The sequence below is a fragment of the Gossypium hirsutum genome, chromosome A05 (assembly GCF_007990345.1).
Source record: "Gossypium hirsutum isolate 1008001.06 chromosome A05, Gossypium_hirsutum_v2.1, whole genome shotgun sequence".
In the NCBI taxonomy this organism is placed as follows: domain Eukaryota; kingdom Viridiplantae; phylum Streptophyta; class Magnoliopsida; order Malvales; family Malvaceae; genus Gossypium; species Gossypium hirsutum.
In genome coordinates, this window is record NC_053428.1 from 33764411 (window position 1) to 33836499 (window position 72089).

At 34.3% G+C, this 72089-nt stretch overlaps 6 protein-coding genes and 1 pseudogene across 6 annotated transcripts; 3 read left to right on the top strand and 4 right to left on the bottom strand.

Annotated features, from left to right (window-relative positions):
• Positions 1 to 1561: 1561 nt before the first annotated feature.
• Positions 1562 to 4471, top strand: LOC107904412 (aspartyl protease AED3). The gene is made up of 3 exons (XM_016830775.2): positions 1562 to 2283; positions 3119 to 3599; positions 3985 to 4471. The coding sequence occupies exons 1-3, from the start codon at positions 1825 to 1827 to the stop codon at positions 4338 to 4340; spliced, it is 1296 nt and encodes a 431-aa protein (XP_016686264.2). The 5' UTR covers positions 1562 to 1824; the 3' UTR covers positions 4341 to 4471.
• Positions 4472 to 5718: 1247 nt separating this feature from the next.
• On the bottom strand, positions 5719 to 10390 carry LOC107904411 (putative disease resistance RPP13-like protein 1). Its single transcript, XM_016830773.2, has 2 exons — positions 6091 to 10390; positions 5719 to 5895 (listed from the first exon to the last, which is right to left on the bottom strand). Exon 1 carries the CDS (start codon positions 10365 to 10367, stop codon positions 7305 to 7307), a length of 3063 nt encoding a protein of 1020 aa, XP_016686262.2. The 5' UTR covers positions 10368 to 10390; the 3' UTR covers positions 5719 to 5895; positions 6091 to 7304.
• On the bottom strand, positions 6210 to 7238 carry LOC121228915 (putative disease resistance protein At3g14460). Its single transcript, XM_041111935.1, has one exon. It carries the CDS (start codon positions 7236 to 7238, stop codon positions 6210 to 6212), a length of 1029 nt encoding a protein of 342 aa, XP_040967869.1.
• Positions 10391 to 20971: 10581 nt separating the features above from the next.
• Positions 20972 to 32017, top strand: LOC107902514 (aspartyl protease AED3-like; annotated as a pseudogene).
• A 12776-nt stretch (positions 32018 to 44793) lies between these two features.
• LOC107904808 (U-box domain-containing protein 11) lies at positions 44794 to 46196 on the top strand. Its single transcript, XM_016831299.2, has one exon. It carries the CDS (start codon positions 44867 to 44869, stop codon positions 45956 to 45958), a length of 1092 nt encoding a protein of 363 aa, XP_016686788.2. The 5' UTR covers positions 44794 to 44866; the 3' UTR covers positions 45959 to 46196.
• A 10290-nt stretch (positions 46197 to 56486) lies between these two features.
• On the bottom strand, positions 56487 to 58451 carry LOC107902513 (F-box protein PP2-A12). Its single transcript, XM_016828682.2, has 3 exons — positions 57663 to 58451; positions 57400 to 57518; positions 56487 to 57062 (listed from the first exon to the last, which is right to left on the bottom strand). The coding sequence occupies exons 1-3, from the start codon at positions 57975 to 57977 to the stop codon at positions 56594 to 56596; spliced, it is 903 nt and encodes a 300-aa protein (XP_016684171.2). The 5' UTR covers positions 57978 to 58451; the 3' UTR covers positions 56487 to 56593.
• A 2262-nt stretch (positions 58452 to 60713) lies between these two features.
• Positions 60714 to 62123, bottom strand: LOC107904409 (calvin cycle protein CP12-3, chloroplastic). The gene has a single exon (XM_016830771.2). It carries the CDS (start codon positions 61372 to 61374, stop codon positions 60964 to 60966), a length of 411 nt encoding a protein of 136 aa, XP_016686260.1. The 5' UTR covers positions 61375 to 62123; the 3' UTR covers positions 60714 to 60963.
• Positions 62124 to 72089: the final 9966 nt, after the last annotated feature.

Consider the following 72089-nt stretch of genomic DNA (forward strand, 5'->3'; position numbering starts at 1 on the left):
AAAATCACCTAACAAAACTTATATATCTATCAACAAGCATTCATAATCTATCAAGAAAATTCAAAATACATGCTTATTCATCAATGGAAACATTCAAAATCTTTAAAAATTTTACACATTAGTCCTTGGGCTAGCTAGACCTAGTTGCAATAATCTCAAAAAACATAGAATCATTAAAAACGGGACAAAATGGTCTTACAATTGAACACCAAAGTGACTGAATGCTTCAAACCCTAAAATGGTTTCTCCCCTCTTCAATTTCAGCAATTAGAAAGAAAGATGAACAAAATTTGGACTTTGGTTTTACTTATTTTTAATTTTTATTACTAAATTACTTATTTAACCTTGGCTATTAATATTAAAAACACTTAATCTAATGTCCATATTTGTCCATTTAATTAAAAAATGGTAAAATAGCCACATAAATCCCTCAATTACATAATTCCATAGCCATTTAGTATCTTTAACTATTAGAACATCACTTTTGCACTTTACGCGATTTAGTCCTTTTTATCAAATTGACTAACCAAACGATAAAATTTTTAAACGAAACTTTCACACAATCATTCAATCATGCTGTAAACATTAAAATAATAATAAAATAATTATTTTGAATTCAGATTTGTGGTCTCGAAACCACAGTTTCGATTTGACTAAAAATGGGCTGTTACAGACACGCTTGATAGAATTTAACTCGTATAAATCTTTTAATAGCGTAAGTCCTCGAGTTTTGCGCGTCCCACCACTTTCAGCTAAAAAAATGCTACATTATAATATAAGAATTTAAAACAAAAATCAATAATAAAAGTCAACATGTATGTAAATTAAAGTTAACATTATTTTAAATTTCTGCAAGTTCGTCAGTTGTATTCGAAACATTCGAAGATCCAATAGCAGTCTGTTGTTTACTATTTGTTCCTTCCGAATTTGGAGAATTTTGAATAATACTTAGATCTCGCAATCTTCTTCTAAGTATTTTATCTGCAATACATATAAAATAGTTGAAATATTAGTAACTAATTACAACAATAATAGTACATATAAAATAGCTGAAATATTTAACAAAATCAAGATTTAAATTATAATATTACAGGAGAACCAAATCATTAAATTTAAGTTAAAAGGAAAAAAAAAGATGTTACCAAATCATTCTCCAAATGTTGATTTATAAACATTAAAGAAAAGGGTTATCATATCACAAAAGCCACTTTTTGCTGCTTGTAAAGTGGCAATAAAATCTCCTAGTTTTTCTATTAAATTGGCAAGCAGAAGTTCATGAGCGCACACACACACGAGAAAAATGAAAAACTCATTTTTTTTTCCTATAGATTTTCAAATAAAGCTTGACCCCTAGAACATGCTCAAATCCCTCTTTCTCTCTCATTGTGACATAATGCGTTGAAAATATGATGAAAGTGGAGAAAATATTACTTGTAGACCACATAATTTTATGTAACATAAATTAATAAAGTATTTAGCTTTGTATAAATATATAATATTTAAAATATTATTTTAATATTAAAAATTAATATAAATATAAGGCGAATAATATACATGAAAATGATTCAAATAGATATTATTTTTAGGTAGAATTGGACAAGGATGAGAGGTCCTGGCCTCCAAAAACAGCAAATGGAATACAGTCTGTTATGCTAAACAACCCACTAAACTATATGTCAGTATATATGTCACTCCACTCCACTTGGAAGGTTTCCCCACTCCTATATAATTATACATACACTCCAATCCAATTAAAAGGCAAGCTTCCCACTTCTATTCTATCATTCTAAACCATCAAACAAATTTACACATTCCGAGAAAACTATGAAAACCCACATATTTTCTCTGGTTTTCTTCTTGTTTTCAGTAGCCCAAGGATTGAACCCCAAATGTGAGACCCAAGATCAAGATTCAAACCTCCAAGTGCTCCATATTTACAGTCCCTGCTCACCCTTCAGGCCCTCAAAGCCACTGTCATGGGAAGAAGATGTGCTCCAAACACAAGCCAAGGACCAGGCCAGGCTCCAATATTTGTCGAGCCTGGTGGCTAAGAAATCTGTGGTGCCGATAGCTTCTGGCAGGCAGATTGTGCAAAGTCCCACTTATATCGTGAGGGCCAGCATTGGAACCCCACCTCAAACCTTGCTTATGGCCATGGATACTAGCAATGATGCCGCTTGGATACCTTGCACTGGCTGCCTTGGCTGCTCTTCTACTGTCTTTGACAATGCTAAATCCACCACTTTCCAGTCCCTCGGCTGCCAAGCTCCTCAATGCAAGCAGGTAACCTCCCAACCTTTCATTTCTCCGCAACTTCCTATGAATGCCAAAACCCTATCCATCTTAAGATTTTACACAGATTTGCTCCAAATGTGGAAGTTATTTTTGTAAAGTTTCGGCAGCCAAAGGGTGCAGGAGTAGTTTTTAGTTATTTTTGTAAATTTGATGGGGCTTATTTTATGTGATGCTTGTTTTTTTTATATTACTCACCAAAATTAATTAATACATTTAAATTAGAAAAATATAAAGATTAAAAATAATTTAATTAGAAATATTGATTAAATTTATAACTTTATGTATATTAAATGTAGAATTTAGATAATTAGATTTTACTAGGACCTTTTAGATGTAGATTAAAATTTTAAAAATTAAAAAAATAAATATATTAAAATGAAATAATTCAAAAAATATATGAATAGTTGAATTAAAATACAAAAATTAAATTACTTTCAATTCTCAATCGGAAATAATTTATTGGTTTAATACTTATTAAATGTAAATATTTAATATTGATTTTTTAAATATGTTTAGCTGTTGAATTAGCTTTTGACTGATTTAATGTTTATTTGACTTATTATACCCATCCAACATGGATTCACCACTGATTTAGGATCCAATCTGATTTTTATCCTTAGCTTTAATAAATGATTGCTCCACTTTCACTTTCTCTCTTCACTAATTACATCCACCTGCACGAATGCGGTACCAAAGTGAAACAGAATATGGACAAGACAATCCCAACATCTGCACCACTTTGATCCATTGCCAATCTAACAACTTTCCATGTACCTTATGAATCTAATATCTTAAAAGCACTTGCATGACGTGATGGAGTCAGGTACAAAATCCCAGCTGCGATGGCAGTGGCAACACTTGCATATTCAACATGACCTACGGGGGTTCAACCATTGCAGCAAACCTCTCACAGGACACATTCACCTTAGCCAACGACTCTGTCTCGAGCTACACTTTCGGTTGCCTGCAAAAGACAACCGGCAACTCGGTGCCACCACAAGGTCTATTGGGGCTCGGCCGAGGTCCATTGTCCCTTCTATCTCAGACCCAAGACCTGTACCAATCCACATTTTCATACTGTTTGCCTAATTTTAGGTCCGCCAACTTTTCTGGGTCATTGAGACTTGGGCCAGTTGGGCAGCCAGTGAGGATCAAATACACCCCATTACTGAAGAACCCCAGGAGACCATCGCTTTACTTTGTGAATTTGATTGGAATTAGAGTTGGAAACAAAGTTGTTGATATCCCACCATCTGCCATTGCTTTCAATCCTACCACCGGTGGTGGCACCATTATTGATTCTGGTACTTTTTGCCTTTTATTCTATCAAAATATTTGCTTTTTAAAAAAAAATTATTTAATTTTTATGTGATGCAAAATTATAAAAAAAAATATAATATATTATATAATTAAAATATATGTTTATTAAATTAAATTCAAACTTTAAATGTTGAATTTTTTAAAGCTATTTTTTGTGTTAGGCATAATTCCAATCTTATCAGTTGTCTTTAAAGTTGAGAACGTAATAATGACAACATGTTGCATTATTGTATTCCAATTGCAACTGTTGAATATAGTGTACTTACTTTTGATTTTTTTTTAAATATTTTCATTAAATGCTTCATGAAATTTAATTAAAAAAAAGCGTAATTTAAAATATCACAATAATTTTGGCATCTAAAATTTCAGGTACTGTTTTCACCCGGCTAGTTGAACCAGCCTATGTAGCCGTCAAAGACGAGTTTCGAAGACGAGTTAAGGTGGCCAACGTAACATCTCTTGGCGGTTTCGACACATGTTACACAGTCCCGATTGTGGCTCCGACGATAACGTTCATGTTCACCAACATGAACGTGACATTGCCACAAAACAATCTGTTAATCCACAGCACTGCAGGCAGCATCACATGTTTGGCGATGGCATCGGCACCGGATAATGTGAATTCTGTGCTGAATGTGATAGCCAATATGCAGCAACAGAACCATAGGATCCTTTTCGATGTGCCAAATTCTAGGTTGGGTGTTGCCCGTGAGCTCTGCACCTAAATTGTAGCTTTGTTCCCTAATTTATTTATCCCTGTGTTCGTGTATTTTATTGTGTGACCATCGTATTTAAAGTATTTTATATTTATGTAAACTTAAATGTTTTTAATAATTTGCAACACTAAAATTTGATATTTGGTATAGTTGTGTTGAATTTTTGTACAACATATATATTACCAAAATCTAAGTCTATTTTATCAACAAATGGTTGGAAGAAGTGAGGGTGAACTTCTTTTTGAGATATTTAAATCAAGTTTTAATCTTGGAATCAACATTATAGGGAGGGTTTTACCAAAATACCACTCCCAGTTTGAACAATATTAAACTCAAACAATAAAACAGATGATGACACTTGTACATATAAAAAAAATGTAAATCAAGATTTTGCTTTTAAAAAGAAAATTTCAAAACCATCGGCTATGGCATATTTATCCAAGAACTAATTACGCAGTTCAAGTTTATTCAGCTCAACCTGTAGAGGTGAATTTAAGGGGTTGGCATTTCTCTAAATTTCTAAAAATAATTATTAAGTCCTCAAGTTTTAAAATTTTTATTTTGATATTATAATTAGTATTTTTTTAAAAAAAAGATAAATTTGTGTTTGATCCCCCATATTTTTTTTTTAAAATTTGATTCCTTTAATAGAATTTATAATTTTTAGTTTAATTTAAAAAATGAATACAAATTAGTATCTAAATATTAATCTGATAAAAATAAAGTTTAATAATTGCAATATCTAAATATAAATGTATTTAAATATTATTAAGTAAAAAAGCTTAAATAATATAAATTGAGCATTTAATTTTTTTTCTAAATTTTGATAATAAAGATTATCTCGAATTTAAAAATATATTGTTAAAAATAGGCTCGACTTGTACTTTAAACATGTATATTTTATAAAAATACCCCGACCCCTCTTATTAACAATTCTAACTTCACTCCTACCAACTTTGAATTAAATTTTTAATATTAAAATTAATAATATTATTTGAATTTGATTGTATAAATATATAAATATGCTCTCAATATTTTATTAAGTAGTGAAATGGACATTTTAAGATTCAAGCCTGGTTGGAATAGATTTAGGTAAAATTTTCAGAAAATTGAGCTATGGGCTGGCTCGATTGAAAATGTCCATAGGTTAGATCAAACTCATGTATAATATCAATGTTGTACATAGTTGTTTAAATATAATTTAATTCTATTTAAAATATAAGTTTTAAAATTTTTTAAATTCAACTATATTTATAAATAATTAATTCAAGCTCGATTAAATAAGTTGATATTATTTTTTATAATTTTTTTAAATATAACTTATTAATTTAATATATTTTTAATATTTATATTAAAGTATTTTATATTGTTATATTTTTTTTATTTTAACTGAACTTCAATACAAATAAATAAAAAGATTTAAACATAAATGTATGGGACATAAAATAATGTAGAGGAAAAGAAAAATTGGGATATCAGGGGTGTCACTGCTGCTGACACTGTTTAGAATTGTTGCTGCTGCTGAAGGGTATTATATAGGATCATACATTTCCCAAATCCCAAACTGCATCCAAAAGAGGAAGTGAAAATAAATAATTTTTTTCAGATATTAGTTACACTAATCTATGAAACTCCGATGAATATCATATATGAATATATACAAGGTTAAAATTTATTTAAAAATTCATATTTCGTAACTGTATTTCGAATGTGTTGAAGAATTTATGAAAAATGAAGAATTGGAGTAATATTAATATACCTTGGACTTGTATCACTTTTACTCCTCTGAATCACTTTCTTCTTCTTCCTCTGAATCATAGATGATTCTATTATCAATCTGAACAAAAGGGATGCGAGCAATGTTGGACTAGTCTTCCCTTAATCCCTTCTGCAACTTTCTTTTAACAATGGACAGTCATGGATATATAATTCCAACAAAGACATAAGCAAGTCTCTTCCGGGCAAACATTTCAGCTTTGGAAGTTTAACAATGGACAAACATTCAAGGAAGGGAAGGTTTTGAAAGCCCTTGGAAGACAGGGTTTCGACATTTGGGAAATCGCTGATGGCGAGTTTGCGTACAGAACAAGGCAACATCATGCCGTTCCCTTCATGTGGAAACATTACCCCATCTGAATATCCTCCATAGATTGCAAGTCTTTTAAGAGAAGTGAGCTTATGGAATCCCCAATGGATCAGTCCTTCAAGAATTTCTGGTTTTGAGATTGTAAGCGAAGTCAAGTTTGTAGGGAAACCTTCTTCAGGAAAGGTTAATAAACATGGACAGTTTGATATCTGCAGTTCCTGAAGATATGTAAGGCAATGCAGGCCATTTGGTAGAGCTTGGAGTTTACGGCACCAGCTTAGATGCAGCACACGTAGGCCGGTTGAGGGCAACCTGGAAACCGAAACCAGATTCCGAAAGCATTCGATATGCAGTTGCTGCAGATGGCTGAGCTTGTCCAATCCATCTGGCAGATACTGAATTTTTTCACACCTGGCAATAAAAATGGACTCAAGGCAAGTTTTGTTGTGAACTGAATCTGCAATGGATTCCAGCATTTGGCAAGTGTCTGTCCACAGGTGTTTAAGCCCCACAGGTAAGTAGCCACTTGATGATAAATAGGCCAATTTTGGACAACTCCATATCTTCTGATGTTGAAGCTTAACAGGTAAATCACCTGCTGATGATAAAGATGCTAGAGAGTGGCATCGTTCAATTATCAGATGGCTAAGTAAAGATCTTCTGCTGATGTTCATTCCATCTTCATCTAATAAACACTTCAAATTATCACAATTTTTTACCACCAACCCTTTTAGCGTAAGAGGCAAGTTATCGTGTGAAAATGACAACAGTTTCGGGCATTTTACAATCTCTAGCTCCCTAAGGGATGTAAGATTGTACATGGTTGCAGATAACTTCTCTAATTTTTCACAATGCTTGATTCTTAGATGTTCAAGACTGCAAAGTGTTTACATTTGTTGCACCTCTTCTTTTTGCTCTCCTATGGATATCCCCATTGAAACAAGTTGAGAACAGTTCAAGATTTCCAAATTCCGGAGGAAACTTGATCGTGCTAACCATCCTGCTCCATTGTGGCACAAGGAAGGAAGCTCTCTACAACCACCGACCCGAATAAACTCTGTTTGTGATAAGCCTAACATCAACCCTTTTAAACAAGAAAACCATGTGATATTTGAGAGAGTGGCCTTCTTGATTGAGCAAAGGTCAAAAGAGCCATCATGTCTCACTCTTTTGCAGCCAACAATTTCTATTTCATACAGCCTGGAATGCTTTGGAACTGAAACTTCCAATAGTTGACAGTCATGGATCACAAGCTTTTCCAAGCAAGGAAGATAGCTTGGTAAGCTTCCCAACAGTTTGGGGCATTTCTTGACAGAGAGATCACGGAGGCAATTGAAGTTTCCGGTTTTCTCATCGGCTTGGTATGTATTCCACTCCTTCAACTGTGGCATTTCTTCAAAACGAAGAATCTCTAATGCTGGAAATGCATTTGAGCAATTTTCTCCATAGAACTCAACACCTATCTTATTGACATAATCCATTCCTTTGACATAAAGGGCCTTCAAAAACGGCAGTTGTCCAAGTGCAGGTAATGAAATACACTTGTGGCAATGTTCAAACTCTAAGAACATTAAATTTTTTAATGAACAATCTCCGATCCAATTCGGGAATGTCTGACCACCATAACACTTGATGGAGAGTTTCTTAAGTTTCTTATGCGATTGAAGTAAGCTCAACACTTCTTTTTCGACTCCTGCGTTTTGTAAATCACCTTTCACGTCCGCAGTCCATTTCAATTCTAGATCATCAAGGCTGAACTTACTGAACAACATAGCCTCCGTTGCATCTTGAGCATTGACAAGATGTTCCAATCCTGAGATAGAAAGTTGACCTTTGAGATCAGATAAATTCTTCAGCTCCCTTATCTGATATCCAACACCTTGGCCTATAACAAAGTTGGACACTGACTGGAGATCAATCAATTCACCGATTCCAAACGGCATCCCTTCAATTGAATTAGCATCAGTAATATCAAGACGCTGTAGATTGGCTAAAAGTCTCAAATCAGACCCTAAGTGTTTAAGGCGATCGCAGCCTCTCAACAACAATGTTTGTAAGTTGAAGAGTGTACATATAGATTCGGGAAGGCTTTTGATTTTAGTGTAAGAGAAGTTAAGGTAGCGGATATGTGTCAGATCACCAATTGAATCTGGTAGCTTGGTGATGTAGTACCCTTCGAGAGAGAGCACTCTTAAGCATCTCAATCTCGGCAACAAATCGATAAGAACACTGTTAGATAGGTAGCAGTCTCCATCATTTGGCAACATAAATGACATAAATGTTCGTAAATGCTCTGCATCACCGAATGTATGGAACCTTTTGAATCCATTATACCTACTTCCGATGAAGGATGAGTATCGAGCACAGCTCGAAATTTTCTCATCACCCTCTAGTCTAAAGCATATGTCTCCTGCATCAGATCGAGCTAGATCATTGATGAGGTCATGCATCATAAACTGAGATTTATTCCTGCTAGATCTTTGAAAGAAAGACCTTGACACAAGATCTTGAAAGTACATGCTACCTAGTTTTTCGATTTGCAGCCTTTTAGTGTTTACTTGTTGCAACATTCCTTCTGCCATCCATAACAGCACTACTTCCTCCTCTCCGAACTCATAGTCTTTACGGATAATTGAGCAATACGAAAAACATTGTTTTAGATGTTGTGGAAGGTGATAGTAGCTCAGCCTTAGAGCTGGAATTATACCACTTTGCTCTTCTGATGAATTCCATATCTCATTCTCCAATACAACTTTCCATGCATCTGGATCAACACTAGTTCGAAGCAGGCCTCCGATTGTTTTAGCTGCTAAGGGCAAGCCTTTACACTTCTTCACAATCTGTTCTCCAAGTTCTTTCAAGTCCAAATGACCACTGAAATCTTTGGCTCCTATGGAATGTTGAGCTAAAATGAACAAACAATCATCATTTGACAGTTCTTTCAATGAGTAATCCGGAACCGTTTTCATAACTGATGAGACGTTCTGGTTTCGCGTTGTCACAAGAATCTTGCTTCTCGAATCCCCTACTTCGAAAGGAGATCGAAGGATGGTCCAATCATTGTAACTCATATTCCAAATATCATCCAAAACAAGCAGAAATTTCTTTTTGGACAGCTTCTCCTTCAATTTGACTTGAAGCAAATTCAGATCATTTACATCATTGCATGATGCATCACAAGTGACCGACTGCAAAATCGATTTTGTTATCCTAACGATATTGAAATCTTCAGAAACACACACCCATGCTTTGACGTCGAAAAGATCTTGGACCTTATTATCATTGTAAACTAGTTGAGCAAGAGTTGTCTTACCAATTCCTCCAATGCCAACAATGGGGACGACAGAAACTTGAACGTCGGTATCACCATCCATTAAAAGCAAATCAATCACTACATTTTTATCATATTCTCTACCATAAACAAGAGCTTCATTCACCAAAGAACTAGTTGGTGGTCTTTCAATGACTCTCTTAGGCCTACCAACATCAAGCTCTCTTAATTGCAACTCATTTTTCCGAGTGATCAAATCATCCAATCTAGAACTAATGGCTTTAATCTTGTTCATCATCTTATATCTAAACAAGAAAGCATTCGGACCAAAACTTGCAGTGAAGCTATGAATGATCTTCCTTACCTTACTTCGGTGCGCTTGTTTATCTTTCTTTAACTTGTTACGAAGAGCTTCTGTAGCAAACTCGTCCAAGATGTCGTCGACGTCGAAAGCCAAGTCTCGGAGCTTGGACAACCACATCTTCACATGCTGGTCCTTCAATTGCTTCTCCTCTGCATCAGCAAGCACTGCATGGACAGTCCTCAGTACTGTCTCCAGCTTGTTAAGTTCCTTTTGAACCTGTTTTTCAGTGGCGAAGTGGAGGGTATCAGGAGAGACTAAGTTGGCAAACAAGGCCTCAAAGAAAGAGGAAATGACAATTTCTCCAGAGAAGTACATGGCTCAACCTTGAGCAGCACTGAGATGGGAATTGATTGATAATTCAACAATAAGGGGTTGGATTAAAAGTGTGAAGGGACTTAAGACAGAAATTCTGTCATTTTCTTTTGAGTTTTCTATATATTCAAATATGGCTGGATGGACCCCCACTGATTGAAAACAAGGCTAAAAATTGTCAAAGAATCAAAACTTTGTGTTGACTTTAGGGATGAGGATGGTTCAATATCGTTTCGTGTAGTAATGAATGACCAAATAATTTCAAACCAATTCTGTTACTTTTAAGCAATTTTTCTCTGGTGACACCAATGTCCTATCCAACGCCCAATACGCAAGTCAACTTGATGGGGTCCAGGCTTAAACATTGTATTATCCATCTTTTTCTTTTTAACAAATTTAATTTTTTTTTTAAATTTTAAAATAAAAAAATTTTACTCACTTGATAATAATGTAATTAAAAAGGGCATGGTAATGTCAACAACCTTTTAGTCTAATAATAATAATAGCATCATATTGTAGGCATAAAATAAGAGGCTGTGCTATGGTGTTGCCCCTTTCCAGCTGCTGTTGTATCTGCTGCCTTGAAGCTCGGAAGTCGCCACCGTCGTCTCTAACTGCTGCTGGCCGCGTCGAGTTCAGGTGAGGCCAGCCGTTTTTTTTTAGCAAACTTTTTGTTTGTTTGTTTGCGTTGTAAAATATTAACAAAGTTAAGCTGTTTGTTAATGTATTTTGACTTCTCCTTTATGGCTTTATGTGCTTTTTTTTATGGGAGAGATAGGGCTATTTATTATATCCATTTCCAATTGGTTTTTCCTATTTCTATTATTTTATTTTTATTTTTAAAATTTTTTCCTCTATTTTATTTATTTTTAAAATTTTAGAAAAATTTTATTTATTTTAATATTTAAATTAATCAAATCAGTAGTTAAATTGACCAAAACGATTAAACCGAAAACGTGTGATATGACCGATTATAAATAGTACAATCTCATAATTTTATTCAAAGGTTAAGTGGAAATGTACAACTAACCCTATATTATAACATTTTACTATAACAACTAAATTTATTGTAAAACCAATTTTTATGTTTTATTGTTACCTTTTATACCACATTTTCATCTATAACAACAATATTCATAAAGTACTATATTAATAATCTATAAAAGTCTTATGTCTCAAATTTTAATTAAATTTAATTATATTCTTAAGTGAAATGAAAATAATGAATTTTAGTTAAATTATCATTTTGGCAATGGTCAATTTTGATCAATTTGACTCGTGTTTTTATTTTGTATAGCCCATTACTTTAATTTGATTTTTCGTTAAAAAAATTAAACCAACTGTTGAAACTCTTTTTGAAATCGACTTTTTGTTTAAAAAAACGAAAATGAGAGTCGTCACCAATCCCTTTTTTTGTGAGGTGTGATCTGATTACCTCGTAATTTGATCTTTTTAATAAAAGATTCGATTTACTAAAACAACGATTTTTGGTCTACAAAATTTAGAAAATGGGTTTGGGAGTCGGTTACGCACGAGGAAGGATTAGCACCCTCTTGATGCCCAAAATTGGTACCTAGTTGATTACTTGATGTCTTAGTGTTAAAAGTTGAAAACTCGAAAGGAATTTAAAATATGATTCCTCTTTATTAATGTTATTTTTACTTAAAAATCGCTTGAATAAATCGAAACGTATGTTAAAGGTCATCTTATCTCGAGGTAACAAAAGATCATATCCTGTAAGTTAGAATACAACACCTTAAAATATCAAAAAATAAGTTCACATTTTTTATTATTTAATTAAATCTTGTGTATTTTGATTTTAAGAGGATATTCGGTGATTTAGATTCAACAAGAAAATCGAAACCCCATAAGTTATGATACGACTTCTCGAATCTCCAAATACAAAACATTGCCTATTTTTAAATTTTCCTTTTTTGAATAATAACAAATGTAATATTTAAAACGATATGTATTTAGTTTATTAAAGTATGGTATATATGAAAAAATGGCTAAAACGTGAAAAGCTCATGTTTAACGAATGGTGATGCGACATAAACTAATAAAACATAAAAATACGATGATAATAAAAAATCATGACGATAATATGTATAATAGAATAATAATAATAATGAAAAATGATAATAGTGATAACAATAATAATAATATCAAAAAAATAAAGACAACAATAATAATATAAAAAAAAGGCCAAAACAAATAAATAAAATGCACAATAAATACAAGAACAGACCAAAAAATAAATAATAGAAAATAAATAAATAAAATAAAATATGAAAAGTAAAAAAATTAATTCATAAAAATTAATAATTTAGGAAGAGTCCAAACTAAATAAATAAGGGTTAAATCGACATTAAAATGAAATAGGAGGGGTAAATTGTGAATAAATAAAAGAAAAGGGAGAATGAAGGGTCAAAATGAAACGCGCGTGAAGGTGGGAGGACCAATTGGGAAATTATTCCCTGTCCCCAAAGCGGCGTCGTTTCTTTTAGGGATTTAAATGAAATAAAATACAATTATCAGGCAAACTTAAAAGGAAAAAAAAAGACTAAATTGCAACGGCCATAAAAGCAGAAGGGCCTAATGCGCAAATAACCCATGCGCTAAGAAAACATGCGGATTTTGGAATGGGTTGAGTCGGACCAAGGGTTGGCCTAAAACGGCACCGTTTTAGGTGCTTACCCATTAAAATGGTCCAAGGACCAAATTGAAGCAAAAATAAAAGTTTGTGGTAAAATTTTAAAAAATAGAAAAAAAGATAGGACTAAATTGAAACGCGTTGTAAAAGCGGAAGGATTGATCGCGTAAATTTCCCCTCCAACAAAAACACACGGATTCTAGGGGATGGATCGGGTCGGATATGAGTCATGTCAAAACGACGCCGTTTTGGGCTATTGGAATAGCCCTTAAACGACGTCATTTTACAAGGCTTATAAAAGCTAATTTTTTTTAAAAAAAAACTTCATTCTGCACCATTTCTTAAAAAAAATTGAGAGCTCTCCCTTTGCTCTCTCACCCTCCTCGAACTCCAATTGTCGAGCCACAGTGTCAACGACAACGGTTGCCGTATACGTTAGATAGAGTTCACGAAAAAAATGTCGTTTTGGCCTTTTCACTCTCTCTAATCTTGATCTGAGGGTAAAACATCCAACAATCCACCAAAATTTCAAAAAAACAAAAGAAAATGAAGGGACCTTTTGGTTCCCATTCGCCGCCGATGAGATTTTTGGCGAGCCCACAGACTCGCCACTCTCTAAACCGGAGAACCCTCCGACTACGGCGTTAAGTGAACCAGATTCGTTTTTTATTATTTACCTATTATTGTTTATTTACTTTGAAAATAAAATAGAAAAATCGCTACCTTTTGAAATTATTTGTTTTTCTTTTGATTATTCTTGTGTCCAAATTACATGGATTGTGGTGGCTTTTATAGCCGAATAGTACATTTGATTTTATATTTGCTACTGTTTATGCTTTCGTTTCTGCTACTGTTTCTCTGCCCTGTTTCTGTACTCTTTTGGTCTTATTTTGCAGGTCCGGCTCTCGGCCAACGGAGGAGAGAAGTGAACCTTTTGCTACTTTGGTGAAACAATAACAGAAAGGATGTCAGGCCTTGGGACGAGCTGCACTGACGTGGCATGAGAGCAGCGGCGCCAGAAACCCTAGGGTTTCTGGCTTTCTGAACATTTTTAAGTGTTTTGGGCGTTGGACCTTGTAATTTTGGGCTTGTAAAAATTTAGATTGTTAATTATTTTTATTTTGGTTTTATTTATTTGGTCTTTGGCCCTGGCAAATTTGGGCCTTTACACCAACCATAATGTGTCAAAAAAATCACTTAAAAAATAAAAATAGAAGATTTAAATTATTAAAAATATAAAATATAAAAGTCCAAATTTTTTTTAGAAAATTATGAAAACTAAAAAAACTATAATTTATTTTTTAAAATTATAAAAATTATAAGTATGCAAAAAAAAAGATTTCATAACATTTTAAAATTTTGTTTGTTTGGAATTTATTGATTTTAGAAAATTTTAGAATTTTATGAAAACATTTAAAAATTTTAAGAATTTCTTTTATATATTTTAAAGAAATTTCGAGTTTTTTTAGTAAAAAAATAACATAAAATTCTTAAAAAGTTTCTGAAAAAATTTAGAATTTCAAATAAACCATTTGTTTAAACTTTATGGAAATTTTTAATTTTTTTAAAAAGTTTTATATACTTGTACTTTTAATTTTTTAGAATTTTCAAAAATAGATTATGATTTTTTTTATTTTTTATAAATTTGTTTTTGGACTTTTTTTATTTAGGTTTTTTTTTGGATTTCTAATGATTTTTTTAGTTTTGTTATATTTTTTAAAGATTTTCAAGTGAAATTTTCACTTTTTCTTCTACATGGCGGTCAATGGTTAGTTTAATTTTTTTAATAAAAATTTGGGTTGGAATAACATAGATTACAAAATTAAAGTAAAGGGCTTAAACTGATAACAAAAATAAAGTATAAGAGCTAAACTAATAAAAAATAGTATAAGTACTAAAGTGATGATTTATCTATAATAAAAGGACCAAAAGAGATATTAAGCCATATTATTTCAAGAAAACCTTAAAATTTTATATAAAAATATATTTATTATATTTATTAAATAAAAGCAATATTGAATAATTAGAATTACATTTATAAAAATTTATCAAATTTATTAAATATATTATCCAATTCTTATTAATTAATAATAGGGTAAACTAAACAGGTAATCACCTAATTTTCATAAGTTTCATTTTAAGAAGTAGGGTTTGTATCTCTTTTCATTTTGATCATCCTTCCCTATAAAAGTTAATGGAAATCCCACATGGAATTCCAACTCATTTTTCTTTCACTCGAAAATTTTATAATTAATAAATAATTTTTATAATTTATACCAAACTTAATAAAATTTTTTTTATTTCACTTATTTTCTTCATCCTCAAGAGCAAAAAGAAAAACCAATTCCGTAAGCATCAAATCTTGGTCGCCTATTCACCGTTGCCGTCGATCTTGAAATACCGTCATTAGGCCACGCTTCGAAGATAACCCACTGTCCAAAGCTACCCAAGACAAAGTCTTTCCTTCTTTTCTTCGCTATTTCTCTTTTTTTCTCCTTGATTCATCATAGCCATTATTGCCTCTCTACCCAAAACTGATACACCCATTAAACCTCCACAATCAAACACTGCTTTGAAGCTTTTTTATAAAATAATTCTAAAATTTTGAATAATTATAAAAATAATCTACTTTTTTATTATGTACGCAAATGACCTGAAATAAATAGTGAAAGTTGGTGGAACCAAAGAGATTGACGCCACCAATATGCCATGTCAACTAGTCGATTAAAAAAATTAATTTTTCTAATGGAGCCATATAGAATGACGCCACTTGTATAAATACCAAAGAAATATTAGTATTTTTCAATAACAGAACCATAAAGAATGGCACTGCCACTTTAATGTGTCAATTTTTTTTAGAAGCATTTTTTATTTAAAAATGTTAGGATCGACTTGATTAAGCAACAAACAAGTAAAAATAGTAGAAGAAATTGAGAAATTGAACACATATATTTAACGTGGAAAAACTCCTCCAAAGAGGATAAAAACCACGGGCAAAGATAATTTTACTATAATGGAAAAGGAAACGAAGAGTACAAAAGATGGAGATAAAAAAAAGAAACTAAACTCCGAAAACCCGAAAACAAAGAATCCTCAAAACGTAAATACAAAATTCTCTAAATGTGTTATGAGTTCTAATATCTAATGGGCGTATTTTCTAAGATTGTAAAAGAGCCTATTTATAGGCTAAATTCATAGGTCAAATAATAATAAAATAATTTAAACTAATCAGTGTTTGATTGAAACAAATAAATAGAGTTTAACTAAAAAATTATTTCTCAAATTTGACTAAAAATAGGAGTCATATTTAACAAATCTCCACCTTGACTCATATTTCCATAACGCCATCTTTGCCAAAGCCCACCACGAGCCTATCTTGAACTATGTAGGGAATTAACTGAGTCGAATCTGTGGTTAGAAACTGGAAGACTTCTAACCTTCGACTTGTACACTGCCAAATCAAAACTAACACGGGTCTGATTTTCACAAACACAGTGCCCTAACTTTTCAAAACCTACAGCCAAAAGAGAACCTCTCTTCAACGCAATAGTCATACATTTCCCCCCCTACGACCAAGTTGGCTCCGCTCCAAACGAGTTGACTTCGACTCTGTAATGGACGAGGGACGTCCGATTTCACCGGTCACTATAGAACCTTCTAGAATATAAAGATTGCTGGTTTTTTTACCTTTTAACAAAACGAGAGCTCCACGAGATACTTTAATGCCACTCGACTTGATGTTGATTCTGCATCTTTTCAAGTCTAAAATACTCAATGAGATGAGATTTTTTCGTAAATCAGGTACATACCTGACATTTGAGAGCGTCATAATCGTCCATCGTGTATCCTAATTTTAACAGTACCAATACCAATTACCTTACTAGATGAATCGTTTCCCATACGCACAACTCCACCTTCAACTGAACTGTATGCGGAGAACCATTCTCTATTGGGACACATATGAAAAGAACACCCGAATCTAGGATCCACTTGGATGTGAGCTTGGAGTTATCACTCGTTAACACTAACAAGAAATCATCACTGTTTTCGTCGACCAAATTAACACCAGCTACATCTTCCTCGTTACTCTCAGTAGCTCTTTTATTTCGAAGTTTATAACAATTTGCTTTGACGTGACCTAACTTTTTACGATAGTGACACCTTTTGTCTCGTTTCTTTGATGCTATCAAAACGGAAGCTTGCCTATCTGCTTTTCTATCCAAATGAAGCTCATTGTTGAGTTTGTCTCTACTCAACAAATGACCCTTCACATCTTTGAACGAAAGTTTGTATCTACCATAAATCAGGGTCTCCTTAAAAGACTTGTATGAAGAGGGTAAAGAGCACAATAATAGCATAGCTTGATCTTCATCATCAATATGAACCTCAACGTTCTTTAAATTATTTAAAAGAGTAATGAATTGACTGATGTGATCTCTAAGAAGCTTACATTCGTTCATGCGAAACGTAAATAGACGTTGTTTCAACACTAAACGGTTATCTAGAGACTTAGTCACATAAATAGTTTCTAACATTTTCCAGAAGGTAGATGAGGTCTTCTCCATCAATACCACCTACAATACCGTATTCGCGTGGCACAACTGGATTGCAGAAAAAGCCTTTTCATCAAGCTCTTCTCATTCTGTTTTATTTAAATTCTCAGGCTTTTTCCCAGTAATAACTTTTTTCAAACCAGATTGAACTAGAATTGTCATCATCCGAACTTACCACAGATTGAAATTTGTCTCACCATCGAACTTCTCAATTTCAAACCTTGTTATTGACATCTCTGAATGAGCTGATCTATGAAAATTAAACTAGCTCTGATACCACTTGTTAGGGTCGACCTTATTAAGCAAAGAACAAGTAAAAATAGTAAAAAAAATTGAGAAATTGAACACACAAATTTAACGTGGAAAAACTCCTACAAAAATGATAAAAAATCATAGGTAAAGATAATTTTACTATAATGACAAAAGAAACGAAGAGTGCAAAAGATGGAGATAAAAAAAACTAAATCTCGAAAACCCGAAAACAAAGAACCCTCAAAATGTAAATACAAAATTCTCTAAATGTGTTATGAGTTCAATATCTAGTGGGTGTCATTTCTAAGGTTGTAAAAGAGCCTATTTATAGAATTAATTCATAGGTCAAATAATAATAAAATAATCTAAACTAATCAGTATTTAATTGAAACAAATAAACAGAGTTTAACTGAAAGATTATTTCCCAAATTTGACTGAAAATAGGAGTTATATTTAACAAAAAATAATATTGATATTTTATTTGGTGGAGCCATAGAGAATGGCGCCACCAATATCCTATATCAGTTTTTTTTAAATGTGTTTTTTTAATTTAAAATAAAAATAAAATTTATATTTTATTTGGTGGAGTCATTCTCTTTGGCGTAATCAAATGGCTATATATAACCCCAATGGTAGTTCACTCTAAGTTGAAAGAGAGATGATGAGTTTTTTTTTATATTTTATTGTTTCTGTTTATTTAGAAAATTTTATAATTTAAAGGTATGTTTTGTTTAATGATAATCTGGTGGAGATCCGACACTGGCAACTTTAATGATTATATTCGACGACAATTTCAAGTAAAATTAGGGGTCTCGATTGTCAGATATTTATTTGGTAACAGGTTCAAATTGGTTATGTAAGTCTTTCCGTTGGCTGTGGTAGATAACGTGTTCAAATTGGTTATGCAACCAACGGGTGGATTATTTGGGATTCTCTAGGTCAACGGGATGTTTGAAGGTTTTAAGGAATCCCAAATCGAATCACACGAGTGAGATCATCAATATCAGCAGCATCTGAGCTGCAAGTTAATAGCACCGAAAAACTTGCTCAGTCGACTTGCTCGTGTTGCGGTTAAACATTGTATTTTTCAATTTATAAGACAATGTTGTTGGTCTTGAACAAAATCGTTTAATTATATTTTATTTGTAAGATAAAATTTTGTCGGTCTTGAACAAAATCGTTTAATTATGTATTATTTGTAAGACTCAAAATCATTTAAATTTTTTTTAGTATTGAAAAAATTGCTCATGTTGTAAAATTATATATTGTAAATTAAGTAAAATTATTTTGGAATGTTGCAAATGTAAAATAATATTTTGTAAAATATAATTTGTGAATTATGTAAATTGATAATTATTTAAAATGTTGGCAATGTAAACTAATTTTCATTTAAATTATTTTTGTAATGTGAATTAATAGTTTGATAATTGGCATTTTTAAAAGAAATATAAAAAGAGAGGACCAAAAAATAAAGAAAGTTTGGGAAAAAATGAGAATGAAAAAAGAAAGAAAGTGGGAGAGGGATTGGCTGAAAAAAAGAATGAGAAATGGTGATTTTAAAAAAAATTATATATATATACTAGGGCATTTTTAAAAGAAGTTAAAAAAAGACCAAAAAATAAATATGAAAAATTTATTGATTGGTCATATCGCGTCAGCCGCGTCAACGATGTGACTAGTCGAGAAAGAGGATGGTTGCTTCTTTTTAACGGAAAAAAAAAGAAAGAAAAACTTACTTGTTGTTGAGGCCGGCAAGGCTGTTTTTTATAAAAATAACCTTAAAATTTTGAATAAATGCAAACATGACCCTTTTTTTTTATGTACGTAAGACGACTAATGCACTTTGTCATCTAGAAAGTTTCCAAGTTTCGAGAATATAGTTTTACATTCTCTCCCTTCAAGCGTTGTCTTCCATGACATTCTTGACATCTTCGACGTGCATGTGCCTAACATCCATCTGTTTTGATTGTCTCAACCCCATTTTTGGCATCAAGGTTGTCATTCTATAAAACGTAGCTAAGAATGCGTACGCCTTAAGATGGAATTAACAACCTCAACAAGGTTGTCGTCATATGACCATATCGATACCCATCATCAAAATATTAAGCCCATTATTACGACTCCATGCTACCCAATCATTGTTTTTGAGAAAGATTGAACCTCGCCATATCAATCTCCAACCTCGCCAGCTTATGCCTGAATCGATGCGGTTCCAGTTCATACCCTGCGTATGTATTTCGATAAAACACGTTATATTCCTTTTAGTAAATGGACTCAAAATATTTACAAATATAGTTTTAATTACAATATTTGTACCCATTTTCACGATTTATTTGCGCCAATCCTTATTCTTGTACCATTGTGAAAGTTGACAGCGATGTGGTGAATACAGTAGATGGACATCTACGGAACCTCGGATCACCGAATTGCAGCAACAAGACCCTTGGATCTGTCAGAGACAATGCAAATGTTGTCTTGCCTGACAACATGCCTTCGCAAGTTCCTAATGAAAAGTTCCTACAATTCGAAGTTCTCCAACTCCACAATGGCGAAAGTGATCGGTAGTATATTTCGGTTACCGTCTTCTACAACCACAATCAATAATATCTTTGCGTATTTTCCATAAAGTCATGTTCCATCAACCTGCACAAGGGTTTGCTGTGGGAGAAGACCTTAATATAACAAAAGCCACTTTTTGCTGCTTGTAAAGTGGCAATAAAATCCCTTAAATTTTCTATTAAATTGACAAGCAGAAGTTCATGAGCGCCACACACACAAGGGAAAAATGAAAAACCCAAATTTTTTTCCTATAGATTTTCAAATAAAGCTTGACCCTTGTGTTGAAAATATGATGAAAGTGGAGAAAATATTACTTGTAGACCACATAATTTTCTGTAGCATAAATTAATAAAGTATTAAACTTTGTATAAATATATAATACTTTAAAAAATATTTTAATATAAATATAAGGAGAATAATATACATGAAAATGATACAAATAGATATAATTATTCATATGTCACTCCACTTCACTTGAAAGGTTTCCCCACTTCTATATAATTATACATATATACAATGTATATACATACACTCTAATCCACTTAAAAGGCAAGCTTCCCACTTCTATTCTTAAACATTCCGATAATACTATGAAAGCCCACACATTTTCTCTGGTTTTCTTCTTGTTTTCAGTAGCCCAAGGATTGAACCCCAAATGTGAGATCCAAGACCAAGGTTCAAACCTCCAAGTGTTCCATATTTACAGTCCCTGCTAACCCTTCAGGCCCTCAAAGCCACTGTCATGGGAAGAAGATGTGCTCCAAACACAAGCCAAGGACCAGGCCAGGCTCCAATATTTGTCGAGCCTGGTGGCTAAGAAACCTGTGGTGCCGATAGCTTCTGGCAAGCAGATTGTGCAAAGTCCCACTTATATCGTGAGGGCCAACATTGGAACCCCACCTCAAACCTTGCTTATGGCATGGAACTAGCAATGATGCCGCTTGGATACCTTGCACAGGCTGCCTTGGCTGCTCTTCTACTGTCTTTGACAAAGCTAAATCCACCACTTTCCAGTCCCTAGGCTGCCAAGCTCCTCAATTCAAGCAGGTAACCTCCCAGCCTTTCATTTCTCCACAACTTCCTATGAATGCCAAAACCCTATCCATCTTAAGATTTTACACAGATTTGCTCCAAATGTGGAAGCGTTTTTGTAAAGTTTGGCAGCCAAAGGGTGAGGAAGTTTGAGTATATGGTTTATGGTTTAGGGTTTATTACTTATTATTTTTACGTGTTACTTATAAAAGTCAGTTAATATACGTTTAATTGTTGCGGTTTGAGATTTTAGAGTTGAAAAACATAAAGATTAAAAATGATCCAATTAGAAATATTAATTAAATTTATAACTTTAAGCATATTAAATGTAGAATTTAACCAATTAAATTTTACTAGTACCATTTAATTCTAGATTAAAATTTTAAAATTTTAAAAATATATAAATTATACTTAATTAAATTAAAATATAAAAATTAAAGGGTAAAGTACAAAAATAGTCATTTTTGTTGGCCTTAAATTACATTTTAGTCACTTATGTTTGAAATGTTACATTTTAGTCACTCACGTTATCGTTTTATTACGAAATGGTCACTCTACCGTTAAGTTCCATTATCCTCCTCACAATGGTCCTACGTGGCGGTCCAAATGAGTTTAACATGCCAACTTGGATGTCCTACGTGGAAGTTCAAATTAAATTTATTTAATTAAAAACCTATTTTTGTCCCAACAATTGAATATCCAAGTTGGTATTTAAAACCTATTTGGACTGTTACGTAGGAATGTTGTTAAGATGTCCTACGTGGCAGTCCAAATTAAATTTATTTAATTAAAAACCTATTTTCATCTCAACAATTAAATATCCAAGTTGGTATTTAAAACCTATTTTGGATTGTTACGTAGGAATGTTGTTAGGGAGGGAACAAAATTTAACGATAGATCAATAACTACTTCGTCACAAAATAATAACGTAAGTAACTAAAACGTAACATTTCAAACATAAGTGACTAAAATGTAATCTAAGACAAACAAAAATAACTATTTTTATAGTTTACCCAAAATTAAATTACTTTCAATTCTCAATCGGAAATAATTTATTGGTTTAATACTTATTAAATGTAAATATTTAATATTGATTTTTTTAATATGTTTTAGCTCTTGACTGATTTAATGTTTATTCGACTTATTATACCCATTGGACATGAATTCACCACTGATTTCGGGTCCAGTCTGATTTTTTTCATTAGCTCCACTAATTACATCCACCTGCACGAATGAAACAGAATTTGGACAAGACAATCCCAACAGCTGCACCACTTTGATCCACGGCCAATCTAACAACTTCCCATGTACCTTATCAATCTAATATCTTAAAAGCAGTTGCATGACGTGATGGATTCAGATACAAAATCCCAGCTGCGATGGCAGTGACAACACTTGCATATTCAACATGACCTACGGGGGTTCAACCATTGCAGCAAACCTCTCACAGGAACATTCACCTTAGCCAACGACTCTGTCTCGAGCTACACTTTCGGTTGCCTGCAAAAGACAACCGGCAACTCGGTGCCACCACAAGGTCTATTGGGGCTCGGCCGAGGTCCATTGTCCCTTCTGTCTCAGACCCAAGACCTGTACCAATCCACATTTTCATACCGTTTGCCTAATGTTAGCTCCGCCAACTTTTCCGGGTCATTGAGACTTGGGCCAGTTGGGCAGCCAGTGAGGATCAAATACTCCCCATTACTGAAGAACCCGAGGAGACCATCGGTTTACTTTGTGAATTTGATTGGAATTAGAGTTGGAAACAAAGTTGTTGATATCCCACCATCTGCCATTGCTTTCAATCCTAACACCGGTGCTGGCACCATTATTGATTCCGGCGATTTTTTGCCTTTTATTCTATCAAAATATTTGCTGTTCTTTAATTATTTAATTTTTATGTGATGCAAAATTATAAAAAAATAATATAATATATTATATAATTAAAATATAGATTTATCAAATTAAATTCAAATTTTAAATGTTGCATGATGCGAACCTGATCGCATCATGTTACGACCCAACTCCACAACATCGAGAATGGCCCAAACTCGAGGGCCTCAAGTGCAAGATGAAGTTTAATTTCAGCTCAATAAGCTCAATTTTAGTTTTACCCAGCTCAATGGAGCTGAACTCAGCTTGTTTGAGCTCATTTGAACTCGTTTGAGTTCATTTTAATTTTTTTTAGTTCATTTGATTTTAATTGCTGGAATAAATTAAATAAGTTAGTTAATTTAGTTAAAGTCAGCTCAAATAATTAGTTTATTTTATTGTGACAAAAATCTGGACATAATTAATTAAAGTTTTAATGTGTCTTTAGTTGAGGACATAATTTTTAATGTGTCTAGTTTAAGACAAACTAATTAGCTGCTGCTAATTAATTTGTCTTAGCCGAATTAATGTGCAGGTATTAATGTGTTTGCTGCTATTTAATTTGTCTTTGTTTTAGCCGAATTAATGTGCAGGTATTAGTGTGTTCCAGCTCAAGCATGATGATAATATGTCTTAAGTTTGTTGTTGGTTTAATGTGCCGAATTAATGATGTCTTGTTTTAATTAAATGCTGTCGATTTTTGAGATGTCTTAAACTCCATTAATTTGTTGTTTTTAATTGTGCAGCTACATACATTGGACGGCATTTATATGGGGCTGTTGGTTTAGTTTTCCAAACACCTTTTTCGTGAACAACAAAGGACACATGAAGAGCTGCTATTTTTTTCTTTCTCCCAAGCTGACCATTGAAGTGTTTCAAGCTGCCAATAAATTCTTCCAGCCCATTCAGCTTATCAAAGCAGCTCATTAAAGGCCATTCACCTCTTTGGCCGAATTTAGCATGGCCAACCAGCTCCATTCAGCCTCTTAATTAACTTTGTTTAATTTTAGCTGATTGGAATCAGCAAAGTGCTACCCATTGGCGTTCCCAAAGCTGCTAAGAACCTTCAAGGAAGTTTCAGCCCTTCTAGCTGAATCACAAGCTGCCCATTTGGTTTCCTATATGGCCAATCAGCTCCTATCCATTCCAATTAATTCCAGCTGCATGTAGACACCTTAGAAGCTGTCCAAAGACGTTCTCAAGGCTGGAGAAGTTTCTTGGACTTTTCCTGAATTTTTCTGGAAATTTCAGCTCATTTAAAGGCTGAATTAAGTGACTATTCAGCTAGTTTTGAGACCATTCGGCTGACCATGTTTTAGGCTATAAATATTGTTAAATTTCATTTGTAAAGGTTACACATTTTGATACTTTGTTTTTTTTATGAACTTCATTGTTCTAGTGAGAGTTCAATTCTCTTTATTCACTTTTGGACTGATTTGACTTATCGGGATTTCATCTCGTGGCGTCGATCTCTCCTTTATTTTCCCGAACTTATCACTAACCTGGTGTGGCGTTCATCCCTTCAATTATACCTTTGGTTCTTACTTTTCTAAGTAACGGGTCAAGGTCCATCCATCTATCAACCTTCTTTTAATTTCTTGTTAGCCAAATTTACCCTATCTTTCCATTAACCATTTTAAACCCCTTGTTTAAGCCTATTTTCAACCTATTTTCACCCTTCTTTTCAAACGAGCCAAAACTTACTCAATTTACGATCGGGCAACTATTACGACTCAAATCATTTTGAGGCGAGTTAGTATCATTTGGTATCAGAGCTGGTTAAATTGAGGTAAGTATCGATGTTTTCAGAAGTTTCGGTATCGTATTGTTAAAAAAATAAAAAAAAGTCGAAAATAGTGAAAAAAAGAGAGAAAAAAATTCAAAATTAAAAAAAAAGTTGAAAAAAAAGAAAATATTTATTTGAAGAAAAAAAGTCGAAAATAGTGAAAAAAAAAGAAAAAAATTCAAAATTAAAAAAAATTATTGCTGAAAATTGTATTTGTCTTTTGTAAATCCCGATAATCAATTTCTTGCTACTATCACCATCTACCCAAACGGCCACACCTTCACATTTTATTTTTTCTTCTAACCCTCATTTGTCCCAACATCATTTCCAACCCGAACCGATTATCATTTTTGTAAGCCGACTCCACACCGAAAAGACCGCTAAGCCTAAGTAGTCTATCGTGAATCGAGAGAAAAGAATAGAGTGGAAAAAGGCACGAGCGTGTGAGACTATTCAAGCGGAGGTAAAAGCCAATCGAGTGTAAAACACGAGCGAGAGTGTCACTTTTTCCTTCTTCTTTCCGAGTGAAATCGTGAGGTTTGTGGTGAGGTTCTTAAATTTTTGTTTTGATCTAACATATTTTCCTTTCAATAATCAAGATGTCTTGTGAAGAATTTACCGAGTTGGAGTTCCAATACTTGGTTCAAGAAATGCGAAGAATGGCGAATTCTGAGTTTGGCCAACTGCAAGTGAGGCTAGATCGATTGGAAAAATGAGACCAAAGTGGTCGAGTTTCTTCAAGTCGAAAGACGGAACCAAAAACACCACGGAGATATACTGCCGAATACTACTTGAACAAAAATTCCTATCGTGATTCTTTCTCGCCATTGACTTCGAGGCAAAGAGATTTATACTATGACTCCTATTCGAGAAGAGCTTTTGAACGAGAGTATTTTCATCAAGGAGTTTGAGACGACAAGAAGGCGACTATGATTTTGATTCCTTCCAAGAAAATGTGCGAAGAGATAGATATACTTCTTCCTGAATTTCAAAGAAATCATTCAAGGAGTGTTCTACACGAAGTTTTGATTGTGAATCACATGCAAATAGTTCTTGGCCTTTAGAACATGATCTCTATTCCCATGATTCTTTTGTACAATCTTGTAACAAGAAAACAAAGAAAAAGCAAAAGAAGAAAAAGAAAACAAAATAAAAAGAAAAGAGAGGAAAAAGGCAAGTAAGAGAGAAAATGAGCGAATCTTGAGAGAACTTGAAAAGGCCTTTGAAAAACAAAAAGAACTTGAACGAGAAAATAAAATTGAAAAAGAAAGTGAAAGAAAAGAGAAAGAACTTGAACGAGAAAAGACAATTGAAAGAGAGAGAGAGCTTAAACATGAGATAGCAAAAGAAACGAGTGGAGAAGACAAGAGAGAACAAGAAAAAGCGTGGAGTGTTTTAACTAACCGTTCTATGAGTTCTCCTTGTATTGTTTCTTCTCAGGTTCCTGAAGATTCCATTGACAAGCTACAACTTCAATACCTTTCCGAAGAGAGACGATTTCGAATGATTGAGAAAGGTAATATCGAAAGTGAAATTCTCCCTCAAGAGCTTAAAGGCAAGCAAGGTAAGGAGTCTTTAACAATTTCGTCACGACAAACTGATTTGAACATTGTTGAAAAAGGTACCGATGACTTAATTTTTGAAAGATCACCATTCACTATGTCGATTAATTGCCATTATTTGATTATTGATGATTTTGTTTTAAATAGTGGTATGAAAAGTTTTTCTAGTAATGAGTATGGCGTTGGCAAGCTTGTTGATGAAGTAAGATTAAGTCGGTACAAACAAAATTTGATCTTATGTGATAAAGAATTGTCACGTAAAACACCTAATTTGTTTGTTTGTGATAGTAATGTGAATTCTTTATATCGTTGTGCATGTTTGTGTAAGTCTGATCAAATGAGAATTACGATGAATGATTGTTTGAAAATATGCATGCTCAAATTTTCTTTGTTTCACTTGTGTGAGTTGTTGATGAAAGAAAGGCCATTGCCGCTTATAACAATGAACGACCAAAATCGTGTGTTTAAGCCCAGAGCAAGTCATCTTAAGTTGTTGCCAAGCAAAGGTTAGCATCATAATTTCTGTTTAAATAAATGTGTGAGCAACTTTTGCTTACTTGATGATGTGTTTCTAAATCTGAAAACAAATTTGTTGTACCGTGATAATATACGAATGCAAAATCAAATCTTTGATTCTAAAAATTGCACTATAGTAGGATTTGAAGGATTCGAGCATGTCTTGCAGGAATTTAACTTACAATTGTTTCATATTCCCTCTGTGTTGTTGTCCATGAAATTTTTAAGTCAAAATGAAACGGTAAGAGAAAACTTTGCTTCCGACACCGGAGATTATTGTCTTATATCGCTTGGTATCAAGTTGTTCAAAGGACTTGAATCAAGTACTTTTGTTGTCCAAAACCATAATTTTGAGTGCTTAATGGTTACGTTCCGATGATTATGCTTGACCTTTTTATCCATTTTGAAACAATAAGGTCGTTTTCCATTTTTGACCCTGGTATTGGTTCATTTGTTCAAGATGTGAATAAACGTTTCTTTGTGTTTAACCTTCATCGAGTCACTAATTTGTTTTACTCTTTTGTAGGTAACAATGTGAGGTGGTACCCTCCTAAAGAGGGAGGGCATGGAAATAACCCATTTCTTTCTGAAACCATTCGTAACTCCACTGGTTTTGGAAATAACTTCATCCCAATCATGAACAAATTGGTTTGTGATTTTAAAAAAATTTTCTCGAGCAAGTGGCCCGGTTTGAGGACAAAGCGTCTTCAAGAGGGAGGGAATGATGCGAACCTGATCGCATCATGTTACGACCCAACTCCACAACATCGAGAATGGCCCAAGCTCGAGGGCCCCAAGTGCAAGATGAAGTTTAATTTCAGCTCAATGAGCTCAATTTTAGTTTTACCCAGCTCAATGGAGCTCAACTCAGCTTGTTTGAGCTCATTTGAACTCGTTTGAGTTCATTTTAATTTTTTTTAGTTCATTTGATTTTAGTTGCTGGAATAAATTAAATAAGTTAGTTAATTTAGTTAAAGTCAGCTCAAATAATTAGTTTACTTTATTGTGACAAAAATCTGGACATAATTAATTAAAGTTTTAATGTGTCTTTAGTTGAGGACATAATTTTTAATGTGTCTTAGCCGAATTAATGTGCAGGTATTAATGTGTTTGCTGCTATTTAATTTGTCTTTGTTTTAGCCGAATTAATGTGCAGGTATTAGTGTGTTCTAGCTCAAGCATGATGATAATATGTCTTAAGTTTGTTGTTGGTTTAATGCGCCGAATTAATGATGTCTTGTTTTAATTAAATGCTGCCGATTTTTGAGATGTCTTAAACTCCATTAATTTGTTGTTTTTAATTGTGCAGCTACATACATTGGACGGCATTTATATGGGGCTGTTGGTTTAGTTTTCCAAACACCTTTTTCGTGAACAGCAAAGGACACATGAAGAGTTGCTATTTTTTTTCTTTCTCCCAAGCTGACCATTGAAGTGTTTCAAGCTGCCAATAAATTCTTCCAGCCCATTCAGCTTATCAAAGCAGCTCATTAAAGGTCATTCACCTCTTTGGCCGAATTTAGCATGGCCAGCCAGCTCCATTCAACCTCTTAATTAACTTTGTTTAATTTTAGCTGATTGGAATCAGCAAAGTGCTACCCATTGGCGTTCCCAAAGCTGCTAAGAACCTTCAAGGAAGTTTTAGCCCTTCTAGCTGAATCACAAGCTGCCCATTTGGTTTCCTATGTGGCCAATCAGCTCCTATCCATTCCAATTAATTCCAGCTGCATGTAGACACCTTAGAAGCTGTCCAAAGACGTTCTCAAGGCTGGAGAAGTTTCTTGGACTTTTCCTGAATTTTTCTGGAAATTTCAGCTCATTTAAAGGCTGAATTAAGTGACTATTCAGCTAGTTTTGAGACCATTCAGTTGACCATGTTTTAGGCTATGAATATTGTTAAATTTCATTTGTAAAGGTTACACATTTTGATACTTTGTTTTTTTCTTATGAACTTCATTGTTCTAGTGAGAATTCAATTCTCTTTATTCACTTTTGGACTGATTTGACTTATCGGGATTTCATCTCGTGGCGTCGATCTCTCCTTGATTTTCCCGAACTTATCACCAACCTGGTGTGGCGTTCATCCCTTCAACTATACCTTTGGTTCTTACTTTTCTAAGTAACGGGTCAAGGTCCATCCATCTATCAACCTTCTTTTAATTTCTTGTTAGCCAAATTTACCCTATCTTTCCATTAACCATTTTAAACCCCTTGTTTAAGCCTATTTTCAACCCATTTTCACCATTCTTTTCAAACGAGCCAAAACTTACCCAATTTATGATCGGGCAACTATTACGACTCAAATCATTCCGAGGCGAGTTCGTATCATTGCATTTAAGCTATTTTTTGTGTCTCTAAAGTTGGGAACATAATAATGACAACATGGTGCATTATTGTATTCCAATTGCAACTATTGAATATAGTGTACTTACTTTTGATTCTTTTAAAAATATTTTCATTAAATACTTCATGAAATTTAACTAAAAAAAACTTAATTTAAAATATCAAAAAAAACTGGCACCTAAAATTTTAGGTACCATTTTCACCCGGCTAGTTGAACCAGCCTATGTAGCCATTCGAGATGAGTTTCAAAAATTAGTTAAGGTGGCCAACGTAGCATCTTTTGGTGGTTTCAACACATGTTATACAGTCTCGATTGTGGCTTCAACGATAACGTACATGTTCGCCAGCATGAACGTGACATTTCCACAAGACAACTTGTTAATCCACAGCACAATAGGTAGCATCACATGTTTGGCGATGGCAACGGCACCGAATAACGTGAATTCTGTGCTGAATGTGAGAGCCAATATGCAGCAATAGAACCATAGGATCCTTTTCGATGTGCCAAATTCCAGGTTGGGCGTTGCCCGTGAGCTCTGCACCTACATTCCAGCTTTGTTCCCTAATTTATTTATCCCTATGTTCGTGTATTTTATTGTGTGACCATCATATTTAAAGTATTTAATATTTTTGTAAACTTAATGTATTAATAATTTGCAACATTAAATTTTGAAATTGGTATATTTGTGTTGAATTTTTGTACAACATATATATTATCAAAATCTAAGTCCATTTTATAAGCAAGTGGTTGAAAAAAGTGAGAGCGAACTTCTTCCTAAGATATTTAAATCAAGTTTTAATCTTAGAATCTACATTATAGGGAGGGCATTACCAAAATACCACTCCCAACCTGAACAATATTAGACTCAAACAATAAAATAGATGATGACACTTTTGCATATAAAAAAAATGTAAATCAATTTTTTGCTTTTAAAAAGAAAAATTCAAAGCCATGGGCTCTGGCATATTTATCCAAGATAATAGCATCAAAAAATTTGCTCAATCGACTTGCTCATATTGCAGTTAAAAATTGTATTTTTCATTTTGTAAGACACAATGCTATCTGTCTTGAACAAAATCATTTAATTTTTTTTTTTAGTATTGAAAAAGTTGTCCGTGTTGTAAAATTATATATTGTAAGTTAAGCGAAATTATTTTGGAATGTTGCAAATGTAAAATAATATTTTGTAAAATATAATTTGTGAATTATGTAAATTGATAGTTATTTAAAATGTTGGCAATGTAAACTAATTTTCATTTGAATTATTTCTGTAATGTGAATTAATCGATTGATAATGGGCATTTTTAAAAGAAATAAAAAAAGAGAGGACCAAAAAATAAAAAAAAAAGTTTGGGAAAAAATGAGAAAGAAAAAAAATTAGGAGAGGGAGTTGGCTGAAAAAAAGAATGAGAAAAGGTTGATTTTTAAATATATATATACTGGGACATTTTTAAAAGAAATAAAAAAAGACCAAAAAATAAATATGAAAAAGCTTATTGACTGGTCACATCACGCCAGCTGCATCAATGACGTGACTAGTTAAAAGAGAGAGTGACTGCATTTTTTAATGTAAAAAAAAAAGAAGAAAGAAAAACTTACTTGTTGTTGAGGTCGGCTAGGATTTTTCATAAAAATAACCCTAAAATTTTGAATAAATACAAACATGACCCATTTTTTATTATATACGTAAATCCCTGCGCAACAGCTGATGCACTTTGTCATCTAGAAAGTTTCCAAGTTTTGAGAATATAGTTCTATATTAATGGACCTCACCCTTCAAATGTTGTCTTTCATGACTTTATTGACATCTTCGACGTGCACATGTCCAACCCCATTTTTGGCATGAAGGTTGTTAGCCTATAAAATGTAGCTAAGAACACGTACGCCTCAAGACGAAATTAACGACCTTAATGAGGTTGTCGTCATAGGACCATATCGATACCCATCATCAAAACATTGAGCCCATTACCACGACTCCATGCTACCCAATCATTGTTTAAGAGAAAGATTGAACCCCACCATATTAATCTCTAACTTTGCCATTTTACACCTGAATCGATGTGGTTCTAGTTTGTACCATGCATATGTATTTTAATAAAACATGTTACAGTCCTTTTAGTAAATGGACTCAAAATATTTACAAATACAATTTTAATTACAATATTTGTACCCATGTTCACGATTTGTTTGCGTCTGTCTTTGTTCTTATACCATTGTGAAAGTTGACAGTGATGTGACGAATGCAGTAGACAGACCTCCACGGAACCTCAGATCATCGAATTGCAGCAACAAGACCTTTGGATCTGTTAGAGACAATGCAAATATTGTCTTGCTTGACAACATGCCTCCGCAAGTTCCTAATGAAAAATTCCTACGACTCGAAATTCTCCAACGGAAGTTCCTAATGAAAAATTCCTACGACTCAAAATTCTCCAACTCCACGATGGCGAAAGTGATCGATAGTACATTTTGGTTACCATCTTCTGCAACCGCAATTAGTAGTGTCTGTTTGTATTTTCCATAAAGTCATGTTCTGTAGCACCCCAAACTCGATCCAGAAGTTATGGCCGGATCCGGCATGCCACATCAAGAACGTAAAAAAAAATTTCCATTCTAAGTCCAGAAAATCGTACTTGATGTTCAAAAGATTAATTCATTAAAGGTTAAAGTGAATGGAAGCTGTGCACCAAGTAGGAAACCGGAAAAGAGGTGGTCGGACTGCTTAAGTACCAAGCTCCCTTCGGATCCAATCTTAGACATGCATATCGCCATTGCCACACCTTAACGTAATGGATATTTCTAGGAAACCGATTTAATTAAGTCATTTTTAGGAAAAGTGATTAATTTTGGAAAATACTTTCATTGCGGAAGCTTTGCTTGTTGTCGTGTTATTCTGAAATCAATTGTTGTTTTTGAAAACGCGCCCTAAAGCTATCCAATTTCAACAGTTAAAATAAGTATTACCTATCTTAGTAATACATATTAAAACCATCAAAAATAATTAAGCGACCTTATTACATTTAAAAACCCAAAACTTCAAACGTAAATAAAAGGATGTCCAGTTCACCAGAAGAAAATCAAACTTTCAAAACGGGTGGCCACTCCGAATTCCCTCACAGCTCCAAGCCCACTATGGTTGGGGATTTCCTGCGTGGATGAAAATAAAAAGGGTGAGTTTGGGGAAACTCAGTGTGTAAGGAAAACCCATTCAAAGCCCAAGTCAGCTCAAGCCTATTGGGCCTAAGCCCATTCAGGCAACAGTGGTACTGGGCCAGAGCCCTTTTCAGATTACAATAAACTGGGCCTTAGCCCCTTATTCAGATAACAGTATGGCCCATAGGCCCATTTCAAAATACATGCAACATCAGTAAACATATGCAAACCCATTTGGGGAGACTACTCAACCCACCAACCACTACACTCCACCCGTACCAGCCATACACTCCATGTGGGGAATAGCTCAACCCACCCAGCCCAACACTCCACAGTTACAGCCTTGCTGCTCAGTTAACAGTAAATTGAGGCAAAGCCTCCAGTACGTGGACAAGCCACTTTCAGTGCTTCCTCCGTCAATATCCCAGTCCCATGCATCAGATAATAACAACATGGCATGCAGTAAATAACAACAGTCAAACATGCATTTAGGTCAATTTAACCCTAGGGGTATTTCGGTAATTTATCTCCTAAGGGTAAAATTGTAAATTTTCCATTTTTAAAGATATTTCAGTAATTTATCTATTTTAGGGTTTTTCATGCATATTCCTACCTGTCACGTACTAACAGAATCACTACCGAGGGTTCTTACCGAATTGGGCCCGTTGGCCCATCATTCCAATTTTGACCCATTAAGCCCAAAAATATCGATGGCACAGAAATCATGCACTTTGCAATCCAAATTTTGCAGTTTACCAAAAACATTAATCGATTTACCTCACGAGCATTCGCACACTCACAAATCTACAAAATACCGGTTTTTGACATTTTGGCTTTTTGACTTTTGCCGATCCAGACTAAGAAAGAGGGTGTTAGTTACACACCTGTTTGCGACGATAAGCTGACGAAATCCACACACGAACCGCCTACAATTGGATTACTAACACGTTAATCTAACTATTCAAATACAAACTACGTATTAACCCCTTACAATATTCGGCCAACCACACCTACAGATCATAGTAAGCTTATAAGAAAATAATAAGTAACTCATTAACAATTTTTTGTCAATGTTTACCACATAATCATAATTTCACTGCAAGTTGTCTTCCTGAGCAACAGTCACTAAATCATTTATAACTGGAGCTACGAAACTCCAAATCAAGTTCCGTTAATTTTCCATGAAAATAGACTCATATATCTTCTATCCATAAAATTTTCAAAATTTTTGGTTTGTCCAATCAATACCAGATTTTTCTCAAAGTTTCACATGTTTCACTGTTTGACTAATCTGACCACTCTTCATTACGAATCAAATTTCTCATTGTACAGAATTCAAAATATGTTTTCCTTTATTTCATTTGAAACTAGACTCAACAAGCTTTAATTACATAATTTATTCAGCTTCTAATTCATCTACCACAATTTATGGTGATTTTCCAAAGTCACGTTACTGCTGCTGTCCCAAGCAGATTTATTACCAAATCACTCTTTCACACACACCTTGCATGCATGTTATTTAAACATGTATATCACCAATCAATCATCACATATCTATGATTTTACTTAAGTATAATATCCTTTTCATCATTTTAAAGCACAACATGTTAGCTGGTTTTTCCCTTTAACATCTAAGGCACATGCATGCTCATTTGTTTGGCTCAACTTCACCTATCTTCCATTTTTCATCAAAAGAACATGAAACAACAACCATTTCCTTCATTTTAATTCATGACTAAATGCTCACAACACAACTAAAAATCAAAATATACTTCAAGAGTTAAGGTAGAATCAAGAAGAACTCATGAACCTCAAAATAAAAGCAAGGTACCAAGAACTTACCTTCAATTTTCCTCCTCCTAATGACCGAATACTCAAGAGCTTTCTCCTCTCCTTTCTCTTCTCTAACTTTCAGCTATGATGAACAAAGATGGACAAAACTTTGTTCTTTTCACCCCTTTTTCTTTTAATAAAACTTCATATTTCATCCATTTAATTCTTTAATACAAAAGACATGAAATTCTTATCATGAAACATTTACCTAACCCATTATCATGAAACATTTACCTAACCCATTATCAATTTGTATCAATTTGTACCATAAATTATGGATATCAAGTGCACATTTTGTCTACAACAACACGATGGCTGGCCACTTCATGTAAAATGGGAGGTTTGTCATGCAAATCCTCCTATTTTGCACTCTTATTTATTTGGCTACTTCAATTTAGCCTATAGCATTTTCAAACATTTTCACATAGGTCCTATTTCATAATTTCACTCCCTTTTTCTTATGGAACAAAAATTAACTAAAATTACTGGGTTCTATCTTAAGCTTGGGCCTTCTAGAGGCCCACTAACATAATTAAACCTATGCCAACATTCACAGGATTCCCGAAAATTGGGGCGTTACAACTCTACCCTCCTTAAAGAAATTTCGTCCTCGAAATTTACTTAATCCAAACAGATGAGGGTATTGCTGTTGCATCGTCTCTTCTGGCTCCCAAACTCAGAAGTTTCCCCTTCTTTAACTTGTTGAAAACGAGTGACCAAAGACTCATCGTTCAACTGTTTTTCCTTAATCTGATCCACCCAGGTTGGCCTCACTTGCAACTCAGCCAACAGACTTCCATCATCATACAAACTCAGACGAGCAAACATTGCTCTCAGATCAGGTACAGCTCTACGACTTAGAGCTTCGGCTACAACATTAGCCTTGCTTGAGTGATACTCGATCGAACAGTCATAATCCTTAAGCAACTCAATCCATCTCCTTTGCCTAAGGTTCAACTCCTTCTGAGTCAACAAATACTTAAGACTCTTATAGTCAGTGTATATAATACACCTTTCTCCGTACAAGTAATGTCTCCAAATCTTAAGTGCAAATATCACTGCTGCCAACTCTAAATCATGAGTCAAATAGTTTCCCTCATGAGGATTAAGCTATCGTGATGCATATGCAACCACCTTACCCTCTTGCATTAACACGCAGCCCAAACCCACGTGTGATGCGTCACTGTACACAGTAAAATCATTCCCAGACTCCGGCTGAATTAACACAAGTGCTTCAGTCAGAACTTTCTTCAACTTCTCAAAAGCTTCCTGCTGTTTCTTAGTCCATAAAAACGGTACTCCTTTCCTTATGTGTTTTTTTCAGAGGTGCTGCCATCACAGAAAAACCTTCCACAAACCTTCTGTAGTATCCTGCTAGTCCTAGAAAACTCCATATTTCTGACACTGACCTAGGCGGCTTCCACTCCAAAATCGCTTCAATTTTCCGAGGGTCCACCTTAATCCTCTCAGCAGAGACCATATGTCCTAATAAGGTTACCTCCCTCAACCAAAATTCACACTTGCTGAACTTCGCAAAGAGTTCCTTCTCCTTTAATACTTACAGCACTATACGGAGATGCTCATCATGTTTCGTTTCAGTTTCAGAATATATCAGGATATCGTCAATAAAGACGACTACGAACTGATCCAAAAATGGTTGGAACACATGATTCTCGGTTCGGAGGCAATCCTGGAAGCTCCTCTGGAAAAACATCTTGGAACTCCTTTACGGTCCTAACCTTATCCACTGTCAATCCCTCCTCTTCTGACTGACTTACAAATGCCAAATAGACCTCACAACCTTTCTGAATCCACTTTTCGGCTCTTAATGCCGACACCACATTGGAAAAATAATCCCTTCGCTCACCTATCACCATAACCTCCTCATCCTTTGTGGTCCTTAACACCATTCGTTTAGCAGCACAATCCAGAGTCGCTTTATGCTTAACAAGCCAGTCCATTCCCAAAATAAGATCAAACTCTCCGAACGGTAACTCCATCAGATCTCCAAGGAAAATCCTACCTTGAGTTTCTAAGGGTACATCCCTATATAGTTTGTCTACCCTAACCGAGTGACCCAAAAGACTTAGTACAGATACCCCACTCACAATCTCCTCGGAGTAGTCCAAGTTGTCCATAATCCGTTCTGTGGCCTCCAACCAATATTCCGCCACATTCGGGGCTATACCAGACACGCCCCTAACGATCTCCGCTCCGTTAGCTCGGAGTCATTCAGAAATCGATCCTCGAATTCTGTTGCCCGAACTTGTCCCGGCAACCCTTTCCAGAACACGAAGCATTGCCTGCGATAAAGTATCATCCCCGGCACCGCGGTCATGAGACTCTACCTCTATTGTCGGTGGTACCGGTGCATCCACCGCCGGCATATGTCTCGAAGACGAAGATCTCACTCGAGCACTTCCTTGGCTCCGTCCACGGCCTCTTGTACTCATATCGTATTAGCTTGATTACAAATTTTTATGCATCAATTAATATTCCAGTGTTTATTACAGATGTTTTATGAATCAGACAGTAGTTCAAAGTTTATTTTCGCAGAATTGAAGTTTAGCTACAGTTTCAGTCTCTTATCAGATTTTCCTATGGTTTCAGTATCATCCTATCTAAAGTATCCTAGCAGGATTTCAGTACAGATAGATAAGTCAGAAAAATATTCAGAAGAGTTCAGAGTAATACTTACAGACTTGAGCCGGAGATTCGGAATGCCACCTTCTAAAGATCTAAATTTTGAAAATCGATTTTTTCGCATTCTTTATAAAATTTTCGCTTTCGAAAATCTTTATTTTTGTAAACCCATTCCACAGCCGAGTTGTTACAACCTAGGCTCTGATACCACTAAATGTAGCACCCCAAACCCGGCTCAGAAGTTATGGCCGGATCCGGTATGCGACATCAAAAACGTAAAAAAAATTTCCATTCTAAGTCCAGAAAATCGTACTTGATGTTCAAAAGATTAATTCATTAAAGGTTAAAATGAATGGAAGCTGTGCACCAGGTAGGAAACCGGAAAAGAGGTGGTGAGTCCATCGGACTGCTTAAGTACCAAGCTCCCTTCGGATCCAATCCTAGACATGCATACCGCCATTGCCACACCTTAGCGTCATGGATATTTCTAGGAAACCGATTTGATTAAGTCATTTTTAGGAAAAGTGATTAATTTTGGAAAATACTCTCATTGCGGAAGCTTTGCTTGTTGTCATGTTATTTTGAAATCAATTGTTGTTTTTGAAAACGCGCCCTAAAGCTATCCAATTTCAATAGTTAAAAATAAATATTACCTATCTTAGTAATACATATTAAACCCATCAAAAATAATTAAGCGGCCTTATTACATTTAAAAACCCAAAACTTCAAACGTAAATAAAAGGATGTCCAATTCACCAGAAGAAAATCAAACTTTCAGAACGGGTGGCCACTCCGAATTCCCTCATAGCTCCAAGCCCACTATGGTTGGGGATTTCCTACATGGATGAAAATAAAAGGGGTGAGTTTGGGGAAACTCAGTCTGTAAGGAAAACCCATTCAAAGCCTAAGTCAGCTCAAGCCTATTTGGCCTAAGCCCATTCAGGCAACAGTGGTACTGGGCCAGAGCCCTTTTCAGATTACAATAAACTGGGCCTTAGCCCCTTATTCAGATAACAGTATGGCCCATAGGCCCATTTCAAAATACATGCAACATCAGTAAACATATGCAAGCCCATTTGGGGAGACTACTCAACCCACCAACCACTACACTCCACCCGTACCAGCCATACACTCCATGTGGGGAATAACTCAACCCACCCAGCCGAACACTCTACAGTTGCAGCCTTGCTGCTCAGTTAACAATAAATTGAGGCAAAGCCTCCAGTACGTGGACAAGCCACTTTCAGTACTTCCTCCGTCAATATCCCAGTCCCATGCATCAGATAATAACAACATGGCATACAGTAAATAACAACAGTCAAACATGCATTTAGGTCAATTTAACCCTAGGGGTATTTCGGTAATTTATCTCCTAAGGGTAAAACTGTAAATTTTCTATTTTTAAAGATATTTCAGTAATTTATCTATGTTAGGGTTTTTCATGCATATTCCTACCTTTCACGTACTAACAGAATCACTACCGAGGGTTCTTACCGAATTGGGCCCGTTGGCCCATCATTCCAATTTTGACCCATTAAGCCCAAAAATATCGAGGGCACAAAAATCATGCACTTTGCAATCCAAATTTTGCAGTTTACCAAAAACATTAATCGATTTACCTCACGAGCATTCACACACTCGTAAATCTACAAAATACCGGTTTTTGGCATTTTGGCTTTTCGACTTTTGCCGATCCAGACTAAGAAAGAGGGTGTTAGTTACACGCCTGTTTGCGACGATATGCTGACGAAATTCACACGCGAACCGCCTACAATTGGATTACTAACACGTTAATCTAACTATTCAAATACAAACTACGTATTAACCCCTTACAATATTCGGTCAACCACACCTACAGATCATAGTAAGCTTATAATAAAACAATAAGTAACTCATTAACAAATTTTTGTCAATGTTTACCACATAATCATAATTTCACTGCAAGCTGTCTTCCTGAGCAACAGTCACTAAATCATTTATAACTGGAGCTACGAAACTCCAAATCAAGTTCCGTTAATTTTCCTTGAAAATAGACTCATATATCTTCTATCCATAAAATTTTTAGAATTTTTGGTTTGTCCAATCAATACCAGAGTTTTCTCAAAGTTTCACATGTTTCACTATTTGACTAATCTGACCACTCTTCATTACGAATCAAATTTCTCATTGTACAGAATTCAAAATATGTTTTCGTTTATTTCATTTGAAACTAGACTCAACAAGCTTTAATTAAATAATTTATTCAGCTTCTAATTCATCTCCCACAATTTATGGTGATTTTCCAAAGTCACGTTACTGCTGCTGTCCCAAGCAGATTTATTACCAAATCACTCTTTCACACATACCTTGCATGCATGTTATTTAAACATGTATATCACCAATCAATCATCACATATCTATGATTTTACTTAAGTATAATCTCCATTTCATCATTTTAAAGCACAACATGTTAGCTGATTTTTCCCTTTAACATCTAAGGCACATAAATGCTCATTTGTTTGGCTCAACTTCACCTATCTTCCATTTTTCATCAAAAGAACATGAAACAACAACCATTTCCTTCATTTTAATTCATGACTAAATGCTCACAACACAACTAAAAATTAAAATATACTTCAAGAGTTAAGGTAGAATCAAGAAGAACTCATGAACCTCAAAATAGAAGCAAGGTACCAAGAACTTACCTTCAATTTTCCTCTTCCTAATGACCGAATACTCAAGAGCTTTCTCCTCCCCTTTCTCTTCTCTAACTTTCAGCTATGATGAACAAAGATGGACAAAACTTTGTTCTTTTCACCCCTTTTTCTTTTAATAAAACTTCATATTTCATCCTTTTAATTCTTTAATACAAAAGACATGAAATTCTTATCATGAAACATTTACCTAACCCATTATCATGAAACATTTACCTAACCTATTATCAATTTGTATCAATTTGTACCATAAATTATGGATATCAAGTGCACATTTTGTCTACAACAACATGATGGCTGGCCACTTCATGTAAAATGGGAGGTTTGTCATGCAAATCCTCCTATTTTGCACTCTTATTTATTTGGCCACTTCAATTTAGCCTATAGCATTTTCAAACATTTTCACATAGGTCCTATTTCATAATTTCACTCCCTTTTTCTTATGGAACAAAAATTAACTAAAATTACCGGGTTCTATCTTAAGCTTGGGCCTTCTAGAGGCCCACTAACATAATTAAACCTATGCCAACATTCACAGGATTCCCGAAAATTGGGGCGTTACATGTTCCATCAACCTGCACAAGGGTTTGTAGTGGGAGAAAGCCCTAACTGTAACACTCCTAACCCATATCCATCGCCAGAACAAGGTTACAAAGTATTACCGAAATTTACAGATCAAATACAAAAATTTAATATCATTTAACATTAATATCAGAAACCAATCAAAATCAAACATATTGTCCCTTATAGGAGCCATCGAAGCCTAAAATACATATTAGAAATAAGTCGGGACTAAACTGGATACTCAGAAAATTTTTCAAAAAATATCAAAATTTTGCAAAGGTGCAGGGGTCACACACCCATGTGGCCAAGCCGTGTGTCTCACACAGTCAAGAGACACGCCCGTGTCTCAGGCCGTGTGGGCATTTGAAATAGGGACACATGGCCGTGTCCTAACCTGTGTCCCAACTAGGGAGCTCTCTGACTTAGGTCACACGGCCAAGCCACACGAATGTGTGCTAGGCCGTGTGAATAATTTGAGCATTCTGTTTTGAAATTTTAAAGAGGTAGGAGACACACAGCCAAACCACACGCTTGTATGTTAGGCCGTGTGAACAATTATGAGCATACTTACTTATGCAAATTTTAAAATACAGGGGACACACGACCGTGCTACTTGGCCATGTGTCACACACGGCTGAGACTCACGCCCGTGTCTCTGCCTGTGTGGACCAAAATAGGCCTTTTTCAAGCCATATTTCTCACCCTACATTTGCCATTAACTAATCAAACAATTTTGGACACCAATATACCATAACAAGGCACTCAAATCAAGCCAAATTTAAGATTTGTTATAACATATCTCTACTTGTATCTTATTATCCAACTTACCAAATTGTTCAAAGTCATATGTATGCTTATTCATACCAAACATACTAGTTCAACCCTATCATCAACACATATATAATTTAACCATTACTCAACCATATCAAACACATAACAAGTATGATAATGCCACACATATATATACATCAAAATATGTCCCACTCAAGCCATTTCAATGGCTACTTATAACAAAATTCTTATAAGCCAACATTAGCCAAATTACCCTATACATGCCATTATAAACTAAATTAGTTTTCTATATGTACCGAAATAGGCCTATAGATAGTGTGATGTGTCTCTAAGCAACTTCCAACCTTAACGAGTTTTCGATTTACTATAAAATAGGGAAAATAAAACAGAGTAAGCGTTTAATGCTTAGTAAGTTCGTATAACATGGAAATTAACTTACCATTTATTCACATTAAAGTAAACATTCAAGGCATATACAAATCAAATTGGTCAAAAGCCCTAACACATATTGTCATCAACCATGCTAGTTATATATTTCATAGGAATATCAAGAAACAAGTATGAGCTCAACAATAATCAAATTTCCACATCATGTGTCCATATAACATGTACAAATCATATCCATGTATTTCAAATATATTTCAGTAAATATTCTTCTCAGATTCAAATTATCTCATATCAGAACTTTGCCCGTTGAAACATGTAAATATCATTGGATATACGGGTAATACACACGAAGTGGACAAATATGTAATCCATCAATTCATATACAAGTATGCCTATAGGCGCATGTAATCGGAAAGCTCTTTCGAGCCATAAACGGGAAGCTTTGGAGAGCCATTAATCGGGAAGCTCATGCGAGCCAATATTAGGAAGCTTCAGAGAGCTATTAATTGTGAAGCTCGTGAAAGCCAAATATTAGGAAACTCATATGAGCCATAAACAAGAAACTCAAGAGAGCCATATAACGGAACACTCATATGAGCTGTGGTGAGTTCACAACACATGAAGGACCTCAACCAATCGGGAACCCTTAATGACAATGTCATTTGTATCCATCAAAATTTTTTAGGTTCAAACGGGAGTTAGTAACTTGTCAGATATTTCCAGATATGTAATTCATACCTTATACATGGCAATTATACATTTCACACACAACAATGTTCAATTTAAAACATCTAAATATACGGTTTAGTGACACGAACTTACCTCGACAAGTGTTCGTGTACACAAATTTTACTAATCTGATACTTTCTCTTTTCCACGATCTAACTCCATATTATGTCTATCAGGATATATACGAATGAATTTAACTCAATTTAATACAATTCATATTCAATTCAGTCCAATACATATCTTTGAAAAAATTATTATTTTACCCCTATACTTTTAATTAATTACGATTTTGTCCCCAGGCTCGGAAAATGAAATTCATGCAATTTAATCCTTATTCCAAGCCTAGCCGATTTTCACATGTAACAATAACAGTCCATGTATTTCACAAAATTCAAAATTTTTCCATGAATTTTCCATCTTTTAAATTTAGTCCTTAAATCATAATTTCATCAAAATTCACTTTACAAAAATTGTTTGTCTATCAACAACCTTTCATTTTCTACCATAAAACTTCAAAATTCACACATACTCAAACATGGCAAAACCCTAATACTTTGATAGTTTTACAAATAAATCTCCGAGATAATTAGATTAAGCTATTACGATATCAGAAATATAAAAATTATTAAAAACGGGACAAGAACACATACCTAATTAAGCCAAATAAGTTTGCTTAAACTTAGGTTTCCATGGCTAGGGTTTCCATCTTTTTAATTTAGGAAAGATGATGAAAATGAGGATGGTTTATTATTCAATTCAGTCCAATACACCTCAAATTTTGAATTCCATAGCTATTTGATCCCTTTAGCTACTAAAATTTAACTTTTGCACTTTATGCAATTTGGTGCTTTACATCAAATTAGATATGTAACCGGTAAAAAATTTTTACGAAATTTTCATGCGACATTTCTATCATAATGCAGACCATGAAATAATATTAAAGTAATTTTTCTTCTGGACTTAGATTTATGGTCCCGAAACCACTGTTTAAATTTCACTGAAAACGAACTGTTTCAGTAACATATGGATCGAACGTCTAAAACAATCGATGAAAAACTCTTCTCCCTGATTCAAGTTCCCCATTCAAGCTTTTGTAAGGCTACATTTGCAAGTCAATGACATTTCTTGGCATGTACTCCAACATCATTGAAATCCACTTTTGAAGTTCATTGTATTACTCATCCAGGCACCATACAATTGTTTCATGGCCATTTGTTTTGCCCACCATGCTTTCATATATGGCACTCTGTATTGAAATCGAGCTTGCATATCCCCAATCAATGTCGATACAAATGACGTCATTCTCTTTGGTTCCATCAATTTTTAGTATTTAATTTTAGGTTATTTGCGTATATAATAAAAAAATATTTTTGTAATTAATTAAAATATAAAAAAATAACCCTCCTTTGACCACCACTCCCATCGTAACCTCCACCCTTAACGAACATCAAAAACTCTATCTACCTACATCTGCAAAATCCAACAAAATAACAACCGTAAAACCAAAAATACACAACAGCCAACATTCGAAAATCAATAACCAAAAGAAGAAAAAGAAAGAAGAAAAGCACTCCCTGTTCTGAAATCCAAAACTGTAATCTGCCAAAAAAAGAAGAAGAGAAAACCATTAGTATTTGGAAAGAAAAAGAGAAGGGAAAATAGAAGAGAAGGAGATCCCTTGGTGATTTTGGGTCTACGTTTTGACATTGTAGAAAGCCACTGGAGTTGACAGACGATGGCACTTAATGGAGAGGAACAAGTTGTGGCTTTGGGGTATTGGATAGTCTTATCGGTGTTTTCTCAATAGACGGCTAGGGTTTGAAGCTTGGGAGATTGATTTTCTGATTGTTTCAATCCAATGGTGATTTGAGTTTAAAATTATTGTTGACTTAAAAATTTAAGTAATTTTTTTTTCAAAATTGATATATTTTTTAAATATAAAAAAAATCCATCTAAATTCCTAATTATTTTTTAAAAATGACCTTTACTTCAAATTCTAAATGGAAAATTAGAAAAATAAGTTAGAATGCTAGCTTGAATTTTTGTATGCTCTCATTTGGAAGATGGACTAAAATGAAAACATATCCACGTACCAGGGTCTAATATGAAAAAAAAATTATACTTAAAATAAAAATTTATGAAAGTTAAAAGTGATTATTTATACAAATTTCTCTTAATAATAATACTATTATTATAATATAAATTTCAATTTGAAGGTTTTCGAAAAATTAAATAGGATCTAAATTGTGTTATAAATAAATAACAATCATATATCTATAATATTTAAAATTTTGTCCAAATAAAATTGTTAATCTATCTATAATATTTAAAAGGAATAATAACAAGTTTTATCCTTGTACTTGAATGAAATTATCAATGTGGTACTTATATTTTTAATTTGTTCATTTTAGTACTTTTACTTTTGAAATGTGTCAAAATTTGACATGTTTCCACTTGAATGAGTGAAACGTATACAGTACCAAAATGAACAAATTAAAAATACAGATACCATATTGACAATTTTATTAAAGTAGAGGTATAGAAAGCGATGGGGGTGAAAACCAAGTTTAGAAGAGAAAATGGTAAGAAGCAAAGAAAGTCAAAAAGTTTGTTTTGGTTTCCTCAAATCGCAGTTAGCACCTCTTGATTTTGAAACTTTCTCTTATTTTACCGTTTCTTACACCAACACCAAACCAAACCAAAAACTCGAAACAATGGAAGTTAAACGCCGAACAGCTCGAAATCTCGTATCCAAACTAAGCTCAGTTTCCGAACAGACCCGAACTGATGCTTTGTGCGAACTACGCCTAATTTCCAAACACGATCCCGATAGCCGACCCTTGATTGCCGATGCCGGAGCTGTTCCTTACCTTTCCGAAACCCTTTACGGTTCTTCTCCCACCATTCAAGAAAACGCCTCCGCCACTTTGTTGAATATCTCCATTTCTTCCCGCGCTTCTCTCATGTCCACTCGCGGCTTCCTCGACGCGTTATCGCACGCTCTCAGTCATTCCCCTTCTCCCACTGAGGTCCAGTCCTGCGCCGCCACTCTTCACAGCCTTCTTATTGCCGAGGACACTTACCGGCCAATAATTGGATCCAAACGTGACATTCTTTACACTCTGCTATCTATCATCACTGATAACAACGCGCCGCCTCGGTCGATTAAGGATGCGTTGAAGGCGTTGTTTGGGGTCGCGCTTTTCCCGTTGAACCGGGCCAGTTTGGTGGGTCTCGGGGCGGTTCCCGCTCTGGTGTCGTTGATAGTCAGAGACGCGAGGACGGGGATCGTCGAGGATGCGACGGCGGTGCTGGCGCAGATTGCGGGTTGCGAAGAGAGTGAAGAAGCGATGAGGAAGGCGGGTGGGGTTAGGGTGTTGGGCGATTTGTTGGATGAAGGGACTGGAGCCAGTGAAAGAATAAGGGAAAACGCGGTGGCGGCTCTGTTGAACTTGGCGCGCTGCGGCGGCGAGAAGGGGAGGAAACAAGTGAAAGAAATGGGGGCTAAAGTGATCGAAGGAATTACTGACTTGACGAAGAATGGAAGTGCTAAAGGGAAGACCAAAGCAGCCGAATTGCTGAAAATCGTTGTTGATGGATATGGGAACCAAAGTGAAGTGAGGGATTTTAGGTTCAATACTTCCTCTGATTTTATGAATCATTCTATATGAAGTCCTTTGCATTTTGATATTTTTTGTTGTAGATTTAGGCGAATATTTGTTGCAAATATATATATTTGATGGTCTGATAATGTAGAACGAATGATTCAACATTCGAATTAGTACATTATACTGTTGTCATATTAAAGAAATTTAGGGATTTTGATGGGATAACCAGTTGTGGTGTATAGATTTGTTCAACCGTGTTAATTAAAACTTTATCTGTTATATGGTGTCATTCGGCACAATATCTTCCTGGTGTTGGAATTCAGTTGTGGTGCAAATTTGTTAGCAAAAAGAATGAAGAAGGGAAATATGAGTCTATGATTGATATGTTTGAGTCTATTTTTCTTTGTACCTTTGTTCTAGATTATGTTATGTGAATGGCCATTGTTGTGCAGGTTGTTTATGTAGAAATCAGAGTATTATATATTAAATAGAACATAAATCAGAGTTTTTATATACAACCTATGACACTACTTTAGGAAACTCTAAGTTAGGAAAGATACTAAATAGGAGATATGATCCCTTAAAATAAGAGATTTTAATAAAAAGAATATCTACAAAATATTCCTAAAATATTTACAGAATATTCCTACACTCCCCCTCAAGCTGGAGAATATACATTGTATAATCCCAGCTTGAATAGGAATTTATTGAACACAGGTTTTGGCAAAGCCTTGGTAAGAATGTCTGCAATCTGTCCTTCTGAAGGAATGTAAGAAAGAGTGACTGTCTTTTTGTTGACTTGATCAGCAATAAAATGCCTATCAATTTCAACATGCTTTGTTCGGTCATGTTGAACTGGGTTCTTGGCAATCTGAATGGCAGATTGATTATCACACAAAACTTCAAAGTGATCCTCCTGATTTGTGCCAAGTTCTTTTAGTAATTTAAGTAGCCAAATTCCTTCGCATATCCCCAAAGCTAGTGCTCTAAATTCAGCTTCAGCACTACTTCTTGAAACAACAGATTGTTTCTTACTTCTCCAAGTTGTAAGGTTACCCCAAACAAAAGTGCAGTACCCACTAGTGGATCTTCTTTCAGTGAGATCTCCAGCCCAACTAGAGTCTGTAAAAATCTTAACAGTTCTGTCTTGTGTCTTCTTAAACATTAAGCCGTGTCCTGGAGTTTTCTTCAAGTACTTGAGAATTCTATTTGCTGCTGCCATATGCTCTTCAGTAGGATTAGTCATGTGTTGACTTATCACATTTACGGGAAAAGCTATATCTGGCCTTGTCAAGGATAAGTAGATTAGTTTCCCAACTAACCTTTGAAATTTCTCTCTGTCTACTAAGGACTCATCTTCTTTATTGAATCTTAAGTTTGCCTCCATTGGTGTATCAGCCGGCTTACAGCCAAGAAAACCAGTTTCTTTGAGTAAATCAAGTACATACTTTCTCTGGTTGATCACAAGTCCTTCTTTTGATCTTGCCACCTCCATTCCTAGGAAATACCTTAGCTTTCCCAAGTCCTTGGTTTCGAATTCCCTGTTTAACAACTTCTTCAAATTGCTAATCTCTTCCTCATCATCTCCAGTAAGAATGATGTCATCCACATACACAATTAGGATAGCTTTCTTATTTGTAGAAGTTACCTTGATGAAAAGCGTATGATCGGCAAGGGACTGCTTGTAGCCATTTTGAAGAATGACTTTAGTGAACCTCTCGAACCAAGCTCTGGGTGATTGTTTTAACCCGTATAGAGACTTGTTGAGCTTGCAAACCTTGTTGCTACCTTCAATAGACTTTAAGCCAGGTGGCAATTGCATATAGACTTCTTCCTCAAGCTTGCCATTAAGAAATGCGTTTTTTACATCAAGTTGGTGTAATTTCCAATCGCAATTTACAGCCAAACTTAGGAGTACTCGAATAGTGTTAAGCTTTGCCACAGGTGCAAAAGTTTCTGTGAAGTCTATCCCATATGTTTGCGTGAAACCTCTGGCCACTAGTCTAGCTTTGTATCGTTGGATACTGCCATTGGAGTTATACTTTATAGCAAAGATCCATTTACAGCCGACAGCCTTTTTTCCTTGAGGAAGGTCTGTAATGGTCCAAGTAGCATTTTTCTCTAGTGCACAAATTTCCTCTTCAACAACCCTTCTCCATTTTGGATCCTTTAGAGCTTCAGCTATGCTTGTGGGAACCTGTTCTTTATCCAAAGTTGCTGTAAATGCTTGAAAAGACGGTATCAATGAATTATAACCAGTAAATTTTTCAATAGGATGCTTGGTGCACTGTCTAACCCCTTTTCTAATAGCAATAGGAAAGTCATCTAGAGTAGTGGACTTACTGATTTCTTCTTCCATTTCGGCAGCTGGACCCAAATCCAATTCTCGGCAAGAATCAGATTGCAAAACAGTCTCAGGGATATGTCTTCTTTTTCTTGTGTAGACACGAAGCTGTTTGGGTGATGGTGTTTTTTGAAGACTGTCAATTGGAGTAGGTGTATTAGTCATAGGTACTACAGGAGAATCAATGGGAGCATTCACAGGTGACAGATCTGCAGGTAATGGCGAACAAGATGGCAATTCTGAAGGTTGAGAATGAAGATTAGAAGGAGATACCTGTTGTGGCTGAAAATCACTCCATGTTTCCCCCTGAATTTCAGCCTGAGTGAAATAGGAATCCTGCTCATAAAATGTTATATCCATAGTGGTGAAAAATCGTTTAGAAGGAGGATGATAGCATTTATAACCCTTCTTAAGTGAAGAATACCCAACCAATACACATTTTAAAGACTTAGGATCTAACTTGGACTTATTAGGAGCAATATTTTGGATAAAAACAGTGCAGCCAAAAATTTTAAGTGGCAGAATGGAGGAGATAGGCTTAAAATGAGGAAAGTGCTGCAAAAATATAGATTGAGGCGTTTGAAATTTTAAAACCTTACTAGGCATCCGGTTGATTAAATATGTGGCAGTTAATAAGGCTTCCCCCCACAAATATTTAGGAACATTAGTGGTAAATAGAAGAGAACGAGTAACTTCAAGAAGGTGCCTATTTTTTCTTTCGGCAACGCCGTTTTGCTGTGGGGTTCCAACACAAGAACTAATCTGAACTATGCCCTTTTCCTTAAAAAAATCACCTAAAGACCTAGCAAAAAATTCACTGCCATTATCAGATTTAAAGAGCTGGATTTTAGACCCAAATTGAGTGAGAACTATGTTATAAAATTGCACAAAAACACTAGCAGTTTCAGATTTATCTTTCAGCAAATAAGTCTAAGTTATCCTACTGTGATCATCAATAAAAGTGATAAACCACTTACAATTATCAGCATTCTTCACCCGAGAAGGGCCCCAAATATCACTATGGATCAAAGCAAAAGGGTAAGAAGGCTTGTATGTAGAAGGAAAATAAGATGATTTAGTATGTTTGGCAAGAGAGCAAACTTTGCAAGAAAAAGAATTAGGCCTTTTATTAATGAATAGAGCAGGAAACAATTTTGCAAGGTATTGGAAACTAGGATGGCCTAAACGAAAGTGCCATAACATAATAGTATCAACTTTTCCTAAAGCGGTAAATGACTTGGAGATCTCGATTTTAGGAGAGGTAGGGAGGATGTAGAGACCATTATGCAAGCTGGCCTTACCAATCATCTTCTTCGAGTTCAGTGCCTGCAAAGTACAATCACGATCATTAAAAATTACAGAGCAATGCAAGTCTGTGGACAATTTACTAACAGAGATGAGATTGCACGCCAGATTTGGTACAAAGAGAACATTTTTAAGTGCAATCTGTTCATTGAGAATAACAGTGCCATGTCCCTCTATTTTGCACAAGGTACCATCAGCCGTTTTGACAGCTTTACCAAAGGTATGGAAAAAATTGTGAAACAATGCCTTGTTACTAGTCATATGATCCGTAGCACCAGAATCGAGGATCCAATTAGGATTCAACTGGGAGGAGAAAAATGCAGTAGAAGAAAGGTTACCTTCTGGATCTTTTATGACCAGATTACCTTCACAAGACCCTTGACTAGACGAATCTGATAGAGCATCAGAACCAGAAAAATTTTCTGGATTTGAAGTAATCTCCGAAGTAGGAGAAGGAGTTTCGGACATGGTCTAGGTTGAAAAAGAAATCGTAACCTAAGCTGATACCATGTAGAAATCAGAGTATTATATATTAAATAGAACATAAATCAGAGTTTTTATATACAACCTATGACACTACTTTAGGAAACTCTAAGTTAGGAAAGATACTAAATAGGAGATATGATCCCTTAAAATAAGGGATTTTAATAAAAAGAATATCTACAAAATATTCCTAAAATATTTACAGAATATTCCTACAGTTTATGCATTTATGTTTGTAAAAAACCTCACCGGACCAAAATCAGACCTTCGGGATATAACTTAAAAGCATTCTACCGTTCATTTCGTGTGAAAAATTTCCTCTGGAATTTGGTAGGCTCATAATTAATGGACCTTGCTGCATGATTTCTCTGTAGTGACTTGTACGGTATTAATGTCAGACTCATTCTATAGCTTAGGAGTAACTCATGGATGTTCACTATTAATCTGGCTGGAGTTTAGTAGGTTAGAACTACTTGGTTTTTTACATTGTTTTCAGCTTTAGACTGTCAAGAATGATTAAGGTCCAATATCTGTAGAAAGTCTGGAATCTTGGTGTCAAATTTTGATTTACCTAAAATTCTCTCCATTGAAGTGTTGATTTGAAGCTAGAATTTTATTCATGCTCAGAATACCATTATATTATATGGAATAGAAGGCTTTGACCCCATATTAGGGGAAACCCGAAATCATGAACCAACAAAGAATCTGGTTGATAAGGAATCTGTACGATATAGCAGATAGCAGCATTGGTGGAAAGCTGCATTGTCTGTGGTGTATATCAAGCTAATCCCAGACTTCTGTTCTTGAAATCTGGCCTAATGAAAAGGATGATGAATGAGTGTCACAAAACCCAGATATTAACATTCCTATAGATTTATTACTATTTAATCATCTTGATTGATATGTCTTGAGGAGCTGCTAACAATTCATGGTATGTGCTTCATTGGCTCACGTTTGGTAAGAAAGTTGTAGCATTTTCTGATATATCTATGTTTTAGTAGGTGGAATGGTTTTGAACTTTTCATTAAAAAAAAAAAAAGGAGAAAAAGAAAGATCAGTCCTTTTTATAGACTCAGTCAAAGAACAAATAAAAGGAATTATATAATCAACTCTGTGAATGTCAACTGATGGCTTAAGATCCAATACATGCTTGCTAAATCAACATTGTTTTGTGAGTTATTTTCCAAGAAAGTATAGTGGGCAAATACCAGGACATACAATTTTATAATAAATACCATACCATTTCTTTAGATATGATTAACATTATACGTTTAATATGTATATCATATTCACCTTCAATTTTTTTTAATAATTCTGGTCAACAAGAAACTAGAAACAGGGTGTCTTTGCTTTCACACCCCATACCTATTCAACTATTAAAAAAATTATATTTTACCTTTAGAATGGAATAAAGCTTTAATAGAATAGAGTTGTAATAAATAATTATTTAATTATTAATAAAATTACATTTTAGGCATAAGTTTGTAATTTTAGCAGCGGTTAAAAGTATCTGTATAATAAAAATTTAGTCTTTAAAATTAATTCTCGAAAATTATAAATTATCTCAATTTGAACCTAATTTTAAAACATTTCAAGAAATATAAGAAAATTCATAAATATTTTCAAAAATATATAATAATATTTTAAAAATATACAAAAAAAATTATATTAATATAAACTAAAATAAAATACTCTCCTCCCTCCCCCCGGCCCCTATCCCTACCACCGTCGGGGATCAATTTCTTCCGGAGATTGCCCTCTCGAGCTGATAGCATGCTCTGACAAATTGCTGCTAGTATACTTTCCTTTTTTTTTTACTCTCTTTCGGATTTCATTCTTTGTCCTTCCAATAAAGTTAGTTTAAGGGGCTATGTTCTACTGGATTTGTTCCAATGGAGTTAAAATCTTTTTATTCACAAATTATGTTGGCTGCAATGACACAGGATTAATTCACCCTCACTAAAGCAACACCATTCATCCGGTAGGGTCCTGCAATGAAATGAAATTCCCAATTAGGATAAACCATGGAAGAAATTCTAAATTCTAAACAGAAAATATGGATATTGGTTTTTTGGATTGAGTCATGAATAAGTTTGCCAACAAATAAGGATAAGCAGTAAGATTTTTTTCTAAAAATGGTTTAAATAGAGGAGAGGGACGGGGTTGGGGAGGGCATTTTTTTTTTGTTTTATTTAATACTAATATATATTTTTATTTTAATATAATATTTTTTATTTATATATTTTTAATTTATTATTATATAATTTTTGAAAATATTTATGTATCTTTATATACTTCTTTGATTTTTTTTTGAATTAGGATCAAATTGAAACCATTTGTAAATTTTAAGGATTAGTTTTTTTAAAATTATGACTAAATCGATATAATATGTAAAAGTTAAGGGAGAAATTTATTATTGTACCGCTTTTTTTAACTTCCACGTCAATTTTCCGTTTGTGATTTTAAGAGAAGTGACAAAAATAATCGAACTATATAATGTGAATGCTTAAATTGCAAACCTTTTATTTTGAGTGCCTAAAAAAAAGTTTTTGATAATTAAATAACTATTTGTGTAGTTTACCCTTTTTCTAAATCTAATGATCCGTTTAAACTCTTAATAGTGACTAGGTAATATTGAAGTGGCATTTTTCTAACACATCTTTTTTTTAGGGATAAATCCCAAAACTATACATAGACTATGGTTTAATATATAATTGTATACATGAACTTTAATTTTGTATAATTTTATACATGAAATTTTGATTTGATTCAATTCTTGTAAATTATTAACACAGTTATTGATATAACACCATTTTATGTTTATATATTGTATACATAAATAATAATACTTATCCAATATAAAAATAAATTAATGTATTTATTTCTTTAAATGTGTATGATTAAATCAAAATTAAAGTTTCAAGTATACATTTGAATAACAATTATTTAAATTGAAACCGAAACCGAATCGGTTTATTCAGTTATCTCGATTTAAATTTTCAAAATCAAAATTGAACCTGATTAACCATTTAAATTGATTTAGGTAATCGAATTAACCGAAAACTAATTAAACTAAAAAAAGTCAATTAATTTGGTTTGGTTACTTTGTTTAAACCAAAATAATGTTCACCCCTACTCAAAATGTAATCCTTGTAATTTGGTCATCCAATTTTTGGGATGTGCATTAAATCTCTAACGGCGGTTAATTGTGCATGTCAAATCATATTTACATTTTCATTTTAATCACCCGACTTTTGGGTCGCTTTTATTTTGGTCACCCAAAAAATATTTTTTTTAAAGTAAAAAAATGACTAAAGTGAAAAAGCGGTAGAAGCTAAAATAATGCGCAAAAATTGTCAAATTTTAAATTTATTTTTTATTAATATTGAAATTTTAAATTTCAAAACATCAAAATAAAATTTTGAAACTTTTTTGTTTATTGATAATAATATCAACCGAGTTGTACTATAATATTAAAATTAATTAATTTAATCTCCTTTTAAATTTTAAATTTTAGTTTATATTTCTAAATTATCTTTAATGAAATCATTTCAAATAACTAATATTTAATATTTTTTTTATGAAACTTAAATATCTTTTCATTATATATATTTTTGGTGAAATACAAAAAAGCATAAAAACTAACTAGTTACATCCAAAAAGGTTTGAGAAAAATCCCCTAGTCTGGTCCAAATCTAAGAAGATACGAACCCTAAAAGGGGGAACATCAAAATATTGTAGCTCAATTGTAGAGGATAAAGCTCCTTTCGCCATGCAATCAGCCACTTCATTGTGTTCTCTGGGACTATAACGCAAAATTCAAGAATTTTCCTGAGATAGCAAACTCTGAATACGCCTGATTATAGCATAATTCGATGTGACTCGGTTACTTCCTTGAATGGCCCGAATGACATCTAAACTATCCGAGAGGATTATTACTCGATCATGACCTCTTCTTTGAGCAAGTTTAAGCCTTTCAGAAATGCCCCACAGTTCAGCATCGAAGATCGAACACCTTCCAAGGTAACGATTGAAAGCCACTGTCCATTCATGTCTTTTGCAACCCTCCAGCAAATACATTTCCAGTATCCGAGCGTACCGCCTCATCGGTATTAAGGAAAATCGTAGACTCATAAACTTGCTCTTCCAAGGGAGAACCAAAACCATAGCTAGTATCAACTCTAGAGAGTGAAAAACATTGAGAAGCCCAACAAAATGAGTTGTTAACAATCTCTCTTGAATTCCAAGGGTGGCCCTGAAAAATAAAAAGATTGTTGTTCTTCCAAATCTGCCAAACCAAAATTCCAAAAAGACAAGCCCAACTAGCTCCTCCCTCCGTGACTAGCGACGAATCCTATACATTGAAAAGAATCCAGTCTTGTAATTTAAGAGAGAAAAAGTTTGTTAAACGATTACCTATTAAGATCTGATTCCACACTTCCTTAGGTGCAGTACAATCTCTGAGAATATGCAGGATATCTTCCGAATGAAAACCACATATAGGACATGTAGGATCATCCGCTAAACCTCGTTTAACCCTTTCAACATTGCCAAGGAGACGTTGTTTGAGAACCAGCCAAATGAAAACACGAACTCTTTATGGTTCTGGAATTTTCCAAACACTCTTCCATTTATCATCCTTTGAATTCTATTCATCTCCCTTGTAACACTTATAAGCACTTTTGACCAAAAAAGTTCCAGTCGAAGTATGGCACCAGGAAATTTTGTCCGACCCATCAGAAGGAAATTTTGAATCTTCCATGCTAAGGTAAAAAAGTAAAGGAAAATATATTCACAAGTAATTAATTCAATTAATTGCTTGTTCTTCGTCTAGGTGAAGAAAGTGATGAAAAATTTATGAGTTTTCTTTAGAATTTAAGATAAAATTAATTAATTAAATTAATTGCAATGATTTTTCTATACTTTTAGCTTAGCATGAAAAATTTAAAATCATATAATCAAAAGAAAATTGGGTTCCATAGACAACTATTAAAGACAATAATTTTCATTTATAATTTTTGAAAATAATTTCAAAACATCAAAATAAACTAAATAAATTGTTGAAAATTTTTTCTATTGATAATGTCAACTGATTTGTTACTATAGTTTTGAATCTTAATATTTAAAATTTTATATTTCAAAACCGTAATTTAGAATCTTCGGCAATTGGATAAACAATTACAATTTGACAATTTTTGTGTATATTTCTACCATTTTTTCACTTTAATCATTGATTATTTTTACCCCAATCAATACTTAAAAAATATATATTTTTTTAGTAAACAAAATGAAAGCGACCTAAAAATCGGCTGACCAAAATGAAAGTGCAAACATGATATGGCGTGTACGATTAACTGTCATTAGATATTGAACACTTGAGTGACTAAAATGGAAGCGTCTAAAAATTGAATGACCAAATTGTAAAAATTTTATTTTGGATGATCGAAGTAAAAATACCCAAAAATTCAATCAACAACTAAATAGTTTACTTAAATTTATTATTTTAACTATCATCCTATTCACCATATTCGATCAATATGGATTCTTGGTTATCGAATTGTTTTAACTTTCTTTCGTTCTTCCAACTTCACAAGAAAAAAAATACTATTGATATAATAAATAATAATATTATTAAAAATCAAATAATAAAAGTATCAAACATCAAATAATAATAAAAATCAAACATAACAGATAATAATGAGAACTGAGGGTGCAAATGAGACAATAATGCTTGCAAGTTGTTCGAATTTGAGTCGGAAAAATTAGAATTCGATTAGATAATTATTGTGCCGAGTTGAACTCGAGCACTATAATACTCAATTAGAATGGCTCGTGATCCTATCGGGCCTTCCATTTTAATATTTTTTTTATATTATGAAATTACATTTTACTTTTATTATATAGTAAGAGCTTGAGTACAAACGAGCTCAAGCTTGAATGTGAATTAACTCGAATATGAAAATTGATAAATGAGCTTAATTGAGCTTTGATTAGAGAACTCTCAATTATATATCGAGCTGAGCTCGAGCTTAAAAATTAATGTTCATTTGAGCTCGAGCCAAGTATTGGACCCTAAATTTTGATCTACTTTTCGGGTTTGACTTGTCTCGATTACACCACTAATGAAATGATTTTTTTTTATGATGGAAACAAAACATATTAAATAATATGAAAAACTGATCTTTTAGATGTTGCTAGAACGAAAATGCCTTGTTAATGCATTGCTTATAGTGCTAAGAGCTAAGTTTTAGTTTCAATTAGTATGTAACTATAGCACTTAATCAATATTTTTTTATTTTTTTATTATCACAATTTGGGGGGAATGATAAGATTCGAGCCTATATCATCTAAGTATAAGACAAAAAATCTAACCACTGCTCCAAATAAATTTATTTTTGTAGATTTATTTTAAATATATTTTTTTTCAGAAAAAAATTGAGTAACTTGAACAAATATTAATTAGTGAAACAACAGCAGAAGCTGAATATTCCGTACACACTGCCATTCTTTTAATTATAGGGGTTGGTTGGTGCACAGTGAAACCATTTGTGCTTTTTAGCCACTCTTTAAATTGAGTGGAGCATATGACAACAGCGTTTGGTGCACTTTAGAAATCCTTTGTGTTTTAGTCTTTCTCTAAATGCACTTGGATATATAACAACTGAGTCTAAGCATAGACCACCTTTTGTATTTGTGCAATCGATTTGAGTCATTGATAACTTTATCTTTGTTGATGAGTCGGGGTTCTCAACGTTGAAGTCTCCCACATGGTAGTGAAACCATTTGCCTGCTTCATTCAAACTGCACTCACATGTGCTATGCTTATCACCTGATGTCCAGAGCTGAAACCTTACGGGTTTTATATCCCAACCGTGGACCTGCTTGGGGTCGCAAATTCCTCGACCGAAACCCCTAGATGCACGGCCGAGCTGTAGTCGGAAGAAAACACTATAAGTTCCCACCGGAAACGGGAATTCCACCTCCCCGTTGACTTCGAACCACCAGATTTGCCGAAGATACGCAATTGAGTGGAACCTAAAATCACAAATGAAATTGAAATTGAAATTGAAATCACTTGGGCAGAGTTTGATTTTGAACATGTGGCCTGAAGATGTATTTGTTCAACTAACCAACATTCAGAACATCAATTACATCAAGCATTCACGCATTCAACTAAGTTAAAGGATCGATCCATTGAAGAGAAATTTATACAAAATGACGAATTTCAAACGAAAGTCAGACTAGCAATGATGATGATATATTACTTAAGCACTAGAGGTACCTCATGAGCCTCCAGAAACACTTTGCCAAACAGCCAATGCCTGCCGGCTGAGTCGGACAGTCTGGTCGTGACAAGTTATTAAATCATTACCTGGATTCATTAGTAGGAATATGATTCCAGTATCTTCGATCATCAATCCCCGTTATTTGTAATCCCTTTGAAGAAATTGACATACAAACACCACCTGTGCTCTTATGCAGCCATACTTTCTGCAAAACCAACCAAATTCTCTAGTCATGAATGTTGATCTAGAAACCACCAACCAATACAATAAATCCAAGAAACCAAACTCAATTTTTTTTCTCGGTATACACCCGAGGGGGAAAAACAAAAAACAGAACAGAAAGCCGTACCTTGGCGCCACCATCAAAAGTATTAGGTCGACATAGCCTTCTATAAATGTCTCGTTTACCCAAGTTTTGAGGCACAAAACCCAGAATTTTATGAACAAGAATATGATAATTAGGTGGCAATTTGGATTCCCAAACAAAATCAGCCCAAGAAGCAGCACTAAATGCTCGGTTCAACTTTGCAAGTTTACATATCTCCGGAGGATCCAAATGCTGAATAATTGATGCCACACAACTCTCCGGTAAGTCGCCCAAACAGGGTGAAGATGATGATGCGCCATCTTGGACGATGAACAAAGCAGAGAAACTAGCACCCATCAATAGAACAAGGAAATAAAATGAACAGAGAAGTTAGGAAGTTGTGTAAGGCAGAATATATTGAGAGGTGGCGGAAGGGAAGTGGGAGCGGTATTCTAAAACAAAGACGCCTACTCGTTTTCAAGGGGATTGTTTCCGTCTCTTTGTTTGTTTACTGAGAAAAAGACATTGATTTGGGCGGTAACCACCTTAGTAAAGGTCCATATGTTTGTTGAGGTGATCTCAAAACTGTGGACTGAACATTATGGACAAGGAATAAAGGATTCTATCCGAATTGGAAATATTTTGTACGATAAACAAATTTTATTCAGCTGGATCAGATAGTTTAATATTTTGATATTGCTGTAAGAATAAAAAAGAAATGAAAGACGATGTGTGGTCCTTCATGAGATGTCAGCATCCTTAGCTCTTAACTCACGTTATGTTTGGTTTTTTGGTGTTCAGGTAACATTGACTGTCGTTGGAGCAGTCCTGGAATGAAACGAGTGGTTGAGGCTGATGGTTTTTATAAAAAAATTATTGACCTAAGAAACGCGTCTTGTCAGCGAGACGTGTGTCTGAGTCAGCATGCGACATTGTCATCCACATAAACATGGCATAGGATATAGCCAAGCTATCTCATCTAAAACAATTACTATTGCATGAAACACATTTCATTTATTTATTTATAACATCCGACCAGTCGGATTCGTAAACAAGTGACTTTTTTAATTTCAACGGGAGATATCTCTCCTACATCTGAATGTTGCTCTTCAAAGGGTTTTAGCAGTAAAAGAACATTTGTTAAGGTGAGAATGCGTACAAAGACTTTGTTATTAGTTCTACAGCTATCAACTGTCATGGGTTGAAAATCACTACACAACTCCTCCAATTCGCTTGTTTTGTCTCACACTGAATGAGAAAAGCCATTGAATGGGTGGAGTATTGCTTCAAATGTTTGAATCTCATCAATGAGGAGATTAGTAAAACATGCTCTAGTTTTTTTGATTGCTTGCAACTTAAATTTTTTTTTTTATTTCTCATTTACTCTTTTTGCCAACCTTATTTTAATTTTTTATTGATTCTTAATTTTAGAAAAAGCAAATGCAATTTTTTTAATATAATTATAAAAATAATATTTAATACACCATTAATGAATAATAACATGATAAATTAAATAAAAAATATGGATAACTTATAAATAAATACAAATATTTTTATTTTAAAATAATCAAACATTAATCATAACATTTAGGATGTTAGGTTTAAAGGTGTAAGGTCTAAAATTTAGGATTTCAGGTTTAGAGTTTTATAGTTTGTTTATAATTAATTATGTTTAAATAAATTTTTTAGTATTTATTTTTTAAGTCCTCCACAATTTTTTGTTTTCTTCAATAATGAGATATCATATTATTATTCATCGATAATGCATAGTACTTATGCACCGATAATACATCAAATATTCTCCTTAACTATAATATATATGAACAAAAAAAATATAACTTTAACATGTAATTTTAATAGTTTTAACTACTATTTAACGTTAATATTATTTCATTTTATATTTTATTATAGAATATTATTTAATATAAGTATGGTTTTAATAATCTTTCTTTTTTATTATATCTATATACTCATTTTAATCTAGTGTTTTTTTAATTTTATCATAGTTGATCTCATTGCTCATCCAAATAAATCTTAGAACAAATGTTTTACCTTTAATTTTTTAGGCTTGTAGTTGGCATTCCAGGCAATGTTATCTTTAATGTTTGAATTTATTTTCTTTAAAGTGAACTGCATCTTACCGCGGCTCGCAATATTTAAATAAATTATTGAAATAAAATTATATTATTTAATTATTATATGTTCCACTTGAATGCTTTCACAGTGGCTTCAACAAGATGGGTTGGGAGTACAGAGTGTGAGAATAGGCTGACTGATTCTTTCTTCTGTAGTTAGTTTCTCCTTTTTTTTTCATTTGAGAAAAAAACATTAACTCAAGGAAAGGTTTGAGAATTAATGGAGTCAAATATGCATGGCAGCGTAGTATCTCATGAAGGTATTTGGCATGCTCAAGACCTGGGAGAATGACTGTCATGCATGAAACGTAATTCAACTATGTGCTGTATGTATTTTATGTTGTGCCACAATCACAAAGCCAATTGGGGAAGTTCATTGAGATATTCAGGGTTTGAGTTACTGGTTTAAGGTGCATAATTTTCTATATAATTCGCTTAATATGATTTTTGGGTTTCAGGGCACTAGTGCTTTCAAAGGGATGCAACACTTGACCCTGGTTCAGATCTAGTGTATGAAACTGCGTTTTTTTTTTTCAGCAGTGATGACATCCTATTGCGCTGCTATGCTATCAACTTGAATATGGAAACTGGTGGTTCAATTAAATTAGCCACAGAAACTACGAGATTGTCTTTATGGTACCTATGAAAGCTCTAGTCGCTGAAGTGAGAGATTCTTAGTCACGCAGGTATGTTTCAAAGCAATAATCTTAAAGAGTTTACCATGGTTTAACAATTCCTCATGCTGGGATTGGCAAGTAATTTTCACCAAATTGTATCTTCCAACTCCCTTTGCTGCTCCTTCAGATTCAGGGGGACCAAACCAACAGAGGTAAGTCCAAAATTTCAGCTGATTTTGATGGATACTCTATCTGGTTTCATCACAAATTTTTCTTTATTGTCTTTTGTTACAGGCCCTAAACTTCAAATTCTTATACCGCTGGAAATAAACAGGCATGCATCCATCCAATACATGATCTAAAATTAAAAAAATCAACAAAGTTTTTTTACAACATAAGTTTCAGCTTGATTGAAAACAACAAAACAATAAAGGATTCACACCATACAGTTTAGATTAATAACTAAAACCACAAATTAACAATCCCCCAACAACAAAGTTGGTTTGATTGTTCTAAAGAGGTGCTTAATTCCTTACTATTTTCCCACTAAATAGCATTAGGCAGATCTAGAAAATGATATTCATTTTCCCATCAATCTTCATAGATCTTACACTCTTCAGTCTCAGGATTTTCCTGGCAAAAAGACTCCAAAGGATCTTTCTTTTCTATTTCAAGTCTAAGCCTAAGATCAGCCTTTGCTTGACTTACCTCTTCGACCTCGTCCCAAGCAACTTTGCACTCATCAGATGTCTCATCTCCTTCACAAACTTGCTTAGCTTCTGTAACTTTTTTCTCAATCATCTCAGTTAGCTTCTTTTCCCTCATTTGAGTTCCTTTGTATTTGGCTGCTCCCATTGCTTTGACTGTCATTCTCGATGCCCTTCTTTCACCTTTGTTATTACATTGAAAGTAAGCCCAACACAGCCTTGGATTTGAAGAAAAAAATGATGTCGAGTTCTTTTCTAGGGTCCCTGTCAGTGAGTTAAACCTTAGAGTTGCCATGCCTGAAGTCTGGTATACAACCTTTTTTTATTTTTTTTGGGTTAAATGGAGTTTGTGGGGGGTTGTTTGACCAAGAAATAGGGGGTCTTTGTCATGTTCAAGAAGATGATAGTTGAAAGAGAAGGAAAAGAGGGTTTATGAAACGACAACGAACTAGTTTGGATGAATTGTGATCAGTTTTAAGGCTGGTGGGGAAAAGATGGTAAAATCATACTCTTAGTCCTTATACCATGTGTAAATTGTAAATTGTAAATTTAATTTTTAGTTTTTAATTTAGTTCATTAGTCTTTATGTGGTATTTTTTTAAATAATTTCATTATAAATTCTAACCATATCTGATTTTATTGATGTAATGTCTAAAACTAGGCATAGCCCCTCCCCAACCCTAAATAAGAAGATAATGCACTTCAACGCATTCGAACCCATGTCTTCTTGCATTGACAACAATATCCATGCCAATTGAACTAAGACTTAATCAACAATGTGGTATTTTTAAATAACGTGATATATTTGTTTAGCTCATTGTACTTTGAAAATTTTATACATTTAGCCCTACTTGATACTATACTTTATTTAATGTTTAAAAGTAATATTTGAACTCACCCGATCTGGTCTTCGGACCCAAGTTATAGGATGCTATAACAATTAATGGAACAGTTACGTAAAAAACTAAATTCAAGAATATCAAATTACATGCAATTATACATATATCATGCATAACAAACAAAATTGAGTTTTAGTCGAGCTTACGAAAACTCTAAAATTGACTCGAAAACAAATAGAGATCAAATTGTAAAATTTATAAAATTTATGGGTCAATATACAAAATAAGAATCAGGCGACCGTGTGCCTAAGTCATATATTTCACAGAGGTCATGTGGCATAAAATCGACCTTGTTCACCAATAATCACACAACAGTGTCATTAGACCATGTTAGTAATTTAACTAAATCTATTTCATAAAATTGATATTGTTTAACTATTACAAAAATGATTATTTTGTTAATTTTTTATAAATAGAAATATTTGTAACACATACAATAAAATAATGGAATAAATTATTGTATTTGTGATTTGTGTTTGGTTTTATCAAGTAGCATTCTCCTCCACATATATCACGCAAAGTCCACACACGTTTCAAAGAGAACAATGAATGCTTGTTTGGTGATGGTGATGGTGATGGTAAGTAGGACAACGCCAATGCCCCATTTCCTCTTCTTGTCTTCACTTTTTGCATTTGAATACGATTACTTAAATTTAAAATATTTTGGTTTATTTAAAAGGTTTAAACTATCATTTTTCTCATTTAATTTTTTTTTTCAATTCTGTCTATTTTTTGATAGAAAAATTTGAAATGTGACATAATTAGAATATTTCGTATAGCACTTCAATACAATTATAAAGTGACATGTGGTATTTATATGTATTAAAAATAAAAATAAATTTATAAATTCTAAAAAAATAAAAATTTTAAAAGTATTTATAAAATAAGAATATAATTAAAAGTTTTAGAAGTTACCATTTGACTTTGACTAGGGCAAATAATGTTTTGAGCCCATTTTGAAAAACGAGTTAGATTTTGGGTATTGCCCTTTTTAAATGAGATTAATAGTTTTGTAGGATTTGAATAATACTTTTATACTGATCAATTGACCGAAAAAAGTCTTTTTTTTCAAAAAAATTATAGAAATAGATTTTTTTAAAGATGACGGGAATGATCCGTTTTTACAAAAATCCGTTAAACTAGCATCATTTTCAAGGGATACGCAAAAAAACGTGTTTAGTTCAGCCTTTTTTTTTCCTGATGTCAGGTAAAACGCATTGACGTGGAAGCACTTTTTAAAAAAGTGTCCACATGGGCACGCTTTTGCCCGTGCTTTCCCAGTTATGGTTTTGTTAAAATTTTTAATTACTTAGGGTTAATGTTTAGGGTTTATAAAATTAGGGTTTAGGGTTTTTATTTTTTAAATGTCTAAGTTTAAGATTTCTTTTATTTTTTAGGGTTTAGGGGATCTAAAAAATGATTTGTACAGGATGGATTTTGGAAAAATAGTTTTGAGGGGATGAGTTCTAAAGAAATAATTTTGGCAAGTTGGGTTGAGGTTTGTAAAGGAAAAACATTCCAAGCAGAATGCACTGTCAGCAAAAGTACTAGAAACGCTTCCAACTGGACGCCTTTTTTAGTACTGCTGCTTCTGAGAAAATAAATCTGATGAGATGGTTCTGAAAAAATATCTCAGGATTCTCAGGATGAGGTTTGTGAAAAATGCCTTGAATAGTGGGGGTTGAGGTTTCTAGTGGAAAATGCTCCAAACATGATACACTGTCATCAAAAGTACTGAAAGCACTTCCAGCTAGATGTTCTTTTTACTACTGCTTCTGATAGTGCGTCTTGTTTGGAGCGTTTTTCCTCTACAAATTTCAACCCCCACTATCCGGGGCATTTTACCGAAAGGAGTGGGATGCATTCCCTTAGGCTATAAATGACCCATATTTCAGCCTCTGATGGCATAAGTTGGAGAAATAGAAATCGAAGAAATTCAGAAGAATAGAAGTTTAGAAGAATAGAAGTTAGGGTTGAAGGTATAATTTGATTTTTCGTGTTAATATTTATATGAAACATTATATTTATTGCATAATGTTTTGATTTTCATGTTAATTTTTTGTGTTTTAATTTTTTCTCGATAGATAAATTGGTTGAAAATGAGTAGACGAATTAATGCTATTATTTATTATGATAGTGAGGTCTGTGACACCGAGAACGGCGTGACTTTTTTATTGGAGAACACAACGCGACTGGCTTTTAACCAGAACACAGATTGACAAAACTGGGTTAACTTCCACGTGGTTAAATCCAAATCTGAGAAGTTTGAGGGGAAGCGTGTAGTCCCAGATGGCAGCTGCTTATGAAAAATCATGGTTTCTGTTAGGAATAAGATAGGTTTATAGATGATTAAAAAGTTCACTAGTCCGCATACATGTGTTACCTTGGGTACATTATCACTGGGTTATTAGAGTTTTATTTAGGGTTTAAGGTTATTTCTAATTTAATTTAACGTACTTGTTAGGTGGCAGGTGTTTCATAAGATCATCCGAAGCTGGATTCTGATATGATCGCGGGCCTAATACTATCAATGTGAAAGCAGATTTTAGGACTAACGTGTTAGTTTTAATTGTCAATATTCGCAGCCAAATCAAATATACGCCTTCGTCCCGCAAGGCGTGGATAGCTAAACAGAAGGCCTTAGAGAAGATGCACAGTGAGTGGAACGTGTCATTTAACGAGGTATGGCAGTGGTGTCAAGTGCTGGAGAGGTACATACTTGGTTGTATAACAGATCTTGAAATGGGTTTCGCATACTACAACTATCGCTTGCTCTGTGAGTGCTGAGTGTTCAAGCGGCTATTTTGGACCTTCAAGCAATGTCAAGATGCATTCCAGTACTGCAAGCCTTTGGTACAAATAGACGGTACCTTTATGTATAGAAGATATACCTATCAGCTGTTGTTGGCTGTGACACAAGATGGTAATCGGAGAATCCTTCCAATTGCGTTTGCAATAACACTGAGGTAGAAAACAGACGACTAAGATTTCTTTTTGTTTAGGTTGATAAGGCATGTCTGCCCCCAACCTGATATATACGTCATCTCGGATCAAGGAATCAGAATACTGTCTACAATTGAACGATAGGGAAACCTTTGGGATCGTACACATCATCAGTACTGTCTAAAGCACATTGTATCCAACTATTACCAGCAATATCAGTTTACCATTGAGCAAAGACAAGTGATGAACATGGGTATCTGATTGCCACTAGTATTATTTGGTTTGTAATGTTTCATTTGTATTTTTATATTTTTTTTGGTATGTAATCGTTACTATACACTTATATTGACAGGGTACGAGATCATGAATGATCGTTTTCATGGAATGTTGACAATATTGCGGTCAACCAACTCGGCAGGGGTAGTATATCTTGAAAACATACCATTCGAACAGTGGACACAAGCATATGACGTCGGGCTACGATATAGCCACATGATATCGAACCTGACGAAATGCATCAATTCTGTTTTAAAGGGAACTCGTCATTTGCCAATAACCGTAGTTGTGAAAGAGATAACTTCTGTCTTGCAGAACTTTTCCCAAAGCAAGCAACAAGTTATGTCAGGCAATTGTAGGGAGGTCATGTATAGTGCCCGACTGTAGTGGAAGGAATTAATAAAGGTAAGGTATAAGCAAATTGCATGCACAAAGTTTTTCACATGTGCGGTGACCTATGGTTTAGGGCGACAGAGTTTGACAAGTCGGATCAAGGTATTGTGGGAGATGTGGATCAAGGTATTATCGGGAGCTGTACGGGTACACCTGAGAAATATGACTTACAATTGTGAGATATTTAATGCACTTCGGTATCTATCTGCTCATGTAATTGCGGGTTGTATGAATCTTCGTTTGAATCCAATGGGCTTTGTCAATGAATTGTACAAATTAGGAAACTCGTACAATGTGTGAAGATACGTATTCCCATTGGTTCTAGATGAACGTAAGTGGCCACCTGTATCGTTTGTTCCATTTAAGTTGTTACCCGATAAAAATTTGAGTCGCAAACCAAAATATTGATCGTGCTCGACCCAAATATGCAACAACATGAATATTCGTGAGCGTTCAAACTAATAGAGGTTATGCGGGTGGTGTAGGAACCTAGGTCATACAATGTCGTCCTATCCACATCAAAGTTAAACATTATTATATGTCTTCATGGGAATTGTTAACCATTGTTAATCCAAAATAAATTTAATACTTGTTCATGTGAATTTTCAACAAAAACATTTGGTATTTCTATTCACATCAAATCTTATTGCAATGCTATATGAAAATATTCAAGGTAAATTCGAATTTTGATTAGGGTTTAATGGATAGCTAAATCAGATAGTGTACAAAAAATATATTCAAAAGAATTTATTATATTAATTTAAATGATACAATTTACAATTCATCAGTGCATATACCGGTCGAAATCTATGTCACATCGGAGTAATCAACGATTACACACTAGATTCCTTCTAGGTTTAGCTTCTGGCTGAGGTTGTATGTAGCTCCCCAAACCCGGCCCAGAAGTTATGGCCGGATCCGGCATGCCACATCAAAAACGTAAAAAAAATTTCCATTCTAAGTCCAGAAAATCGTACTTGATGTTCAAAAGATTAATTTCATTATAGGTTAAAGTGAATGGAAGCTGTGTACCAGGTAGGAAACCGGAAAAGAGGTGGTGAGTCCATCGGACTGCTTAAGTACCAAGCTCCCTTCGGATCCAATCCTAGACATGCATACCACCATTGTCACACCTTAACGTCATGGATATTTCTAGGAAACCGATTTGATTAAGTCATTTTTAGGAAAAGTGATTAATTTTGGAAAAATACTTTCATTGCGGAAGCTTTGCTTGTTGTCGTGTTATTTTGAAATCAACTGTTGTTTTTTTGAAAATGCGCCCTAAAGCTATCCAATTTCAACAGTTAAAATAAGTATTACCTATCTTAGTAATACATATTAAAACCATCAAAAATAATTAAGCGGCCTTATTACATTTAAAAACCCAAAACTTCAAACGTAAATAAAAGGATGTCCAGTTCACCAGAAGAAAATCAAACTTTCAGAACGGGTGGCCACTCCGAATTCCCTCACAGCTCCAAGCCCACTATGGTTGGGGATTTCCTGCGTGGATGAAAATAAAAGGGATGAGTTTGGGGAAACTCAGTGTGTGAGGAAAACCCATTCAAAGCCCAAGTCAGCTCAAGCCTATTGGGCCTAAGCCCATTCAGGCAACAGTGGTACTGGACCAGAGCCCTTTTCAGATTACAATAAACTGGGCCTTAGCCCCTTATTCAGATAACAGTATGGCCCATAGGCCCATTTCAAAATACATGCAACATCAATAACATATGCAAGCCCATTTGGGGAGACTACTCAACCCACCAACCATTACACTCCACCCGTACCAGCCATACACTCCATGTGGGGAATAGCTCAACCCACCCAGTCCAACACTCCACAGTTGCAGCCTTGCTGCCTAGTTAACAGTAAATTGAGGCAAAGCCTCCAGTACGTGGACAAGCCACTTTCAGTACTTCCTCCGTCAATATCCCAGTCCCATGCATAAGATAATAACAACATGGCATGCAGTAAATAACAACAGTCAAACATGCATTTAAGTCAATTTAACCCTAGGGGTATTTCAGTAATCTATCTCCTAGGGGTAAAATTGTAAATTTTCCACTTTTAAAGGTATTTCAGTAATTTATCTATTTTAGGGTTTTTCATGCATATTCCTACCTTTCACGTACTAACAGAATCATTACCGAGGGTTCTTACCGAATTGGGCCCGTTGGCCCATCATTCCAATTTTGGCCCATTAAGCCCAAAAATATCGAGGGCACAGAAATCATGCACTTTGCAGTCCAAACATTCCAGCTTACCAAAAACATTAATCGATTTACCTCACGAGCATTCGCACACTCGCAAATATACAAAATACCGGTTTTCGGCATTTCAGCTTTTCGACTTTTGCCGATCTAGACTAAGAAAGAGGGTGTTAGTTACACACCTGTTTGCGACGATATGCTGACGAGATCCACACACGAACTGCCTACAATTGGATTACTAACACATTAATCTAACTATTCAAATACGAACTACGTATTAACCCCTTACATATTCGGCCAACCACACCTACAGATCATAGTAAGCTTATAAGAAAACAATAAGCAACTCATTAACAAATTGTTTGTCAATGTTTACCACATAATCATAATTTCACTGCAAGCTGTCTTCCTGAGCAACAGTCACTAAATTATTTATAACTGGAGCTATGAAACTCCAAATCAAGTTCCGTTAATTTTCTCTGAAAATAGACTCATATATTTTCTATCCATAAAATTTTTAGAATTTTTGGTTTGGCCAATCAATACCAGATTTTTCTTAAAATTTCCCATGTTTCACTATTTGACTAATCTGACCACTCTTTATTACGAATCAAATTTCTCATTGTACAGAATTCAAAATATGTTCTCGTTTATTTCATTTGAAACTAGACTCATTAAGCTTTAATTACATAATTTATGCAGCTTCTAACTCATCTCCCACAATTTATGGTGATTTTCCAAAGTCACGTTACTGCTGCTGTCCCAAGCAGATTTATTACCAAATCACTCTTTCACACCTAACTTGCATGCTTGTTATTTAAACATGTATATCACCAATCAATCATCACATATCTATGATTTTACTTAAGAATAATCTCCATTTCATCATTTTAAAGCACAATATGTTAGCTGATTTTTTCCCTTTAACATCTAAGGCACATGCATGCTCATTTGTTTGGCTCAACTTCACATATCTTCCATTTTTCATCAAAAGAACATGAAACAACAACCATTTCCTTCATTTTAATTCATGACCAAATGCTCACAACACAACCAAAAATCAAAATATACTTCAAGAGTTAAGGTAGAATCAAGAAGAACTCATGAACCTCAAAATAGAAGCAAGGTACCAAGAACTTACCTTCAATTTTCCTCCTCCTAATGACCGAATACTCAAGAGCTTTCTCCTCTCCATTCTCTTCTCTAACTTTCAGCTATGATGAACAAAGATGGACAAAACTTTGTTCTTTTCACCCCTTTTTCTTTTAATAAAACTTCATATTTCATCCATTTAATTCTTTAATACAAAAGACATGAAATTCTTATCATGAAACATTTACCTAACCCATTATCATGAAACATTTACCTAACCCATTATCATGGAACATTTACCTAACCTATTATCATGGAACATTTACCTAACCTATTATCAATTTGTATCAATTTGTACCATAAATTATGGATATCAAGTGCACATTTTGTCTACAACAACATGATGGCTATCCACTTCATGTAAAATGGGAGGTTTGTCATGCAAATCCTCCTATTTTGCACTCCTATTTATTTGGCCACTTCAATTTAGCCTATAGCATTTTCAATCATTTTCACATAGGTTTTATTTCATAATTTCACCCCCTTTTTCTTATGGAACAAAAATTAATTAAATTTTCCGGGTTCTATCTTAAGCTTGGGCCTTTTAGAGGCCCACTAACATAATTAAACCTATGCCAACATTCACAGAATTCCTGAAAATTGGGGCGTTACATTGTAGTTGTTGGGGCCTGCCTTCGGTCGATGTAGATCCTTACATTCATGCAACCTCCAGTCTATACCTAAGTGGCTGGGAAGATGACCCACATTGATAGAACAAAAATACTGGAGGTGTTTACGTCACCCACGGCGATGCAGATCATCAAGCTCTTGAGATGCCACAAGAATAGATTATTGGAATCTAAAGTGTTGCAACACTCTATCCGCCTTGCATCTCGATGGTAGCATATACTACCAATTAGGCCTTAATGTGCCAGCGTTGAGATTTACAAAGAATTCCTCAAGAATTACTGCCCGAATTACCGGGTCCACGTATGGTGTGCATTCAAACTATATGAATATGATAAAAACACTAGTTATATATATACTAGTAAATACTAAATATTAAATACGAAATCGACTATGTTATTTGTATATAGTTCAAAAATAAATAAATACATACATCCGTTTCCTGTCGCTGGTCCAATAGAAGTTATATATCTTCAAACTCGATAAGTAATCCCACGTGACTCGGGGCATGGTTCTACCGAATTAAATAAATTATTAGCATAAAAATTTTATTTGAAATCAATTTATTAATGGTAATATATACTTAATTTTACCTTGTTACGAATGGAAATATATACAGGTTGTTCACTCAATGACGTAAAAATGGATGGCGATATCGAGCCTATGATTGTAGTAGTAAAAGATAACCACCAATTTTGATTTTTCTTGGTTTTGTCGCCCGACACATCTCCCGATACAATGTCGCCAACACTTCAGACCCCCAATTGAGTTCACCAGCCTGTCTAAAATCGACGAGTTTCAACAGCCACTTAGATGTACAATGTTTCATGACTTATCAGACATCAGAATACCCCTGATAATTTGAAGGATGTATGCCCAAGCGTATCGTAGTCTTCTCTCTTCAGTAGAATCCTCCGCCAGCTCCACAAAATTATTTTGTAACCAGGCTATTTCGATCCTACCTCTGGTAATCATCTTTGGTACCACACCCAAAAGTTCGTAACAAACGATCCCCTAATTAACAGACTGAATAGACCCAATGACTACCGATCTGTCCATGGGCAACCCTAACTATAACTGCACGTCCCCTAGAGTGATAGTACACTCACCATATGAAAGATAGAATATGTGCGTGTCTGGTCTCCACCTCGCCCCCAACGCATTTAGGAGTTTCGGGTCCAACTTACACCCCCAGCCTAAGTAGGTCACGTTGAAAAAACCAGCTTCTCTCAAGTATGTTGTAACACCCCCTAACCCCACGCCGTCAGCGGAATAGGGCTACGAGATATTACCGGACTTATACACTAACATTTATACAAAACCCAGTCATACACTTTACATTCCAGATCAATATTCATCAAATTTCATCATAAAGTCCCCAATATGGACCTACAGGGCCCAAAATATGTTTTAGAAGTGATTCGGGACTAAACTGGCAACTTTAGAAATTTTTTTCCTTTGGAGATAGGGGCACACGCCCATGTGGCCTGGGACATGCCCGTGTGGCCTGGAACATGGTCGTGAGGCCAGGCCGTGGGCAGATCTAACTTGCACACACAGCCGTGGGAACAGGCCGTGTGACATAAACAGAGGGCCACACGGCCTGAGCACACGTCCATGTGCCTTGGCCGTGTGAAAACATGATTTTTGACCATTTTTATGCTATTTTCACTTGCTAAACACATCTAATTCTTGCCCAAACATTTACTGATAATTCTTAAACCAAATATCATACATTATGCCACTTAGACTTAGCAAATATTCATTCATTCACTTTAAAACCTCTTAAGGATCACTTACCACAATACATATCAAAATTTACTACAGTATCATACTAGTCAAACTCATGTAAATTTAATTTCTAAAACATACACATTTCATACCATGCTTCAACAACTTTCATGTTTATACACTATCATATACAAAATAATACCTTAACAACCTAGGTACATGCCATTTTACCAAAAGAAAAGTATTCACCACTTTGAGTCCGGGATTGACTTGGATGCTGAGTCCTTAACTTTCTTTCATACCTAGACCTACGCACGGAAACATATCGTACGCTGAGTATACACTCAGTGGTATTTCTATAAACTAATATTTAAAACAATAATAAGCTATGTATATACATTGTAACATAAATTTTTATTTCATAATCTTATTAGCTTCATCACTTACCTTTAACTTATAGCTCTTAAATGTATTTAAACAAATCTTTTTATACTTTTCATATCATTCAATATCTTTCAATACTTGTAAAACAATCAAATGATCAATAGCAGTCAGTCTTTGTCTTACTTTCAATTACCCCTATTAACATAACTCGGACCTAGACGGATACACGAATCCAACCCATACACCGGGGATAATGTACAGTGTTTCATCAGCTGAAACCAGAATACACCGTGGGGTAACAGTAACAGTAGCAGTAACAGTCATAGTCAGGTACGGAGTACCTCTTCGGAACGAATCCGGAACAGTCACAATAGTCGACACATATAGTGTCTCAT

Excerpts from the sequence above, each read along its gene's own strand:
- LOC107904412 (XM_016830775.2), top strand. The coding sequence starts at position 1,825 with ATGAAAACCCACATATTTTCTCTGGTTTTCTTCTTGTTTTCAGTAGCC. Across the intron at positions 2,284-3,118 it reads AAGCTCCTCAATGCAAGCAG|GTACAAAATCCCAGCTGCGA; the intron begins GTAACCTCCCAA and ends TGATGGAGTCAG. Across the intron at positions 3,600-3,984 it reads TGGCACCATTATTGATTCTG|GTACTGTTTTCACCCGGCTA; the intron begins GTACTTTTTGCC and ends CTAAAATTTCAG.
- LOC121228915 (XM_041111935.1), bottom strand. The coding sequence starts at position 7,238 with ATGTACAATCTTACATCCCTTAGGGAGCTAGAGATTGTAAAATGCCCG.
- LOC107904411 (XM_016830773.2), bottom strand. The coding sequence starts at position 10,367 with ATGTACTTCTCTGGAGAAATTGTCATTTCCTCTTTCTTTGAGGCCTTG.
- LOC107904808 (XM_016831299.2), top strand. The coding sequence starts at position 44,867 with ATGGTAAGAAGCAAAGAAAGTCAAAAAGTTTGTTTTGGTTTCCTCAAA.
- LOC107902513 (XM_016828682.2), bottom strand. The coding sequence starts at position 57,977 with ATGGGTGCTAGTTTCTCTGCTTTGTTCATCGTCCAAGATGGCGCATCA. Across the intron at positions 57,519-57,662 it reads CTTTTGATGGTGGCGCCAAG|AAAGTATGGCTGCATAAGAG; the intron begins GTACGGCTTTCT and ends TTGGTTTTGCAG. Across the intron at positions 57,063-57,399 it reads ATTCCTACTAATGAATCCAG|GTTCCACTCAATTGCGTATC; the intron begins GTAATGATTTAA and ends TTGTGATTTTAG.
- LOC107904409 (XM_016830771.2), bottom strand. The coding sequence starts at position 61,374 with ATGGCAACTCTAAGGTTTAACTCACTGACAGGGACCCTAGAAAAGAAC.